We start from the raw sequence: 72,089 nt of genomic DNA, 5'->3' as shown, positions 1-72,089 counted from the left end.
ATTATAATGCTCCATTCTTTGGGTTCAACAATCCTGAAAATGGCCTGTGTGAGGGTTGATTTACCACTTCCCGTCCTTCCTACAACACCAACTTTCTTCCTTCTCGGAAATGTGCAGTTAGTGTTTTTCAGGACTGATGGTAAATGTTCAACATAACGGATCTGCATTATAGTCAAGCCAATTGTTTGTATAAGACAATGTAGGGCAACAACTTATGATAGTAGGTTGAGGATTTTCATTACATTGTCTTTGAACATAGCTACAATATTGTCACTTCTTAGAATTACGTGTACTATCGATGGAAAAAGAGAGACTTGTACTGTGTCTGGTGCATTAAAGATGAAGATCAAATAGTGTTATTAAAAGAAAATGTAGGGCAACAACATTGTTATGGTAGGTTGAGGATTTTCACTACATTGACTTTGAGACAATAGCTAAAATATTATTACTTCTTGGAATTATGTGTACTACTGATGGAAAATGAGAGACTTGTACGGTGCATTAAAGAAATGAAGATCAAATAGTGTTAGTAAAAGAAGAGAAAATGAAAGAGAGATGAAAAGGTTAATTTGATAAACTTTTTAATGAAAAGATGTGAAGTGATTTGGATAACTCAATGGATGATAGAAGTCGTATATTTGTTTGAAAATTAGGATGACTGAGGTAAAAAATGCATTAATTAGGATGAAAAAGAGAGAAAAAAAAACCATTGAACCATATGAAATCCCTATTGAAGTTTGGAAGTGCTTCAATGATGTTAGTGTATTCTGGTTGACAAGTATTTTCAATAAAATCTCAAGGATTAATAAAATGTTCAGTAAGTGGAAGAGAAGTACTTTAATTCCTATTTTCAAGAATAAATGAGATATTCAAAACTATACAAATTGCCACGAAATTAAACTTATGAGTCACATTATGAAACTTTGGGAGAGAGTGATTGAGTATAGGTTTAGATATGAAACAACAATATCAAAGAATCAATTTTGGTTTTATGCTAGAACAATCTATCATGGAAGCTATTTTCTTACTTAGATGTTGATGGAAAAATATTCAAAAGCTTGTAAAGATCTTTATATAGTTTTTATCAACCTAGAGAAAGTATATGATAGGGTCCCTAGAAAGGTTATGTGGTAGGTTTTGGAAAGAAAGAAGTCCCTCTAAAGTATATTAGGTTGATTATAGATATGCATGACGAAGTTGTAACTAGTGTGAGAACAAGTGGAGGCATCACATGTGAGTATTCTATATCTATAGATTTATATCAAGGACTAGCATTAAATCTATATCTCTTTACACTAGTAATGGATGAGTTCACTAAATTGATTTAAGAGAAAGTCCCTTAGTATATGCTTTTGGCAAATGATTTAATTTTAGTGGGTGGAATTAGAAGTGGAGTTAATGTCAATTTAGAAATTTGGGAGACACTTTAGAATCTAGTGGCTTTCGATTAAATAGGACTAAAACGGAATACATGTAATGTCAGTTTAAATTAAGTAGATACAAAGATGAAGGCACAACAAGACTCAATGGTCAAGAGATACAAAAGAGTAGAGTTTTCAATATTTTTGGATCAATAATTCATAAATATGGAGAGATTGGAGAAAATGTGAATTATTATAGGATAAAAGCAGAGTGAATAAAGTGAAGAAATGCATTAAGAGTATTGTGTGATCATATAATACCTATTATGTTAAAGTGAAAAATTTATTAGCCTACTATCAGACCAACTATGTTATGTGGTATTGAATGTTGGATTGTTAAAAAGCAGGATATTCATAAAATGAGTGTAGTTGAAATGAAAATGTTAAGAAGGATAAGTGGAAATACACAAAAAATAGGACACGAAATGAAGAAATCCACTTAAAGATAAGGGTAACCTCTATCGATAAAAAGGCGGGAGAGAGCCACTTGAGATGGTTTGGTCATATGCAGAAGAGAGTGATTAATGCACTGGTAAAAAGTATAAGTTTATTCTAGTTAAGGAAATGAAAGAAGGAAGATGAAGATCAAAAATAACATTAGTAGAAGTAGTTAAAAAAGACATGCATGTCAATTAAGCGAGTAATAGAAACTATGTTAGATAGAATAGAATTGAGAAAAAGAATATATATGCCCGTCTTTGACTAATCTTGTTAAGGATCCATAATTGACCCCAAAAAATTTAGGACTAATGCTTCGTTTTTGTATGGATGGAAAAGTTTATAAAAGTATTTGGACATCTAAACAATATCGAAATTTTAGATCATTCTTCATAGTTTATCCCTGCTATAGAGGCTCACCTACAAATTTTTAAAGCATATTGTTCCAACTTCTGGCCAGTTATTTGGTGGTTTGCTCTCTTCAATCACAAGCAGTGCTTCACTTGTTATGTTTGAGTACTGAAGAATTCTTTCAACTGATATCATCATATTTTCTGCATCGCGTATGTTCCATATAATTGAAGCTTGCAAAACATTCAAATTCATTCCATATGTCACTGCCAACCCTGTAATGCCTATAAAAGTTCCGATTTCGGATTAGTTCTCTCTTTATGACTAAAGCTTTCTTTTCATATCTTTTGAAGAAATTATTTTTTCTTGTAAGAAAATGGGCCACTAATCGAGTAAGCATATGATGCAATGCATAATTCTCTGCAGTTAGTCCTAATTTATCTTCCCCAGGAGATTTTCGACCCCTAAGTCTAAAGGGAGCATGTTAGGTTCTAAAGTTTAGGACTTTATGTATTTTAGAACTCTAATGTGTAATGTTGGCAAACCATGATCAAAACAATGTGTTTAGGAGTGTTTAAAGCTAGCTCAAAGTTGTATGTCAATGTAAAGTTGGAATCGAGTGGAAAGCAGAAAGCAGTATGGCTTTCGGCCTGGCTCGATCGATCGAAGCTTAGGCTCGACCGATCGAACGTCGGGTAGATTGCTTTTCTGCAGATTCGTCCAACTCAGCCCTATGTGTTTAAAACGTTTTTAGGGTTTCTTATTTGTCCTAAGTATAAAAGGCAAACCCTGGTCACGTTTTAGTGTTGGTCAGATTGCGGTTTGTGTAAATCTCTTGTGAGATCTAGAGGAGCTTTCCTTTACACAAACTTAGGGTTTTCAAGGAAGAGATATTCTCTAAACCTTGATGATCAAAACAGTTGCTGCCATTAAAGCTTAAAGAATACACAAGCGGGGGTGCTTGTAGCTGGTGGAATCCAAAGAAAGAAGGAGTCCGTGGATTCGGAGCTTGCATGTGGTCGTGTCAGTAAGTTCTACTGGTTGGTAGCATTAGGAAGTCGAGCGGGGGTGCTTGTAAGTCCTTTTGTATGAACTTCGATTCTTTCTGATAGTGGATTCAAGTTTACCTTGAGGATAGCTAGGTTAAATCCTCCTCAGGTTTTTACCGGTTTGGTTTCCTGGGTGATCATATCGTGTGTTATTTATTTTCCGCTGCTTTGCATGATTTGATCTTTATTATTGTGATAACCTAGACTTGTTTAATTGGACTAAGTAACAACTTGGCTAATTACCTAGGTTTAATCAATTGTTTAAGGGGTCTAAAAACTGTCAAGTGGTATCAAAGCAGGTAGCTCTTTTTGTTGTTGATCCTTTGATCATTGAGCTGATCCTTAACCCCTGTTGTCATGGAACACGGACACTCTCTAGTTATTCCTCCTCACTTTGATGGGAATAATTATGCTTACTGGAAAGTAAGGATGAAAGCCTTCCTGAAATCCATTGATGAGAGAGTGTGGAACTCCGTTGAATACGGATGGGAGAAGCCCACTACTCCTGTTAGTGAGTGGCAAACTTCTCAGAAAGAAGCAGCTTCGTTTAATAGCAAGGCTATGAATGCGATTTTTAATGCTGTTTCTATGGAGGAATTTAAGAGAATCTCGAATGTTGAGATCGCTCACACTACTTGGAATATCCTCCAAACTGTGCATAAAGGCACGAAGGCTGTCAAAATAAATAAATTGCAGCAATTGACTTCTAAATTTGAATGCATTAGGATGTCTGATGATGAATCTTTTGATGAATTCTATGCTAAACTGAATGATATTGTTAATTCTGCTTTTAACTTGGGTGAAATCTATGATCAACCTAAAATTGTTAGGAAGATTCTTAGATTTTTGACTGAAAACTTTAGACCCAAGGTGACTGCCATTACTGAAAGTAAGGATGTGGACTCCATCTTTGTTGATGAGCTTGTAGGATCTCTTCAATCCTATGAGTTGGATCTACCCAAAACTACCAAATCCAAATCAATGGCTCTTAAGTCAGTTGATGATGTTGATAGTGGTGGATTTGATGATGAGCTCTCTGCTACAGAGATTGCCTATCTTGCCAAGAACTTTAAAAACTTTCTCAGGAATAACAATAGAAAGGCAAGAGGCACAAACACTGCTGAACCTAGAAATTTTAGGAAGTATGATCCCACTAAGGTTAATAACAATAATAAACCTAGAGAAAGAGTAGGTCAATCTTCCAATAATTCTTTGGGCTTTCAATGTTTTGGATGTCAAGGGTATGGACACATGAAATCTGAATGTCCAACCTATTTGAAATCTATGGGTAAGGCTATGGCTGTAACCCTTAGTGATGGTGAAGTTTCTGATCATGAGTCTGATTGTGATGAGGACGGAAACTTCATTGCTTTCATTGCTACTGCTGTAGTTGATGAGAGCATATCTGTTGAAGAGAACCCTTCTGATGGGGAACTCTCTGAAGATGCAGATCTTCAAGAGGCCTATAACAAACTTTGCAAAGTTGCTGCAAAGGATGCTATGAATGTTGAACTTGGCCTAAAGAAAATTGAATCTCTTGAGCTTGAAAAGAAAAATTTGCTTGTTAAATTGCTTGATGCTAATGATCTTTTGAACAATGTGAAAACTGAAAACATGCTTTTGCTTGATAAAGTTAAATCTTTGAAACTTGATTTATCTGTTGCTAGATCTGCTAGTTCTAAACTTGATCAAATGCTGAGTGTTCAAAAGTCATCTTCTGACAAAACTGGTTTAGGTTATGTTGATAGCATCTGTGTGTCCGCTCCCCATTCCACTAAGTTTGTTCATTCATCTTCTTCTTCTGAACCTTCTGTGAGTGAGATAGTGAGTGAGACTGTCAAACCCTCTGTGAGTGAGGTTGCTAAACCCTTAGAAGGTTCATCATCTAGGAAGATTAGGGTTGATCTGAAAGAATCTGAGCCTAAGAAGCCTACCCTATCTAAGGACAAGACACATGATAAACCTGCATGGGTTTGTCACTTTTGTGGAAAGACAGGACACATACATCCAAATTGCTACAAGCTGCAAGCTGCAAAGAGAGCAAACAAACCAAAAGTACCTGTGCCTCAAGCACTTGATCCTATGGTACTTATTGGTGATTTGGTAAAGGTTTTAAACCTTTATTCCAATCCTGGAGTTGGTAATCATTCTCAAGTGAATAAGAACTCTAATGCTCATGGTGCATCTAAAAAGTTTTGGATGCAAAAGACTCGACCTAACTGAGTCTTTCTGACATGGTCCTTGTGCTTCATTGCTCTACCCTTTGTGACCATTGTTCTTTGGTTGCGTTTTTTTTGTCTCTAGGATTTGCATTGCATAACATTCATGCATTTCATTCTAGGTGTTTTTATTTTTATTAAAATAAAAAAAATAAAAAAAAAAAAGGAAAAGGAAGCACATTTTGTTTTTGCACTATTCTTCTTGATTTTTGAGAACAAGGTTGGTCAATTTATTTTCACATAACATGTTTTTTGTACGTTGTTTAGCTTTGATGAGCTTATTTATTACACTCTACTAGTTGAAGATTTGTAGTGCATGTTGTGTGGGAAAGATGTGTATGATTTTTGATTACTATGTCTTAATCTTGAAGTCACATGTTTTTAAATGTTGGACTTGAACTTTTAGAGAAAGGCATAAATAACCATCTCACCACTGTTCACTAGCCAATCATGAACACCTTAGTGCATATCATAAGATTTTGTGCTCGAGAAAGTGTAGCACATGCACAAAAAGAACATAAGGTGAAGCCTCGGTAAAAGTGCTTAATTCTTAAAATCTAATTTGTGTGTACTATTAGGCTTGATGCCAAACTCACATAAACTTAAAATTGGAATGTATATTATGAGGCATAAATACAAGAAACTTACATGATTGCAAGCTTATGATCTAGGAGATGTGAGAGTTATATGATGTAACTCTTTAGGTGATAGTCTCTTTTAAATTCTTTGTGATGAATTTTGTAGACTCTGTGATTGATTGCTATTCACATATCACCTCACATGTATCTCATGTCTTTGCTATTCGCACACACTACACGAGTTACTCGTTGCTAAACATTGTACATATTATTGTGTGTATTTATGGTCTGACCAACCAAGTTTTTGCAATCACTTTGAATTATGTGCAAACTAAATTTGTTACTTGAAAATTTGTGGAGAATGCAAAATTTTTTTGGGATTATTGGGCTTAAAATTCTTATTTGGAAAATCATATCCTCATACTCATGCATTTTTGTTTTCAAATTTCAATGCTTTGAGTTAAATCAATTTGTTTTTCAAAAATTGTGTTTTTCCTGAAAAATATGGTGAGCCTCTGCCTGATTCGATCGGTCCATTCTGTATTTCGACCAATCGAAATTTTTTAAAATTTTAAATTTTTTGAGAGAGGGAGTCTCTGTCTGTTTCGACCGGTCGAGACTGATTTTCGACCGATCGAAACTCGTGTATCATGTTTTTTAAAAAGCAGAATAGGACTTTTTCAAAGTCACTATTCAAACTTTTTCAAGCTTCTCTCTCTCTCCGCATTGGCTCTTGGCTCCACCATCAAATTTTTGTCGTTTTCCTTCAAGATTTTTGTAAGGTTTTTGTCCTTAGAAGCCGGTAAGACCCTTTTGCCCTTCTTTTTCAAGTTTCTTTCTTGTTTTCATGCATTTTTCATGCATTCTCATGGGTATTTTCGGCATCTTCAAAATTATTGGGGTTTTTGATGATTCAAGCCAATTCTTGTGTAATTGATCAATGGGTTTTTGTGCCATAATGTTATATTGATGTTCCCTATAGTTGAATTTGATCAATTTTGTGGTTTTTGAATAATTGAAAATTCTAGGGTTTTGAATTTGATCCGAATTGGGGATTTTGTCAAATTAGCTTAAATTGATGAAATTGGTTTCTCCAATTGATGTAATTGGTCATTATTGTTGTTATTATATCATGTGCAATGATCAAATTCATCAATTTTTTAAAATTGATCAAGTGGTTTCTTTATTTTGGGGTTTTTGTGTTAAAAACCTTTATGTGTAAGCCAATTTTGTAATTTGAACCTTTTTGACTTAATTCACTGCATTAGCACATGCATCATGACATTTAAACTTGTTCATGCATCATATAGATTTTGTTTCTATTTTTTTGTTTTTGTGCTAACTTGCAGTCTGCCTTTGGTTTTGGTTTTGTGGTTTTTGTTCTTTCGCTCTTGTGTTTTGATCCTTATCTTAGCACCATGCCTAGGAAAACTAGAGCTCATAGGACCACTTCCACTTCCTCTGAGTCTCCACCTAGAGTAGAGCTGTTTAAGAATGATAAGTGTAGAGAAGCCTATGACACCTTGAACTGTAGGCGTAAGATCTAGTCTGAGCGAGCTGTTGTGTTAGATGCGCTTGATCCGGCCATTAGGGCCAATTTTGAGTCTAGGGGTTGGTTGCCTCTCGTAGAGATAGATCATCCACCTCCGACCGCCCTGATTAGAGAGTTCTACTTGAATCTCTCTTACCATGTCTATGATTCCAACACCCTTGTTAGGAGTTGGATACGAGGTGTAGAGTTCACCATTACCCCTCGGGTGGTGGCTGAACTCTTGGGGTGCCGGTTGTTCGGGATGCTGACTATCCCTATGATGAGTCACCCTCTTTAGATGTTGTCATGTCTTACATCACTGGGTCATCTATCCAGTGGGGTTCTGATCCTCGGATCACGTCCGCTGAGCTTACAGAGACTGCCTATCTCTTCTTTAAGATTGCATGTCATTCCTTGTGGCCTATCTCTCACTTCCACACCATCCATTTAGAGCGATGTGTGTTTTTGTACGCCTTTGCTTCTGGAGCGTCCATCAGTTTTCCTCACTTGTTCCTTCGTTCTTTGAACGAGGTTCATAGGAGTTTTGCCGTAGGGCATGCGCTGATTCATCCTATTTTCATTCATAGGATCCTGCTCTATTTAGGTCTAGATGGTTTTCCGTCAGGTGAGCCTGTTCATGTGATAGCTCCCATAGGTGCCACCTTTCTTCGTCAGAGGGCTGTTCAGTTGAGGGTCCCTCCTTCTCGTCCTAGAGGTGCGTCATCTAGTAGTGTTCCCCCTCCTCCCTCTTCTACAGGTACAGCTACTGCTGAGACTTCAGGTGCTGCTGCTGATGCTGATGCTGCTGTTCCTCCACCGACTGCTACGGATGATTCAGACATTCGTCGCACGTTGGATCATGTCTTGACCGCTCAGGCGGCTCAAGGACAGATTTTGGTGGACGTGCTTGATGAGATCCGTGCCTTGCGTGCGGAGTTGGTGCAGTTTAGACCACCTCCCTTTTGATGATGGATATCTTGTTTGCCCTTTGGCATTCCGTCACAAAAAGGGGGAGTACTTGTAGAGTTTTTGCTTTCAGGGGGAGACTTTTTGATTTTGGTTGGAGCTTGTGGAGTTTTAGATTGTATCTAGGTGCTTCACTGTGTACTTAACATTTTTAGCTCTTACCTTGTTTTTGATGGGATATTCATGTTAGGGGGAGTTTTATGTTTTTGTTGGTACTTTATTTGTTTCTTGTTTCAAACTGCTTATTGATTTATATTTATGAGTTATTCATTGATATATGTCTTTATTTGTGTGTTGTTTGAAATCAAGAAGTTATTTTGTTTACTTGTATTATTTCCACACATGCGGTTATGCATTTTGTTTAGTGTTTCAGGAAATATACAGGTTGATTCAATTGAGCTGCTGTCTACACTTGCAACTGATGGATAGTAGTTAGGATTGAATTTGGTTTATGAGCATTATTTTGTAAAGGGCTTTTCATTTTGTAAACTTTGAGCTTCTAAGTTGTGTTTTGTCACGGATTGCCAAAGGGGGAGTTTGTTAGGTTCTAAAGTGTAGGACTTTATGTATTTAGAACTCTAATTTGTATTGTTGGCAAACCATGATCAAAACAATGTGTTTAGAAGTGTTTAAAGCTAGCTCAAAGTTGTATGTCAATGTAAAGTTGGAATCGAGTGTAAAGCAGAAAGCACTGTGGCTTTCGGCCTGGCTCGATCGATCGAAGCTTAGGCTCGACCGATCGAAGCTCGGGCAGATTGCTTTTCTGCAGAATTTTCCAACTCAGCCCTAGTTGTTTTAAAACGTTTTTAGGGTTTCTTATTTGTCCTAAGGATAAAAGGCAAACCCTAGCCACGTTTTAGTGTTGCTCATATTGCGGTTTGTGTAAATCTCTTGTGAGATCTAGAGGAGCTTTCCTTTACACAAACTTAGGGTTTTCAAGGAGAAGATATTCTCTACACCTTGATGATCAAAACAGTTGCTGCCATTAAAGCTTAAAGAATACACAAGCGGGGGTGCTTGTAGTTGGTGGGAATCCAAGAAAGAAGGAGTCCGTGGATTCAGAGCTTGCACGTGGTCGTGTCAGTAAGTCCTACTGGTTGGTAGCATTAGGAAGTCGAGCGGGGGTGCTTGTAAGTCCTTTTGTATGAACTTCGATTCTTTCAAGATAGTGGATTCAAGTTTACCTTGAGGATAGTTATGTCAAATCCTCCCTAGGTTTTTACCGGTTTGGTTTCCTGGGTGATCATATCGTGTGTTATTTATTTTCTGCTGCTTTGCATGATTTGATCTTTATTATTGTGATAACCTAGACTTGTTTAATTGGACTAAGTAACAACTTGGCTAATTACCTAGGTTTAATCAATTGTTTAAGGGGTCTAAAAACTGTCAGAGGATCTTGAACTGCCTGGAGAAGCTCTGAGGTTCTTGAGGACTAGAACCAACTGTCATTAGGTAAGTTTGGTAACCAGGTTCCAAGTGAGAGTAGGTGATGCACTCAGCCAGATCATAAGCAGCACTAGGAGCAAATGCAGTACAAGCATAATCCTACAAGTATGCAGGAGGTCTAGTGTCTCTAGTTGATTTTCTGAGAGGCACTGGAGATGCTGGTACAACTAGTGGAGAAGAAGGTGCAGCTAGAAAAAAAACCTGACTAGAACTAGGTGAAACATCAGTAGACATTAAGGAAGAAGTAATGTCATTGTGAAGAACAGGGTCAGTAGAAATAAAGGAAGGGAATAAGGCTTTATCAATATCATTGGGAACAAAATCAGGGACACTAATGGGAGTGACAAAGGAATCATTACCTGCTGAAGAAGAGGGAGCAACAACATCATCACAAGAAGTAAAGGAATTTGAAACACTATTAGAAACAGATGCAAAAGGAAAGGAATGTTCATGAAAAATAACATCCCTAGAGAGAAACACACTTTGAGTGGCCAAGTCAAGAACCTTATATCCCTTTACCCCAAAAGGATACCCCAAGAAGACACATTTCTTTGCTCTAGGAGCAAACTTTGTTCTATGATTAGAAAGGGTAGAAGCAAAACACAAACAGCCAAAAACTCTCAAATGTGAATAAGTGGGTGGATAACCAAACAAAATTTCAAAAGGAGTTTGATTTGATAAAACTGAAGAGGGAGTTCTATTTATCAAGTAAACAGCTGCAAGAACAGCATGTCCCCATAGGTGTAAAGGCAAATGTGATTGAAACATGAGAGCTCTAGCCACATTTAAGATTTGCTAATGTTTCCTCTCAACAACACCATTTTGTTGAGGGGTTTCAACACAACTCAATTGATGACAAATGCCTTGCTTAGCAAAGAAATCCCTCATGAAAAATTCTGTACCATTGTCAGACCTAATGGTCTTGACCTTTTTAGAAAATTGAGTTTCCACCATGGTACAAAATCCTTCTAAAACAGATTGGGTTTGGGACTTATGTTTTAACATGTAAATCCAAGTACACCTTGAGCAATCATCTACAATTGTCAAGAAATATTTGCAATTATCAATGGTAGACACTGAAAAGGGACCCCATAAGTCACAATGTATCAAATCAAAACAGGAAGCAGAAATTTGAGAGCTTTTATTGAAGGGTAAACGTTTTTGTTTTGCAAGTGGGCAGATTTCACAAGCAAGATCCTCAACTGAAGTACAAAGTGGTTCACCATTATTCCTAATTGAACTAATTTGGCATTAGACAGATGTCCTAATCTAGAATGCCATACATGAGTGCTATGAACTGAAGGTATTGCAGCAGAAATAGAAGCAGATAGTGAAGTGGAGTTGCTCCTTTCCAGCAGGTAGAGCCCATTGCATTCCTTACCCAAACCAAGTGTGCTCCAATGAGCAAGGTCCTGGATAAAGCACAAGGTCCCAAAGAAGATAAGACAACATGAAATAGATTTGGCTAACTGACTGACAGAGATGAGGTTAAAACTAAATGATGGAACACATAACACATTGTAAAGAGTAAGTTTTTCTGAAATCCTCACAGTACCAATGTGTGTGACTAAAGCTATCTCACCATTTGGCAAATTAACATGAGTATTCAAGATAGTGGTGATAGAAGTAAAGCAAGTGACAGAATGTACCATATGGTCAGTGGCCCCTGTGTCTATGACCCAATCAGTGGTATGAAAACACTCTTTATCAACTATTTTGGCAGAAAATATAGAGTGCTGCAAAGTAGGTTTGAAAGAAAGGCTGGAAGCAGTACCTGACATAGTGTCAATAAAATTGGAATTGTTAAGGGCTAATGAGGGAGGCACACTAGTTGCAGCAGGCACACCATGAGCTTCAGTAGTCAAACGAGAGACACTTCCACTTGTACTGACAGATGCAACATGATGATTTTGACCTTGATCAATACCAGGCTTGAAAAGGGCAAGGAGCTGCTCACACTGTGCCTTAGTAATAGGACATTGAGCAGATGCATTCTCAGCAGCAGCTCCTTGTGGAAAGGAAACTTGATTAACATTGAACTTCCCCTTTTGCTTATAACCTGGTGGATAACCATGGAGTTTGTAACATTTGTCCACAGTGTGTCCAAGCATGTTACAGTGGGTGCACAAGGGTCTTTCCTTCTTAGGTCCAGCTTTGCTACCAGGATTCCCTTTGGTATTAACATACATTGCCATTGAATCAGGTTTAGGAATGTAGGTAGAACCATGACCATGACCAATTCCTTTATGGGCCTCCTCTTGAAGAATCAAAGAATACACCTTGCTCATTGATGGAAATGGCTCAAGCATGAGAATATGACTCCTCACAATCTCAAAATTCTCATTGAGCCCCATTAGAAACCTCATCACATGGGATTTCTCATGAGCAATGCTCAGTATCTTCATCGCACCACAAGTACAGGCTGGCAAAGGTTCATAATGAAGCAGTTGATCCCAAAGCTTCTTGAACTTAGAGTAATATTCAGTCACTGACAATTGACTCTGAGTTATCTGAGAGATTTCTTGTTGAAGGTTATAAATTTTTGGTCCATTTCCTTGAGAAAACACACGTTGCAACTCAAGCCACATCTCCCTCGCAGTCTCACAATACATAATGCCACTTGACACATCAAAATGCATTGAATTGATCAACCAAGAAAGCACCATTGTGTTACAGCTTTCCTAATCTTCATACAATGGAGAATCAACTTCAAGTTTCTCAATCTTTCCATTTACGAAGCCTATCTTCTTCTTGGCAGTGAGTGCTAGAACCATAGCCCTAGACCAAGATTGATAGTTCTTCATTCCCAACAATGGTTGAGTGACTAAGATATTACCTGGATTCTCACTTGCACTTAGCAGAAAAGGATTGGGTGAATTGGTCTGTGTATTGGAACTTGAGACTGGTCGCGTGGATTGAGTGTGTTGGATCAGAGTGATCACTTCCTTCAACAGAAGCCATGAATGATCTTCAAAGCTTGAACAACAAAAAAAAAACTTCAATGAAAAGAAGAAATAGAAAGAAATTCTAGAACGATTTCTCAGAAAAAGAAAAAAAAAAAAAAACAAGGAAATTTTCTTGAGAAAATTTCTGTTTGGAACGAAAGAAAATCTTCTGGAACCAAACTAAAAGCTAGGAAATCAGTGTAAACCGTGCTAGCTGCTTTGATACCATGAAAAAATCTGAGAGAAATCTAAATAGAATTGGGAGAATTTCATTGATCAAAATGATTACACGAAGTGAATGAATTAAAAATAAAATACACAGTGCTCTGTTTATATATACAGTGAACATAACTAACTTCCAAATATGGCGCCAAAGTCAGTTATTGAAACTTCTAGAATTATACACGTGTCAATTGTGATTAACTGCTTCCTAGAATCTTGGGACCCAAATCCTCAGCACTCTTGAATGAAGAATACATGATGTGGAACTGCTTCAATGACTTCCAAGACTTCAGTGCTACTCTAGTCAGATGCTGATGCACGCTGTGTGTCTTGATCTCTGCACTGCCTATCAGCTAGTGCTGCACTCCCTACAACCCTTGTGGCTTGGTTAGTGCTCTTCACCTCAGCAACAACTGTACTACCCATCACACTTGTAGCTTGTCTCGTGCTACTCTGCCCTGCAGTATGCCCTGCAATTTTAACAATTAGCAAGATGATTGTTGGGGGGGGGGGGGGGGGGGAAAGCAGCAATAACTATCCTTTTAATGCAGTGCACCATTGGATACTAAAATAGATCTATCAAACACACAGAACTTTCCACCATCCATGCGAGTAACTATGCCACCAGCTTCTTCAACTATCTGCAATAAAAGGCATGAAACAAATTCACTAAATAAGCAAAAGATGAATTTGGAACAATTTGATTCCTTCAAAGAAATAATACCTTTGGAGAAGACTTAGAATGAAAATCCAATGAAGCATCTAAATTATCTCAGTTGCTACTAGGGGCATCTTCTCTAGAAGGATATCTTTAAAAGTTTGACATAATTATAAAACAACTGTTGGACAAATTCTGTTTGAATTGATCTAAAACATCCTGTCCATTTTGAAGAATCTTCAACCCAATGATGGTATGTCAAGCACATGTTGACAACGCAGTCATGATCACCATAATATCTATTCAAACACTTTCATAGGTATACATCTATATATATTAAAACTGTGCAGAAGTACAAGTGCAGCACTTCAAATCCTTTCTTTACTCTCTAAGGTACTTCTGCATGCATCTATAATATGGTCAATTTCCAAAATTGCACATACATAATCGGATTTGTCTACATTTTGGCAAGCCGCCATGCCAAATGCCCTGTTTGCATGTTGAAACGGGGAATTGTATCTCTTGTCAATGGATCATACAGTAGTACTCAAACATGGTGGCCCACCCCCAAAAAAAAATAATCACGAAACGATAGATCTTCAATAAAATGTATTTCTCTGTTTGAGTTTTTAAGTCATTTTGTAGTCTTTTTTGGTGCTAAAATACAGTCTGGGATTCATGTGAAAGGTGTTCAGATAGGTAATAAGTATAGTTGAATAGGGTTTTTGTTATTTTTAGTTCAAGAAGACTTACAGGGTATTCAAATTGCAATTAAAACCATCAGCTTGAGATTAATGCAATTGAAAGTTCAAAGTTTAATTTGAAACCAATGTCAAACTCTAGGGGATGTTTTATGTGATTGTAATTAGAAAAAGAGAAGCATCACGTAGCATTTATCCAATAAAAAAATAGATTTCAAAATAAGGATTTCAACTGTAAACAAAAAGCTCACAACAATGCCCCTAGTGTTTCACGTACCCATGTCTGTCACATTGTCAATCAACATGACAACTCTATGGCTAAGTGCGAAGTCCACGTAACAGAATTATCAACTGGTACAGATCAATACCTTACTATATTAGGCCTATATGCTGAGAGTTAGTGTTTAATCCTTTAATAGATAATCACGTTTCAAGCCACCCATTTGTGTGAACAGAGCGCACACGTGCACACAAAAAAATATGGTACAACTGGTATAATTTCTAAAGAATATTTAAAGCCCAATAATATTAGGAGTATAAGCTTGTATAAATTATAGCTCAGTCCTTAATCATGTGTCACACCAGTATCACACAAATCAGAGAGCATGTGGCTATAGCCATCTACTTAAATAATAAAAAATTACATATAGATATGGTGCGACAGATATCCATTAATAATTTTTTTTATTAGTATCCATTAATAAATGATCACTCACCAGATTAGTTTCACTGACATGAATTTTTTGGGCCATTGCAGAATGCTCCCCCACCTATCATAATGCAGATCAATTTTCCAACCACTGATATATAACCAACTTAAGAGAATAAAAAGAAGTAAACGGTAGAATTAGTCAGAATTTCTTACCAGCAGTTGCAGAAAATATGCAGGTGTTCCAACACATAGGGCCCCCAACAAACTCTACCTGAAATTAATACCCACATTAACCTACCCTTTCATTTCAATAATTAAGCAAAAAGTATATTACAGCTTGTCATCTACAAATAATAAAGGCTTAAATACTATTGCCTCTCTTTTTTCCCCCTCCTGTAAATCCTACGCTAATGAAGAGTTTGAAAACAGAAGGTCCTTTCATGATTAAACCTCGCTCCTCATCTGCTGGTGGTTTATAATTATGATTCAATTTCTCATGAAAATACATTCACTAGTATGGATGCATACTATTTCTCATGCAATCTTTATTTTTATTAAACTAGTCCACCATTGAGTGGCTGCAGTAGATGGCATAATATGAAACACGAGAAATTTGCTTTGCTTGTAATTTGGTCATTGTTCATCGTTAAAATGATGATCATCTCCATCATCGCAATCTCAGATTTATTAATAATTTTCAGGACTGGGAGATAGAGGGGCTAAATTCTCTCATGGAACTGCTATACTTTCATATTAATTTTGTTGGCCAACCTAGTCACATGAGATGAAGACCTGCTAGTAATGGCAAGTTTAGTGTTTGATTGTATATTAGATTGCCCGAGAGATACCAAGGGACTTCATCTTGAATTAATCTATTGAAAACTCACTTGTGATGCCTCCACTTGTTCTTATACCAGTTACAGTATTTTTTTTTTTTTTTTGGTATAAGTAAATAAATATTTTATTGAGGAGAAGACTACTCATGCACGTGGGAATGAACATAAAGGAGTCTAAAAAACAATGACTCAAAGAAATCAGCAATGGAGGTCCTGATAGTTAAACCCATGCTCGGAACCAATCAAACAACAACGATCTTGATATCAATGCTTTCAACTATGACCCTGAATATACTTTAGAGAAACTCCTGTATTTCCTAAAACATAAAACTTTGACACTTTAATGCATTCTAATAAATTGCAAAGATAGAGGTGGCATAAAGTGACCAAACCGAAAGATAGAGGTGATCTTGGCCTGCAAACAGCCAAGGGGAGGAACATTGCCCTTCTTGCTAAATTGAACGGGAGATTGTACACACAAAAAAATGCTCTATGGTGCAAAATATTGTACTAGCAGAAGGTGCAACTCCAGTAATGCTGATAAACTTCCAAGCTCTCGGATTTGGACAGCTATCAAAAAAGGAAGGGAGGTTTTTATGAAGGGTAGTAGGTGGACGGTTGGTAAGGACAGCAAGATCAATTTTTGGTATGGGAATTGGACTAAACAAGAAGCATCCATGCTAGAAATTAAGGATGTGATACAAGACTCGGGGTGGGATTGGAACAAGCTACCTTTTGAGTTTCCATTGGATTGCAAATTAATGCTTTCAAGCTATTCCAGTTTCTCCTCAAGGTAGAGGCAGTGACAGATTAGCATGGGTGGAAAATCCTAGGGGCATTTTTGACTTAAAGAGTGCTTATGGGATTGCAATGGGAGATGACACCAATCTGCCCTTCACCACAAATTGGATATGGAAGTTAGCGACGCTATCTCGTATCAAGTTTTTTTCTGTGGAAGTGTGCCCATAATAGCATTGGAGTGAAGGACTGCCTTGTAGGGCGAGGAGTGGGCAATGATAATCAGTGTTCTATATGCAAAGGGGATGCAGAGGGCAATGATAATCAGTGTTCTATATGCAAAGGGGATGCAGAAACTATACTCCATGCTTTAAGGGACTGTCCTCAGGTTCAGCTAATTTGGAGACAACTAGGAGTGCAGGATACTAATCATGGCTTTTGGCGGTCAGATTTGCAGGATTGGTTGAGCTTAAATGGGAAGTTGAGCAAGAGTGTCATTGATGGGCACCCTCCTTGGAAGTTGTTGTTTTCCTTTGCTCTCTGGCATATCTGGAAGAGTAGGTACAATTCTGTCTTCAATGGGAAACCACAAAATCCAAGATTGGCTGCTGAGATAACCAACCAAACCATGGAGTTCATGTATTGCTATTCCTCTTCTAAAATTCCTAGTGGCAGTGCAACCAAGTTGGTGCGATGGGAGAAGCCACCAAGAGGCTGGACAAAACTGAACACGAATGGGGCTTCATTGGGCAATCCAGGTGTAGCAGGTTGTGGAGGTGTTGTATGGGATGAGAGCGGCAACTTGGTGGCTGGGTTTTCTAGGAGGATCAAGATCACCAGCAGCTTTGAGGTAGAGTTATGGGGGCTGAGGGATGGGCTTACCCTTTGCAGCAACTTAAATATTTCTGATCTTATAGTTGAATTAGATGCTAAAGGAATTTTTTTTTCTAAATAACAATAAATATTAAAAAATTTAGTTAGTTGTCACGTTTCAAAACAATGTTGAAAACTAGCATCTCGAGTGTCTAAAACTCAAGTTTCAATATAAAACTCAAGTTTTTAAGTCTTGATTTGCATGTGGTGGTAAATTCCACGTGGAACTCTAGTCTTAGAGACTCGAGTTCCAATGGGTACTTGTACAAGAACAGATCCACGGAGAAAAAGAAAAAACAGAAGAAGAAAACATGGAGAAGAATCGCTGAAGATCAGATCGTCCACCGTCCACCCAGTCACTGAAGATTAGATCATCCACCAGCACCAGATCGCGTCCAATCGGAGCTCCAGCGTTCTTGCTATGTTCTTCGTCTCTGTTCTTGCTTTGTTCTTCGTCTGTTCTTGCTGCGTTCTTCATGTTTCTGTTTTTCTTCAAGTCAGAAAAAAATCGAGTTTGTAAGACTCAGTTTTGGTTTTTAGAGCTCGAGTCTTATAGACTCGAGATCTATGTGGCTAAATTGGTACACGGCAGCAGTAGAACTCGAGGGAGTTTCATCATCGATCTCGAGTTTTAAAAACTCGAGACGCTAGTTTCCAAAATCCTTACAAACATGCGTTAACTTATTATATTCTTCCTCCCTACTGCGTTAGCCTGCAAATTCCCTCAATGCTAAGGTGATTGTTGATATTTTTCACAATGCTAATTATGAGAATAATATTGTATCTTCCATTTTGGATGACTGCAGGCAGCTCATTTCCAGTCTCGATCAGGTCCAAATTAAGCACATTTATCGCCAAGCAAATCGCTGTGCAGACGCTCTTGCTAGGATGGGTGCTGAGCAGGATATTAGGTTTTTTTTATCTCTTTCTTGTCCGCCTGTGGACATTAGAAATAGTTTGGATTTTGACTTATCTGGATTGTATTCGATCAGGCATGGTCCTGAGCTGAACCTTGTTCTTTAGTTTTAATGAATTCGTAAAAAAAGAAACGGATATATGCCATCATTGTGTGGATCTTTCGGTTTGAGGGATCCAATTTTTATAATATCAATAATATATAATATAATAGATAATAGATGAGTTGGACAGAATAGAGAGATTTCATGTACACAATCTGTTATTTCAACAGTAAATTTCTAAAAGTAATATTTAAATAAGTCAAAACTATATTAAGGACCTGAATTGTTGCCAATAGTCTTATGGTTCAATAGCATTAACTGATTTTTTATTGTAAAAAAATTGGAAAATAAAAAAATACATAGAGAGATAGAGATAGAGAGAGAGAGAGAGAGAGAGAATCGAATAACAACATACTCAAAAATTATACTATGATTCGTTCTGCCGACTCACTTCTGCCCAATGGTATCAGAAGCAAGTTTAGTGGTCCACAATTAAAATGATGTTTCCAAAGCTGTTTTGGATTGTTTGAATTCATGTCATATTCCTAAGGAGTTTAACTTCACTTATGTTACTCTTATTCCCAAAGTGAAGAACCCTGAAAAAATATCTGAATTTCGACCCATAAGTCTTTGTAATGTTATTTACAAGTTGATTTCAAAGGTGTTAACAAATCGTTTAAAACCTTTGTTACCACTTATTGTTTTCGAGAACGAGAGTGCTCTCCAAGCTGGCAGGGTAATTACTGACAATATACTCATGGCTTTCGAAACCTTACATTACATGAAAAATCATCAGAATGGTAATACAGGTTTTATGGCTCTTAAACTTGACATGAGCAAGGCTTATAATCGAGTTGAATGGTCCTTTGTGAATGGTCTATTGGAAAAAATGGGTTTTCACAGAAAATGGGTTGATCTTATGATGGAATGTATCACTACTGTCACTTATACCATTTTGATTAATGGGGAGCCGTCTCACACCATTCACCCTAGAGGATCCTTTGCTTGGAGAAGCATTTTGAAGGGAAGAGAAATCATTAGGAGAGGGTTGAAGTGGAGGATCGGGAATGGTTCTAAAGTTCGCATTTACGGTGATGCTTGGGTACCTGGGTCTCGACAAGGCATTATTTTATCCCCTGTAATAGATGGTCAAGCTAATGCAAGGGTTTATAGTTTAATAAATCACGAGAGTATGTGCTGGAAGGAGGATGAGACTGATAGGTTTTTTGTACCTAAGGAAGCTGCAATCATTAAGGCCATTCCCCTTAGTCTTTTCAATAGGGAGGACACTCCATATTGGCCCCATAACTGGGACAGGGTCTTCTCGGTCAGGTCTGGGTACCGGCTCTGTTTGGACCAAGCTGAAACAAAGGCAGTTAGCAGCTCAGATGCAGAGGACACTACGACGGTGTGGAAGGCTATTTGGCGTCTCCGAGTTCCAAACCGAGTTAAGACCCTTCTGTGGCGTGCTGGGAATAATTCTTTACCAACTCGGGCTAACCTTGTCAAAAGGAAGGTCCTCGACGATGCGCTATGCCAGGAATGCAAGCTTGACACAGAGGATACTCTGCATGCGATCTGGTCTTGTCCGAAACTGATTGACACACGGAAAGTCCAATTTGATCAACTGCAGGCAACCACGACACATTGCGCATCCTTTCTCGAAGTGATTGATAGAGCTTCACTTGTAAAAACTTCTTTCGAGCTTTTTGCAATGACAGTCTCTGCAATTTGGATGAGGCGCAATAAGGTCCGGCTGGGTGAAACGGCACTTCCACTGGGACAGATTCCGACCTCGGCTTTTGATGCTCTTCAGGAATTTCAACAGCTACGTCCTACACATGCCAAGATACCACGGACAGCTCATGCAGTACGTTGGAGACCACCACCTGAAACCTGTGTCAAGGCGAATTTCGACGGAGCGGTTTTCTCACAGGTTGGACTAGCTGGCATCGGCATTATAATCCGGAATGAACAAGGATTAGTTATGGCTGCTCTCTCACAACAAATTCCACTACCTGCTTCGGTGGAGATGGTGGAAGTGCTAGCAACTCGCCGGGCTTTGGTTTTTGCTAAGGAACTCGTTTTTGACAAAGTGATAGTGGAAGGAGATTCTGCAAACACTATTACCTCTATTAATGGAGGGCACATGGATCATTCGGTTATGGGTCATGTGTTGCTAGATATCAAAAGATTATTTTCTTGTCTCTCTTATATTTCAGTTCAACATATTAATAGAGAAGGAAATTGTGTGGCTCACAAGCTTGCTAGACGAGCTGCCAATGTTCCTTTTTTGGTTTAGATGGAGTCTGTTCCACCAGACGTTTTTGAGGTGTATCAACTCGATTTATTACGGCTGCAATAATAAGATCTCTACCCTAGAGGGGATTTTTCTCAAAAAAAAAAAAAAATTGACCGTCTAAATTCTAGAATAGACAAAAGCATCTTATCTTCCTCTTGTGCAAAGTAACTCAAGATGCTCATCACCTCCTTTGAACACCACTCTTTCATCTTAACAATTCGTAAGGAATATATATATATATATATATATATATATATATACACGATGCTTGTCTAGAATAAAACTCTTTTTAGAAATGGAATATAGAATCTTTGTTCTATTTTATTTTTATGTTATTTTGAAGTTCATCCATGTCTATATATAATAATATTTAAAAACTGAATTATTGCATTTATTGTCCATCCAGTCTATTTTCGTCTATTTTGGCCTATTACAGTTTATTTCAGTCTAATTCGGTCCACTTAAGTGATGCTTTGGGAGGAAAGGTTTGAGTAGAAAGGGGTGATTCTTCATTAACAATTATGTCACATTCTTAGCATAAAATTGGTATATTTTTAATTAAATTATATGTTATTAAAGTCTTGTATTTTTTTTTTCTAATATAAGTAATGAATTTACATCTATTTGTTCTTCAGGGGATAAGTAATACAATTTTGTTAGGAAATGGGATAATAATTCATGCACACAGGTGTTTCTCAAAAAAAAATTCATGCACACAGGTAGTGTGCACAAAATACTCCTTAAAAATACACACTCCCATAGTCACATGCAAAAATAAAGGGAGACTAGGCGTTTAACAAGTGGATTGTTGCTTTTATTCTGACATATTCTCCTTTTAAAAGTACTTATTCGGATCCTCTATTAAAAACTAGCTAAAATCAAATTTTAAAGAATAATTTGACAATTGAAGTAAAAGTCAAAGAGACTAAACTGAATTTTAACCTTAATAAAAATATATAAAAGATGTTAATTGTAGCCAACTCAGATTACTAATTTGACCCATACATGATATATATATATAAGGAGTATTTTGCATGCAAGAATGTGACCACGAAGAGATGGGTATAGCACCATCACGAGATGAGGCTCCAAATTCAGAGCAAATTAAACAAGACAAGTTCAGAGAAGTCGAAGTGAAGGAGAAATCAACAGAAACACAGCCTAGTCATAGTGCCACTGCCAACAAAGACAAGGCAGTGGAGAATATTGGAGCAGCACCACTTGCAATTGCACAAAACTTCATAGCCATATTGAAAGATGCAGCTGCCAACAAAGCCAAGGCAGTGGATAAATTTGGAGCAGCACCACTTGCACTTGCACATAACTGTGAAGCCATACTGAAAGATGCAGGCTCACCAGTTGACAACTCCTCCAAGGAGAGGCTGAATGAACAGCCCTATGCTGGAGTACTCTTAAACCAAAATACAAAGGCAAGTCCAATATTTATCACAGCATAAGAAGATTTAATGGAACGTTTTCTAATTGATTGAAAAGTTATTTAAAAAGTTATACTTAGTGTACAAAACTAAATCTCGTTTTGCGAGTTTTGGATAGAGTGCTTTGGTCTTATTTCAATTCAAGAAAACTTCATCAAATCTTCAATCAAGATAAATGGGTGAAACGCAAACCATAATCAACTTCTTGGTTTTGATTGTTATGTTTTTTTTTTTCTTTTCTTATTTATTTATTTATTGGTGAATTGATATCTTATATGACTAGTACGCAGCACCCCTCTAACATACATGTAGCAGTCAAGCACGCGGATTCCATATGCGTGCAAGAGGAGCGTTACATACATCTGTTGTATAAGATACTTTTGGCAGTAGAGGTTTATCATCTTCCTCATTTTTATTGTTATTGTTGCAGAAGTATTGGGTTGACAAGAAATCCAACAACGTCTTCTTCTTGTATGCAAGGAATCTGTCAATTACTTGGGCTGCAGACACCCGTTACTGGCACTGGCCATCTCTTAAAGAAACGAGGTACCTGGTATTAATCTCTAATCCTTGTCATATTTCTTTTATTCCCTAAAAACATTTTTGGCTGGAACAGAATATATATTAAGTCATATCCAAGCCAAAAATGCATTAAACTGCTAGAAGTGATGATGTAGATCTTTTCACTGCAATGTTTAACTTAAACTCTAGAAGGCAACCTTTGTTCTAAATATAGATGTACGAGATAGAATTACTCATAAATGTATTTCACTGCAGTGATGTGTCGGTTGACGTCGCCGAACTATTAAATGTGTGTTGGCTAGAAGTGGTGGAAAGTTTGAGACAAAGAAGCTCTCACCAGGAACCTTATATGAAGTAGCATTTGAGATAATGTTGAAAGATCCATCTTATGGATGGGAAGTTCCAGTGAATTTCAGACTTACACTACCAGATGGAAACAAGCAAGAACACAAAGAAAATTTGATGAAAAAGCCAAGAGGGGAATGGATAGAGATCCCCGTAGGTGAGTTTCTAACATCACCAGAAAATACTGGAGAGATAGAATTCTCAATTTATGAATGTGAAGGTGGGAAATGGAAGAGGGGGCTTGTCATCAAAGGTGTTGCCATTCGGCCCAAGTATTAGGTTCTAGAATAGTCAACAACATATGTGTTGGGAGATACTGTTCTCTGGATATCAATGTGAAAGCAGGAAATTAGCTAAAACAAAAAATAAAAGTGAAGGCAAGAAGCAAGGTTACAATATGTAATGAATAACCCAAAAGATATTAATGGAAGAAATGCTTCACCTTTCAGTATAATACTCAAACTTAACATCCTGCTATCCTCATTGCACTTTTATTCCTCAATTGGTCAGCATAGACGATGCAAACTATTTCAAAACTTCCTTTCCCATAAAAGATATTAATTGTCAGCCGCCCTACCCCATTGTTTAGAAGTGAGGACTTCAGAATCCAAAAAGTTCTACCACTTTGAAGTACCAACTTCATTTACATGTAAACTTGGTAATGGACCAAAAATTGCGATCAAATGAGTTTACTTCTGTGTTTTCAAAAGATTAAATTCTACATGGAAGAAATAATATGAGTCCCATATCTAGATGGGAAGAGGAGTGGCAAGCAAAATGGAGTTTCATATTCAGCTCAACTCAACTAAGTAATATGGAGTTTCATGATCATACTGCAGCACAATCCAGTGATCCACTAGTAGTACCATAACGAATATTATCACTAGGACAATAAATTAACAATCCTTGTATTTCTATGTAAAATTTCATTTGCAGAAGTATTGCGCAAGAACCATATATGCAAGCAATCATGGAAACATGTTTTAAGTATCAAAGAAAACAGAACATCATGCTAAAAGAATGCTAATCATATATAGATGAGGGAAAATAATATACATACAGTCACAAGCAAGCTCATTATGATAGGTACAAAAGTCTAATAGTTACTAATACATGCTTACCGCTGATTCATAATACCATTAAGTAATACAAGGTCAATAAAAAGTGACAGACTAAACGTAATTGTTTCCTCCATCATCAGCATCTTCATGGAATCTTCACAGTCAACAGCATCATAGTCTCATTTTCATCCTTTCCTCTGTGTCCTTGAAAATTCAACAAAAAGTTTTTGTGGATTGCTTGCAGATCCATGGCTCTATATCAAGATCAGGGAAATTGAATTCCTTTTTATTTCTCTTTTAATAGTTTAATTGATTAAATCTAGGAAAATTGATAAGTGAAAATATCATTAAAAGTACTGAAAGCAACCCAGCTACGCCGCAAGGACACAAACATTTGAATCCCTAATGTGGTTTTTTTTCTCCTTGTTATTTAGTAACTCAAATCACTTGTCAATGATTAAATAGATTAATAAGAAGGTATCATGTACAGTATACACTGTTTGAACAAATAATAGAAAAATGGGTTAACAGTGACATACAAAAAAACTAATTGTTAAAACCATAAGGGACTAGTCATCCCTTAAATTGTTGTTTACAATAGAAATATTTGATTAAGAAAGAACAAATCCTTAACCCATGTCCATCTGTCTGCCTGTAGCAAGAGAAGTCTTTTGTATCGTGATCTGTGAGCTAGTAAGCCAGTAGATATTGACTAAGAAAAAAAAAATGAAACCACATAATTGCGAGAATATAAAAATAACAATTCTGAGTACGACAGAAAGGAGAAAGCACCTGAGCTGCAGCAATTTTTTTTAGCAGAGTACGCAATAAGTAAACAGAAATCTGGCCATCTCAAAGATCTGCATGCAAACTTTCAGGCTTGTACCACAATGAGAAATCAATTCCTTTGCTCTTCAATTTCTCTGTTGCAGGTCCAATTCTTTCCAAAAGCTGCATTTCAGAAGATTAAAAAATCTAAGCAATTTAAGAAAACTAGGCAGACCCAAGTGAAATACTCTAGCACTTTCTTCCCTTCCATTTAAAGTTATTTTATTTCCCAAGAAGTTGCAAGTCAATTATGATATGCAATACTAGATACCCAATTGAAAAATAGTCTTAGATTCTTCACATTGAATCCCCTCAGAATATGAAAATACAGTTTTTTTTTAACGAGTAAAATGAATTTTTTTAAAAGAGCATAAAAGCAGAGCAACCCAAGTACATCGGAGTCATACAAAGGAACACTTGTGGGGGACCCCTACAGATTTAACATCTGAAATTCATGTTATCAATAAAATCAAATAAACCTGAACAGGTAATTGTCCTAGCAGTTTGCTCCCATATGTGTGAAGATCACAAGAATAAAACATCACCTATACTATCATGAGTTCGCTGCCGTCAAAAATACACATTTAACTTTCTCTCCAAAAACTCTATATTGAACTAACACAAATGAAGAGCCTTTTCCAACAATTTAGCACTTAAATAGTGAGAGTGTTCAAATAGTTGCTAGGGTGTTAGTTGCATTTAACCCAAGTTGTTAATCAAATCAAGTAAGGGACAATTTCTTGAAACAAGGATACAGCAATGGATTTGGTTCTATGTTGTCATTATTAAGTTTCCAGGTTACAAGTCAATTTAGATCTGGCCACAAATAAATCATGACTTTTTAATTAGTCATGTGACCACTGCAAGACAGATTTAAAATCATCAGATTAGATCTTAATTGATGGTTGTAATCGTGTCTTTGCTAGGCCAAAATTAGCAAATGTTTGCGGCTTTTTCTCTCCTTTTCATTTCAGGATTGAGTTAGGTTGCTCTTACTGATTTAATAACTTGAACTAGCTCTTCGATTTCCCTTCTTAAATCATTTTATAAGTCATGTACGGAATTGCATCACTAAGATATATTCCATGTCAGCACTGAGATAATGTACAAAGTGATGTTGATATTAGCAAGATGATTGTGGAGGGGGGGAAGCAGCAATTACTAACCTTTTCATGCAGTGCACCATTGGATACTAAAATAGATCTATCAAACACACAGAACTTTCCACCATCCATGCGAGTAACTGTGCCACCAGCTTCTTCAACTATCTGCAATAAAAGGCATGAAACAAATTCACTAAATAAGCAAAAGATGATTTTGGAACAATTTGATTCCTTCAAAGAAATAATACCCTTGGAGAAGACTTGAATGAAAATCCCAATGAAGCATCTAAATGATCTCAGTTGCCACTAGGGGCATCTTCTCTAGAAGGATATCTTTAAAAGTTTGACATAATTATAAAACAACTGTTGGACAAATCCTGTTTGAATTGATCTAGAACATCCAGTCCATTTTGAAGAATCTTCAACCCGATGATGGTATGTCAAGCACATGTTGACAACGCAGTCATGATCACCCTAATATCTATTCAAACACTTTCATAGGTATACATCTATATATATTAAAACTGTGCAGAAGTACAAGTGCAGCACTTCAAATCCTTTCTTTACTCTCTAAAGGTACTTCTGCATGCATCTATAATATGGTCAATTTCCAAAATTGCACAAACATAATCGGATTTGTGTCCACATTTTGGCAAGCTGCCATGCCCAATGCCCTGTTTGCATGTTGAAACGGGGAATTGTATCTCTTGTCATTGGATCATATAGTAGTACTCAAACATAGTGCCCCACACCCCCCCCCCCCCAAAATAATAATCATGAAATGATAGATCTTCAATAAAATGTATTTTTCTGTTTGAGTTTTTAAGTCATTTTGTAGTCTTTTTTTGGTGCCAAAATACAGTCCGAGATTCATGTGAAAGGTGTTCAAATAGGAAATAAGTATAGTTGAATTGGGTTTTTGTTATTTTTAGTTCAAGGAGACTTAGGGTATTCAAATTGCAATTAAAACCATCAGGTTGAGATTAATGCAATTGAAATTTCAAAGTTTAATTTGAAACCAATGTCAAACTCTGGGATGTTTTATGTGATTATTATTAGAAAAAGAGAAGCATCACGTAGCATTTATCCAAGAAAAAATAGATTTCTAAATAAGGATTTCAACTGTAAACAAAAAGCTCACAACAATGCCCCTAGTTTTTCACGTACCCATGTCTGTCACATTGTCAATCAACACGACAACTCTATGGCTTAGTGCGAAGTCCGTGTAACAGAATTATCAACTGGTACAGATCAATACCTTACTATATTAGGCCTATATGCTGAGAGTTAGTGTTTAATCCTTTAATAGATAATCACGTTTCAAGCCACCCATTTGTGTGAACAGAGTGCACACGCTCACACAAAGAATATGGTACAACTGGTATAATTTCTAAAGAATATTTAAAGCCCAGTAATATTAGGAGTATAAGCTTGTATAAATTATAGCTCAAGATCAGTTGATGTCATAGAGGGGAAATAATGAAGTTGAAATAAAGATTTCATTGTCTATGGTTAAATCACCAACAAAAAAAAGGAAAAGGATATTATTTGTTATTTCACCAATTTTATAGTAAAAGTAAATCATGCATATCTATCAAAACCAATAGTGAAAAATATACACTACCAAAGCACCAGCAGCCATATCCCATGGCTTTAGACGATACTCCCAATATGCTTCTGCAATCCCCAAAGCTACATGGCACATGTCAACTGCAGCGGCCCCGAGCCTCCTTACACCCTAAACATAAAATTCAGCGAAATGAAACACACAGAGAGGAGACAAAGGCATGAATCAAATCACTTGGCCAAAAGATTATAAATTTTAAATTAATAAATAAATAAAAGCTGGTACCCGGCTGACATCAGTGAAATGTTTAAATAAATCCAGGTTGGTAGCCCATGGATCATCATGTTCATACCCGAACCCAGTCACCAGAAGGGATCGCTCCACCTTAAAACAAGTGGACAAAAGTGAGCATAACTACCCTTAAGAAAATCATTAAGTGTTTTGTCAGTACTAATCAATTTTACCACATAAAGTCAAACAAATTCTGTCATGAATATCTCATTAGAAGATCAGAAGCAACATAATGAAATTTTTAGAGGCAAATGGCATAGGAGCACTGCTAAAAGGGGAAAAATTGTCAAGGTATGTAAGGCCCATGCCTCAGCAAGTCTCTTGATCCCAGATATCATCAGAAAATGGATGACATAATACTGACAATAACCGTTCAATGCATCACCTTAATCATGTGTCACACCAGTATCACACAAATCAGAAAGTATGTGGCTATAGCCATCTACTTAAATAAAAAAATATCATATAGATATGGTACTACAGATATCCATTAATAATTTTTTTTTATTAGTATCCATTAATAAATGATCACTCACCAGATTAGTTTCACTGACATGAATTTTTTGGCCATTGCAGAATGCTCCCCCACCTATCATAATGCAGATCAATTTTCCAACCACTGATATATAACCAACTTAGAGAATAAAAAGAAGCAAACGGTAGAATTAGTCAGAATTTCTTACCAGCAGTTGCAGAAAATATGCGGGTGTTCCAACACATAGGGCCCCCAACAAACTCTACCTGAAATTAATACCCACATTAACCTTCCCTTTCATTTCAATAATTAAGCAAAAAGTATATTACAGCTTGTCATCTACAAATAATAAAGGCTTAATACTATTGCCTCTCTTTTTTCCCCCTCCTGTAAATCCTACGCTAATGAAGAGTTTCAAAACAGAAGGTCCTTTCATGATTAAACCTTGCTCCTCATCTGCTGGTGGTTCATAATTATGATTCAATTTCTCATGAAAATACATTCACTAGTATGGATGCATACTATTTCTCATGCAATCTTTATTTTTATTAAACTAGTCCACCATTGAGTGGCTACAGTAGATGCCATAATATGAAACACAAGAAATTTGCTTTGCTTGTAATTTGGTCATTGTTCATCGTTAAAATAATGATCATCTCCATCATTGCAATCTCAGATTTATTCATAATTTTCAGGACTGGGAGATAGAGGGGCTAAATTCTCTCATGGAACTGCTATACTTTCATATTAATTTTGTTGGCGGACCTAGTCGTATGAGATGAAGACCTGCTAGTAATGGCAAGTTTAGTGTTTGACTGTATTATGATTGCCCGAGAGATACCAAGGGACTTCATCTTGAATTAATCTATTGAAAACTCACTTGCGATGCCTCCACTTGTTCTTACACCAGTTACAGTTTTTTTTTTTTTTTTGTATAAGTAAATAAATATTTTATCGAGGAGAAGACTACTCATGCACATGGGAATGAAAATAAAGGAGTCTAAAAAATTACAAAAGATTATATGCAGAGGTACAATGACTCAAAGAAATAAGCAATGGCGGTCCTGATAGTTAAACCCCATGCTTGGAACCAATCAAACAACATCAGTCTTGATAACAACGCTTTCAACTTTGACCTTGAATGTACTTTAGAGAAACTCCTAAAACATAAAACTTTGACACTTTATTGCATTCTAATAAATTGCAAAGAGCCTTGTAGCTTAACTAGTTGGCATTTCTTGGTATTTCCAACGAGAGATACAGGGTTCAAATCTCCCCATCCCCAATTATCAATGTATTTTAAATATATTATTCTTATAAAAGAAGAAAAAGGAATGAGTAATACATTGTCAATCTCCATGTTCCCATTCCCCAGCTATCAAGTTGACTGTTATCCTTAATTTTCTTGATGGGAGAATTATCGAGAACTCCAGAAGACTTTTACCGTTGGCATTTTTCATATTTATAGTCTACATTATGTAAAGTTGAAGCTTGTTGGGATCATATACAAGTCATTTGTATGTGTTTCATCAGCTGCCTAAAACATGGATCTTGGGATATGAGGAACAGAGACATAAATGCAAAAATCCCCCAACTCTGGCAATACAACGGACATAGGCTTCTATGCATCTTCATCCCTAACTTCTCAAAATTCCCCAACAAATTCTACCATAGATTTCCTTTAGGCCAGTGAAATATCACTAGAAAAAGTCTAGGATCATGTACTGGATCATATTATCATTTATTACTTATCAATTTCACTTGATATTGCAAACCTTGGGGAATAAACATTTTTTGATAATAGCATCAACAAACAGAGATAATCGTTAATGAATTTGCAGCCAATAACCTGATATGAAGTCATGCAAATAACAAATCAAAAACAATTTAAATTATGTGATCAATACCACAGCAGCTGCAGCAGGATTCCCTCGAAACAAAACTCCAACAGAAACCGCAAAGCTAGGATAACCATGTGCAAAGTTCGTTGTTCCATCTATAAGGATATAACTCATATAAGACATCAGCTAACCTATACAGTGAAAGCAACTTACTTCTGTAAATGGTAACTGAACATATAAAGAAAATTAAAGGTCAAGCACATGTAAGACTCTAAGTAATACATATGTATAGGTGGAGTACATCTGACAGAGTCTATAAAGACAGAATCTGTCCTGTAGATAAGTCATTCCAAGATGTAACTCCTATCTACCACGACAATTCAAATAAAAGCCTAATTTTGCTTTCATTTACATATGTTTCATAAAATTCTGTACTTTAGTGCTCCTATTTTATGTCATTAAGTTCCAAGGTATATTAATTATCGCCATAGTTTCACATCATTGGAGTTCCCACTGCCCTCTATTATTGTAACTGGATCAAATGCAGAATTTGAGCTTCAGGGTAGGCAAGTGATGCAAGGAGTGAGAAGACAATGTCATTTTAATTTTGTTTTGTTTAATTTTAGAAGTCAATTTTATTTTCTTTTTCTTTTTCTTTTTTACTGTTGGTCAAATTAAGTTATAAGTTCTTTATTTAATTTTTTTCGAGTCAAGGATATTTTTGTAATTCAATAATTTGGCTTGACCTAGATCAATTAGGATTAGGGTTTAGTCTTAATAATCTATATAAGCATGCTATTGTACTTGTATGAACTTATGAAGACAAGTTTATGATGAATTTGGGTTTAGTTGGAATTTTTTGAATGGCTTGTAACTAATTCCTAGGTTTATTTTATTTTCTGTTTTGTTTTTCCTGTAAATTTCTTCGAAAAAATTTCCACTACATCAGCTTTAATATCAAGCTCGTTGTTCTGCATAAGCAAGAGATTGCTATATCCATCCTAATCTTTCTTATCTACCTAGTTTCAGAAGAAACTGATCCATCAATATCTACAAAATAACACGTTCCAATATATGGTACTAAATCCAGCTAAGTTTATTTTATTTTAACCTAAAAAGTTGCTGATCAAATTACAGTTTATAACTGGTCTATAAAAATTAACTTAACTCACTTTAGCCTTGACCCAATTAAATTGTAATTTGATCCGCAACTTTTACAATCAACTACATATATTCTTTTCTGCAATTCTAAAATTATACTCCCTATTTAACATGTGCTCTTAAACAATTCTGCCTATGTTATGTTACGCCCCTTTACCTCTTTTCACTCCCTCTACTTAAATTTAATTATTCTTTCTTATGGTGCATTAATCTGTCTCCATTTTTTTTATAAGAATGATTTTATTAAAAAGAGATTGCTTCCTATGCAAAAGGCACAAAGTAGACTAAATAATTACAAAAAAAAATACAAAAGAATTACATACAAAAAAGACAAAGACTCAAAACACCAGCATAGAATCTCTATTTGTAAAACCCCTAGCTTGAGACCAAACCATTTTATGCCTATCTATCATCATTTCCTTTATAGGAGCCACTCCTACATTTTCCAAAAACAAATCTTAGTATCATGTAACTATTATTCCCAAGAAAAATGTATAAAAAAAGACAAACCTAAAGGATCAATGCACCAAAGGTAATCAGATGAAGTATCTCCTATAATTCCTCCCTCCTCCCCAAGAATGAGGTGATCGTCAAAATTCTTTTTAACGACTTCTAAAATAGCAGCCTCACTCATTTTATCTGTCCTGCAAGTAAATTTTGTAATCATGTGAAATTTTGTTTGCCAAAACTAATTCTTTATTATGTAATGGAAAACAGAGAAGATATAATTCCAAAATATTAAAACAATAAATCAATGTAAGTATTTATATATAGAGCATTAAGTCAGAATGGTCAAAAACTTCTGATATCTCAAATAACATATATGGAACATTAAAAACTGACATCTTTAACTTATCAATGAACATTTATGTATCATAGAGAGGGAGGGAGAAAGGGAAAGAGAAGGCAAAGGAGATTGACAGAGGGAATTTTTCTTGAAAACATTTCTCTACCTTGAAAGGCTGTGCACATATTTGTGAAAAAGAAAACTCAAGGTAAGGACAAATACTTGTATCTTACCACAGCAAGAATTATTTTCTCTTAAATATATCAAGAAAACTGATGGTAAGCAATCAAGTTCTTTGTATTTTCATTGACATTTAACAGACTCAAAAAAAATCTTTCTGTGTTTTCATGCAAAGAATAAAATTTTTAAGATTATATAATCATATAACAAGAAGTTATCTGAAACATAAAAACATAGACCAATTGCAAGAAAATTACAAAAAGATAAGTTACAAAAAAGGTCCTTACTCAGTCACCAAGTCAGTAAGTCCTTTATATGTAATATTTCGAGGCTTATTAACAGCTTCCATCACAACCTGGAAAGAAATGAAAAGACAGGCGTGAGCAATCTTATTAACTGCAGGGAGATAATTGACGAGTTATAGGCCACATATTTCTTATCACCCTATAATAAACTGAAACAACTATTAATCTAGTAAAATACCACAACATTTGGAGCTACTACACAGGATGGACGTTTTCCTCTAGACATTCTTCTACAAAGTCAGTCATACTTCTTCATCTAAAATCAATTCTCCATAGCCATTTGTAATCAATTTTCCTCTAGCATTCTTCATTTTTTTTTTTTAGGTTATGTGCCTGAAGAATCTATAATTATAAACTTTAGTTTTCAGATCTGTTAAAATTAGTAAGGACTAGCACACAACAACAACCAAGCCCTAGTCCCAAAATTATGGGGTCAGCTACAGATCCTCAACAGACTAGTCAAAGTCGGCCACATGAATTCCTTTTCACCTTTCTATTCTATCCGAAGTAATACTCTTTGTTATTTCTCTAATTGACATTTTTTTTAATACTTCTATTAATGCTATTATTTGTCTTCCTCTACCTTTTTCTGTTCTCTCAACTTGAATTAACTCACTCTTTCTCATTGTCGCACTAATTGTTCATTTCTCTGAACATGACCAAATTTTCTCAAGCAACTCTCCCTTGTGCCACTCCTAAGCGAATTTTCTAATTTCAAATCCTTTGTTTCCTTCTATTTCCACTTATCTATCTCAACATTCTTCTCTCAGCTACTAATAACCAACTTAGATAGGGCTAGGAAATATATAGATTACTAATATATGTATATGGACCTTTTTACAGAAAGACAAGACCACTCTACCGCAAATGGTAACTGAGAATAAAACCAATCTTTGTAAGCTGTAAGCTTCTCAGACTGAAGCTAAGTTCTATAAAAATAAATAAATAAATAAAAATCTTCCATCACCTAACCCAAATAAATCTCTATTGAAACTAGTATTCACAATGAGATAAATACTAAACATCATGCCCCAAATGGCCAAATCAACTAGATGAGACATGGATAAATTCAAAGATCATTAACAGCACACTTTTCCAATAAATTAAGATTAAAATAAAATAAAACAATCTGCATTTTAAACCGGGGAAGGGGGAGAAAAATTAAAATACCATCTGGGTAATTCTTATAACAAAAGAATGGGAGCACAAATTAAGAGGAAGTGATTAAACCTCTGCACCAGTCTTAGCAGCAGTCTCCACCACTTGAATGAGCTGGCTAGGTGGAATTGGTCCAGTTGATTGGGCACCAATCTTTGGGTACTGTTTCTGGTTGGGAATTTCAGATAACGCAGCCTTAGTGCACAGTTTTCTTGTGGGTTTGGCCCTCAAAAATGGAATCCCACCAAACCCATGTTGGATTTTGTTGGTGAAATCCAATGGAAGACGCTGGTTTGGTTGAAATTGAGGTGGAACTGATCTGGGTATTGGAGAAAACCTGAGAGGAATGGTAGTGGAGAAGACCATGGACCTGACCATTTTGAATTTGAACTTGAATGGAAATTGAATTCCAAGTTCCAAGCTTTTGGGTGCTCTGCTTTATTATGCCACAAACTCAAACTCTATATAGTCTGTAAAACGGTATGAGATGAAGATGACTGACTGAAGTATCCTCTGTAACACACATGACACACGTTGTTTTTCTACTTTGGTTTATTTTTATTTCTACTTTTTAAAAAAAAATAATTACAACATATTACTAACCCGCTGTTCGAACCTTTTTCCTTTTAAACCCTCTAGCAGTAAGGTGTCAATTCAGCAACAAGGCACTTTATACATAGTTTATTTTTAGTTCGTTGAGTCGTTTGTTTCTTTTCTTACCGCACATTATATGCCAATATGCCATGCCCTTTCTCAATTTTTAAACTTGGGCACATTTTTTCAAATAGGTTGTTTTATTTGCCAAAAAAAAAAAAAATTATAAAACAGAATCCAAAAAATTATGTTTGCAAAAAAAAAAAATTATAATTTGTTAGTTTATGTTGGATTCCATTTTCATGTTGATCATACCATTCATTTTCATTAGAAAATCATACTATATTAAAGTTGTGGGGCCCGGCCCAGAAATAATGGGCTATTCCAAATTCAGGCCCGTCCGAGGAGTGTCCTGTCCATAGAAAAACCACATATGAAGCATTACTCAGTCCCGATAACGCCAAGGAAACCTGTCTGAGGAGTAACTCCTCCTCGGACACTACGAAGCCCAGACGAGGAACTCTCCCCAGCCAATTCAGTTCATCCTCCCAACATATAAAATGAATAAAATCTAAAATATCTCATGGAAAGCTACCACCACATTAATTGCGCCCCAACCACCCTCTTGGCCGCATTAATGAGGAAAAGACTCCTGAACAGTACCACCTTGGCCTCTGCAACTCACAAAGGGAGTGATGAGGGCGTTTGATGGGACAGGTGTTCAAGTAGATGTTTAGATGATCAACAAGTGTAAGGTTGAGATGAGAGGAGGAGAACTATATAATGTAGTGGAGTCCCTCAAAGAGAGGGACGAAAAAAGGGTATTCGGAACAAAAGAAATAGAATCATACGTAAGAGATCCATTCTTGTGTTTTTATTTTTTGCAACAGTATTGTCCATGTATCAGACCGAATAGGCTCACTGAGGCTAAGTTCTTTGACCCATCCTCTACAAATATTTATTGTGGGTTGCGCCTTGGGCCAAGGCCTGATCAATAAGATTTGGGCCAGGAAAATCGTGCAACTACAATTGGCGCCGTCTGTGGGGAGAACATGGGCATCAGCTAGTGCAACGGTCGAGCATGGCAGAACGAGGTCCGCATCAGGAGGATCCTCACCAAGCTAACTCCCAACGGACACAACCCATCGAGTCCCAGAGGCAAAATAACCTAACCAACCCAGGCGGCAGGGGGAATCGTGAGGGAAGTGTGCATACTACCCGGACGAGCCAGAGTCACACTCAAATAGGAAGTCACGTGTCTCAGAGGCGAAATAGTCACCAAGCCATGCAGCGAGAGATAGATGACCTAAAAAGGAAGTTACGGCGTGTGCAGCGAAGACGATCTCCCTCTGACTCAGGCGAGTCTTCTAATGCGGAGGATGCGAGTTACAGACAAAGGTCAAGGACCCCCCCAAGTGAAACATTTTCTTATGAAAGGGAACTGCGCCCTGTACGGAAGTATGAGAGCCCATCCAGCAAAAGTTCGGGGAATGACGCCATGAAGAAAGCGCTGGACCAGGTCTCAAGGTCACCCTTCACGAATAGAATCGAAGGGGCTAAGCTGCCTAGACGCTTCAACCAACCGGTGTTCGCCATCTATAACGGCAGAGCAGACCCGGTAGAGCACCTTGGGATCGATGGCAATGAGGTGGTTCAACAGCCTGAAGACAAACTCCGTAGGCTCCTACAAGCAGCTCACTCAAGCTTTTTGCTCCCGTTTTATTACAAACACCAGAGTCCCTCGACCTCTCAGTTCGCTACTATCCTTATCCATGCACGAAGGAGAAACCCTGAAAGCGTACTCAGATAGGTATTGGGAGGTGTATAACGATTTAGATGACAACCATGATAATATTGCTATCAGCACGTTCAAAAGCGGTCTCCCCACCGAGCATGGCTTAAGGAAATCCCTCACCGGAAAACCAGTTGCTGACGTCCATCAGCTGATGGATAGGATCGACAAGTACAAAAGAGTAAAGGAAGATCAGCTGTAAGGGAGGGGAAAGGAGAAGGTTATCCCCCCCAAAGCAAATGATTTCAAGTCGGAACGGCACAACCCTGGTCAACCAAGGAGAGATTTTTCGCGACAGGCTGGGCAGAGCAACCCGTAAACAGTGAATGCCGTATTCAGAGAGCCAGTACAACAGGTACTGGAGAAAGTAAGGGATGAGCCCTATTTCAGGTGGCCGGGAAAGATGGCTGGAGACCCTTCCAAACGTAACCAGAACCTGTACTGCCACTATCATTAGGACCATGGGCATACTACTGAGGATTGTAGGAATCTATGGAATCACCTAGATCAGTTGGTCCGAGAAGGAAAGTTACGTCACCTGCTGCACCCATCTAGCGGCCATCCCGGCCAAGCAACACAAGAGCCTCGAAAGGACGTGTCCTTAAGACCCCCCACCGGGACGATACATGTCATCCTCGCTGCACCAGGAAGAACTGGGCCACCCATCCCCAGGGTATTAGCTGTTGATCAGCTCCCCTCCGAGGGCAGGCAAAGGGAACCCAAAAGGTCAAAAAAGGGAAGCTCTTTGATATTGGGATTCTCGGATGAGGATAAGAGAGGAACTATTCAACCTCACGATGATGCCTTGGTGATCACATTGAGGATTGGGGGCTTCGACGTGAAAAGGGTGCTGGTGGACTCGGGAAGTGCAGTAGAGATAATGTACCCTGATCTATACAAGGGGCTGAACTTGAAGCCAGAAGATTTGGCAGCTTATGACTCCCCCCTTCTCAGCTTCGAAGGAAAAATCGTTACGCCAAAAGGGCAGATCCGACTACCCATACAGACGGGGTCGGAGGTGGTGGAAGTGAATTTTATCGTCGTCGACGCTTACTCACCCTACACCGCGATAGTCGCCAGGCCATGGATCCACGCCCTGGAAGCCGTAGCCTCCACACTTCATCAAAAAGTGAAATACCCATCCAAAGGACAAGTAGAAGAGATCCGAGAAGATCAGGCCGTGGCCAGGAAGTGCATGGTGGCCGCCATTTTACATCGGCCCCCAATCGAGTCCTCGGCCCCAGAGAGCTTATAGCAACCAACCCCCTCGGCAAGGCAAGGCGAGGGGCTGGCCGAGGAGATAAGGTGTGAAAGTTTAGATAGGATCGCTGTCAACGACGACCCAGAGAAGTTCTTTCAGGTCGGCTCTGAATTACCTTCTCAGGAAAAAGAGGAGCTGGTCAGATTTCTCAGAGAAAATGTCGACGTGTTCGCATGGGACGCCTACGACGCCCCGGGAGTTGATCCCAGCCTTATTTGTCACCACTTGAACGTCAACCCCTCTTCAGCTCCGAAGAAACAGCCACCCCGACGTCCTTCGAAGGAACATGCTAGTGCCATAAGAGACGAAGTGGCGAAATTGAAAAGGGCAGGGGCTATCAAAGAGGTCTTTTATCCCAAATGGTTGGCGAACACGGTGGTGGTAAGAAAGAAGACAGGGAAGTGAAGGGTCTGCGTGGACTTCACGGACCTGAACAAGGCGTGCCCGAAGGACCCATTCCCCCTACCCCGAATCGACCGACTGGTGGACGCAACCGTGGGACACCCTCGAATGAGCTTCCTGGACGCCTTCCAGGGCTATCATTAGATACCCCTTGCGCTAGATGACCAAGAGAAAACGGCTTTCATGACGCCCATCGGAAACTATCATTATAAGGTGATGCCGTTTGGGCTGAAGAACGCAGGCTCAACTTACCAACGGATGATGACTCGGATGTTCGAACCACAACTGGGCAAGATCATTGAGGTTTATATAGACGATATGGTTGTGAAGAGTAAAAGGGTGTCCGAGCACGTGAAAGACCTCGGAATAATCTTCGCTATCCTAAGGGAGCACCGGTTGCGGCTGAACGCTTCCAAATGTTCATTCGGGGTCGGATCTGGGAAATTCCTAGGGTACATGGTCACCCACAGGGGAATAGAAGTAAGTCCCGACCAAATCAAAGCCATTAACAGCCTACAGGTTCCTCGGAATCCGAAGGAAGTGCAGAAGCTCACTGGCATGATTGCGGCATTAAACCGGTTCATATCGCGATCGGCGGATCGATGTCGGCCTTTTTACCTACTAATAAACAAATGGAAAGGGTTCGAATGGTCGGAGGATTGCGCTCAGGCTTTCCAGCAGCTCAAGGACTACCTGTCCCGACCACCCATCATGTCCAGCCCTGAGGCATATGAGGTGCTGTTTGCGTATGTCGCTGTATCTCCCCATGCTGTAAGCTTGGTACTGATACGGGATGATAATGGGGTGCAGCGACCGGTTTACTATGTGAACAAATCATTACATGAGGCCGAGGTGCGGTACCTACCTTTAGAAAAGGCAATTCTGGCAATAGTGCATGCAACCCGGAAGCTTCCTCATTACTTTCAGGCGCATACGGTCATCGTTCTAACTCAGCTTCCCCTTCGAGCAGTGCTTCGAAGCGCTGACTACACCGGAAGGATCGCCATGTGGAGTGCGCTTTTGGGGGCCTTTGATATTAAATATATGCCCAGATCCTCCATCAAAGGACAGGTCCTCGCAGACTTGGTGGCGGAGTTTGCTGAGCCCTCTATAGAAACAATAACCGAGGAGAAAGACATGGATGGAAAATCGGTTGGAGCGATTTCAACAGGGAGGACCATGCATTGGAAGGTCTACGTAGATGGCGCAGCTAACCAGAGAGGGTCAGGAGTTGGGATAGTTTTAATATCCCCGGACGGTGCTGCCATTGAAAAATCATTGAGGCTCGGATTCTCGGCTACGAACAATGAAGCCGAATACGAAGCCTTACTTCAAGGGATGACGATGGTTCAAAGATTGGGCGGAAGAATAATAAAAGCGTTCTCGGACTCCAGACTGGTAGTCGGACAAGTGATAGGTGAGCTGGAAGCTCGAGATACTAGGATGCAAGAGTATCTGGGACAAGTCAAGCGGCTGCAAACGAATTTTGAATCCTTCAATCTGACGCACATTTCCAGGAGTGTAAACACCCATGCAGACTCGCTGGCCACTCTCGCCACGTCCTCGGCACATAATCTGCCGCGAATGATCCTGGTTGAAGATCTAGCCCAGGCAAGTCCCATCAGTAGAAGCCCGGCCAGAGTCCATCAGATCAGAAAGAGTCACAGCTGGATGGACCCCATAAAAAACTTCCTCCAAAACGACGTCTTGTCGGAGGAAAGATTGGAAGCCGAGAAGATACGTAGGAATGCTCTTCGGTTCTGGCTATCAGAGGACCACAAACTATATCGGCGCTCTTACTCTGGACCGTACCTACTCTGCGTACATCCAGAAGAATCCGAATCTCTACTTGAGGAGTTACACGAGGGGATTTGTGGAAGTCATACCAGGGGAAGGTCGCTGGCGCACAGGGCACTTACCCAAGGGTATTGGTGGCCGAACATGCAAAGAGAGGCCCAAGAGTACGCTAAGAAGTGCGACCAGTGCCAAAGATTCGCCCCGAATATCCACCAACCCGGAGGGGTTCTCAACCCCCTCTCTAGCCCATGGCCGTTCGCACAATGGGGCCTTGATATAGTTGGACCCTTCCCCAAAGCTGCGGGGAACAAGCAATACATAATAGTCGGAACTGATTACTTCACTAAATGGGTGGAAGCTGAACCCTTGGCCAACATTAGGGACGTGGACGCCCAAAAATTCATCTGGAAGAACATCATCACCCGCTTCGGGACTCCGCGTACACTCATTTCCGACAATGGTCTGCAGTTCGACAGTAAGAACTTTAGGGAGTATTGCCGCGAGTTTGGAATCATTAACCGATACTCCACCCCCGCCTACCCTCAAGGAAATGGGCAGGTCGAAGCCGTGAACAAGGTCATAGTGAACGGACTGAAGAAGAGACTGGACGAGGCAAAGGGGAGATGGGTAGAAGAACTCCCCCACGTCTTATGGACTTATCGAACGGCGCAGTGACGATCGACCGGTGAGACCCCCTTCTCGATGACTTATGGGGCTGAGGCCGTGCTCCCAATCGAGAACAACTTTCCCACACTAAGGTCTAGATCGTTTACCCCAAACGATAACGACGAGCTATTGGAGCGGAGTCTGGACCTAGCCGAAGAAAAAAGGGAAAAAGCGATGATTCATATGGCCTACTATCACCAGAAGCTGAGACAAGGGTATGATGCTAACGTCAGACTGCGGCCTCTGGGTCCAGGTGATCTCGTGATGAGGAAGATTCTTGGCAGCGCAAAAAACCCCTCTTGGGGCAAGTTGGGTCCCAATTGGGAGGGACCATACCGTGTCACATCCGTGGCCGGAATAGGCGCCTACTACCTAGAAGATTTGGATGAAAAAACTGTACCTCGACCATGGAATGTAAATAACCTCAAAAGATATTGTTATTAATGAAAATGGCTTCGCCCACATTTTGTTTCGTGACTATCCACTGCTTGCTGGTCTACATGACAATTTTTATAAGTTTTAAACAGAACCTAAGTCCTGCATGGCTCCTCGGACCACAGACTTAGGGGAAATTATCACTTAAGGCATCTATTCATAGTTTTAAACAGAACCTAAGTCCTGCATGGCTCTTCGGACCACAGACTTAGGGGAAATTAATACTCGTGACAATTTTTATAAGTTTTAAACAGAACCTAAGTCCTGCATGGCTCCTCGGACCACAGACTTAGGGGAAATTATTACTTAAGGCAACTATTCATAGTTTTAAACAGAACCTAAGTCCTGCATGGCTCCTCGGGCCACAGGCTTAGGGGAAATTAATACTCATGACAATTTTTATAAGTTTTAAACAGAACCTAAGTCCTGCATGGCTCCTCGGACCACAGACTTAGGGGAAATTATTACTTAAGGCAACTGTTCATAGTTTTAAACAGAACCTAAGTCCTGCATGGCTCCTCGGGCCACAGGCTTAGGGGAAATTAATACTCATGACAATTTTTATAAGTTTTAAACAGAACCTAAGTCCTGCATGGCTCCTCGGACCACAGACTTAGGGGAAATTATTACTTAAGGCAACTGTTCATAGTTTTAAACAGAACCTAAGTCCTGCATGGCTCCTCGAGCCACAGGCTTAGGGGAAATTAATACTCATGACAATTTTTATAAGTCTTAAACAGAACCTAAGTCCTGCATGGCTCCTCGGACCACAGACTTAGGGGAAATTATTACTTAAGGCAACTGTTCATAGTTTTAAACAGAACCTAAGTCCTGCATGGCTCCTCGGGCCACAGGCTTAGGGGAAATTAATACTCATGACGATTTTTATAAGTTTTAAACAGAACCTAAGTCCTGCATGGCTCCTCGGACCACAGACTTAGGGGAAATTATTACTTAAGGCAACTGTTCATAGTTTTAAACAGAACCTAAGTCCTGCATGGCTCCTCGGGCCACAGGCTTAGGGGAAATTAATACTCATGACAATTTTTATAAGTCTTAAACAGAACCTAAGTCCTGCATGGCTCCTCGGACCACAGACTTAGGGGAAATTATTACTTAAGGCAACTGTTCATAGTTTTAAACAGAACCTAAGTCCTGCATGGCTCCTCGGGCCACAGGCTTAGGGGAAATTAATACTCATGACAATTTTTATAAGTTTTAAACAGAACCTAAGTCCTGCATGGCTCCTCGGACCACAGACTTAGGGGAAATTATTACTTAAGGCAACTGTTCATAGTTTTAAACAGAACCTAAGTCCTGCATGGCTCCTCGGGCCACAGGCTTAGGGGAAATTAATACTCATGACAATTTTTATAAGTTTTAAACAGAACCTAGGTCCTGCATGGCTCCTCGGACCACAGACTTAGGGGAAATTAATACTTAAGGCAGCTATTCATAAGTTTTAAACAGAATCTAAGTCCTGCATGGCTCCTCGGACCACAGACTTAGGGGAAATTATTACTTACGATAGATTGGGAGATTATTACTTAAAGGAAATCATTTTAATGCGTGCGTGCAGTCTGGCACCATCGCAACCCTCAAATGTGCAGCCCAAAAACCCATTTTATTTTGACCGTTTACCTGTATCTACATCGTTGCAAATGTTTAAAAAAGAGCGCTACTGACATACATCCATAGTAAGCAAAACGAACATTTTATATTAATATTCCGAGTACATTAGAAAGAGAGGTCCTTACAAAAGAATGGAAAAATAGGACGACTCTTATTCAAAAAAAGAAAAAGGGAAAGAGTACAAAGATCAAAAGCCTAAAAGGCTAAGCCTTAGCAGGAGGATCTTCTTTCTGCTCGGGCTGAGGGGGAGGAACCTCGATGGTAGAGTCTGCGGCGGGATCCTTCGCCATATCAGGCACAAGGACGGCATCAGGCACCGCCAGGTCCTGCTCTGAAGCCACTTGGGCGTCATCAGGATTCTCTCGGATCTCCTGAGGATAAAAGATGTTCTCGGGCAGTCTTAGTGTCGAATCCGCAAGAACTCCTACAGCATCGAGAGCATGAGCCCATGAAATACTGCAGTAATCTCTGCACACCTTGGGGATCTCCTCGGATAGCCTGGCCTCCGTCTCTTCGGCCCCGAGCTGGCGAGCAGTATTCTTCTCAGCCTCTGTAGCCTCTCGGATCAGCTGGGCCTCCTCTTTGACCCGCCTCAGCTCATCCTCGACTTTTTGCAGAGCAGTCTTGAGATCCTGCACTGCCTGCCTCTCGGTGGCAAGGTTAATCTGTGTCAAGTACAGCTCTTTGCGCTGGTCCTCCGCCTGGGTCTCGGCACTCTTTAAACCAGCCTCTGCACTTTTGCGCCGGTTCTCCGACTCCTTGAACTCGTCCGTGAGTTTAAGGTGATCGTGCTTGAGGGACCCCAAGGTTTTCTCCATCTCCGTCCGAGCCTGGGTCTCAGCCTCAGCCCGATTACGGTTACCTCGGCAGAATTCCTCAGCCACAAATACCTGCTGAGTGATCTACGAACGAAACAAGATTGCTGTAAAAAAAAAATCTAACAAGGCCAGATGAATTAATGAAACAGTAGAAGGGTTACTCACCATCGCGAGATCCTTTTTAAGGGATAGGAAGATCTCGGGTTGAGAGAATCGCCTATAAGCCTCCATGTCCCGAGGAAGGAGTAAGGGTTGCTCTAAGGCATCGGCCACGTACCCTGCCCGGCCTCGGTTGTACTCTCGAACCGAAGCATTGTAGGGGATGGCAACCCCATCCAGCTCCAACTTGGGGCTCCATACACGCGGGGTAGCGCGTACCTCCGCAAGGTTCTCCTCGTCCTGACTCTCCAAGGAGTTGCCCCTTCTACTCCTTGGCGCGCGAGTGGTTTTTTGCTGCTTGGTCGGCTGGGCAACCACCTCGCCCTCCTCAGGAGTGTCAGCCGGCCTTTTCTTCTTTAAGTCCGGGTTAACCTTAAGGCCAAGGTCCGAGGTGTCCTGGGGGGCCACAGGAGGGAGGGTCTTGACTTGTGACAGAGTTGGTCCGTTTTGTGACTGACCTTTCGATGACTGACCTTTCCCTCGGGAGGCCATCAACTCCTTTAGGGATTTTCCCTTTCCTGCCATGGGCTCTATTTCTTCATCCGAAGTATCGTCCGAGCAGATGACGATTGAGGGAACACCAACTGCGGAATGTCGGTCCCGTTCTCCTTCAAGATCTGAAAGCTCCACCAAGGGGGTTTGCTGAACTTCCTCCTCAAAATAAAACTCGTCTATCTCTTCCTCAAGGGAAAGACGAGATGATTCAGCTTCCTCTTCAACCGGAACAGCAACACCAGGCTCGTTTGGCAGAGGTAACTGCTCTGCTAAGTAGGGATTTCTAACACCGGGCAACACAACTGGTGGCAGATCGTGTTGAGCTAGGAACCCGTCCTTGGACACGTCAATCCTAGCCAGCCTCGGACTGCCAGCCCTTATAGCGTGACCGATAGCCTGGAAAGAGCTGCTCAGAGGTTGATAGCCCAGAACCAGATGGGCCGCACGCAACTGTCCGTCCTCGGAATCGTAAATCTCCGACCTAAGAAGGTAGTTCAACGCTGGCACGTTCACAAAGTTTAGCCGAGGAGCGACGTGAACTTTATCTGCAAACAACCAAGAAAGGTGGGGTTAGTTCATGAAATTTTACAATTACAAAGAAAGCGAGAAAAATAAACCCTCAATACTAAATCCTTTCCCAAAAAGGACTGGCCCTAAAGACACCGCACCTGGGGTTCCTGCCCGAGTTGGACAATGAATACTGTCGAACCACTCCCCAGAAGCAATAAGGAAGTCATTCTTCACGGTCTTATTGGATATTGGGAGACAAGAGATCAACCTAACGTCCTCGTTCCGGGATTTAAGATAATACCCATCATCCCCGAGGCGGTGACACTCGTACAGATAAGCCACATCGTGCCAAGTAAGGCCTAGATTCATCCGCTCGTCGAAGACATCTACACAGCCTAGTATCTTAAACATATTCGGGGCACACTGATACGGCGTCAACCTATGGTTGAACAGGTATTCCCTTGTAATCCTACGCATGGGAAGTGTCATCCCTCCCTCTATGAAAGCAATCATGGGGATAACAAATTCTCCCTCACCTCTCTCTGTCAATACTCCTTCACGAGGACAGTACTGCAGCCCTACCCCCGGTGGAATGTGGTATTTTGCCCTAAAGGCCTCCATAGCGGCCGGAGTTTTTACTAATTTTTCGAATCTACCCATCTGAGTTGAACTGGGGGAAATGGAAGTAAAGACCAAGGAGAAAGGTAGAGTCCGAGGAGGGAATTGAAACGGCAAGATGAACGAAATTTACTGGTACCTTCACAAAAACGCTCAATGGGACGCCTGGAAATCTCTCCTGGAGGAAATGCTTCGCGAAAAACGGCTACGGTGGCGTAACGGACGCGAGTATTCGAATATCTCTGGGATTCGATGGAGTTCTCTGGAAGTCTCTGAGGTTTATGAAATGCAGATAAAAAGAAGGAACTGAACCCCTCTAACGTCTTATATAGCCAGGAGGAGAGAGAAAAGATCACTCCTGCCTAAAAATACGAGAAAAAACGATGGCCGTTCGATCTACGCCACACCGTTGGATGAGGGGAACATAACGCCTCCAGAAGTTAATGGCCGCGCCTCGTAAATTGTAGCGCGTCAAAAGTAACGGTCCACACGCGCGCCACACGCTCTCCTTATTTCCATCCTCTCCCAAACATCAAAACCCCGCTTTTCTCCTCGGAAGGAGATAAAAACCGGAGTTTTGAGGGGCTATTGTGGGGCTCGGCCCAGAAATAATGGGCTATTCCAAATTCAGGCCCGTCCGAGGAGCGTCCTGTCCAAAGAGAAACCACATATGAAGCATTACTCAGTCCCGATAACGCCAAGGAAACCTGTCCGAGGAGTAACTCCTCCTCGGACACTACGAAGCCCAGACGAGGAACTCTCCCCAGCCAATTCAGTTCATCCTCCCAACATATAAAATGAATAAAATCCAAAATATCTCATGGAAAGCTACCACCACATTAATTGCGCCCCAACCACTCTCTTGGCCGCATTAATGAGGAAAAGACCCCTGAACAGTACCACCTTGGCCTCTGCAACTCACAAAGGGAGTGATGAGGGCGTCTGATGGGACAGGTGCTCAAGTAGATGCTTAGATGATCAACAAGTGTAAGGTTGAGATGAGAGGAGGAGAACTATATAATGTAGTGGAGTCCCTCAAAGAGAGGGACGAAAAAAGGGTATTCGGAACAAAAGAAATAGAATCATACGTAAGAGATCCATTCTTGTGTTTTTATTTTCTGCAACAGTATTGTCCATGTATCAGACCGAATAGGCTCACTGAGGCTAAGTTCTTTGATCCATCCTCTACAAATATTTATTGTGGGTTGCGCCTTGGGCCAAGGCCTGATCAATAAGATTTGGACCAGGAAAATCGTGCAACTACAAAAGTCAAAGCACAAACAGAATCCAAATTGAATTAAAATTAGTTTCTAATTATTCTTTAATATTTAAATTTAATTTTTTAAAGTGACATATTCAAATTACATAACACAAAAATTGAGATTATTGCTTCACTTACTTGCATAAAACTATTTCATCATTACTATATTGAATGTTTACATCCATATAAGTGACAATCAGTGAGTTATATAATTTCAAGCCGCCCACACATATTGGCCCTACCGTACCATGCAGAGCAAGATTTCTCGCCTTCCCACAAAATATAAGGGGAAAATAATCATTCACTAATTTCATTAAAACATAAATGTAGGGAAATCAAGATAGCATTGACTTAAACTCAAAAAATAAAAATAAAAATAAAATTTGAAGTAGAAGATAACATTAACTTGATTTAGAATATTGAACAGAAATATATGAGCAAATTCTCTTTCAAAAAAAAAAAATATATATATATATATATATATATGAGCAATAATCTATCTATCTATATTATCTATAAGAGGATTTCCCTCTTTGGACTGGACTTTTATGTGATTCAGAATGCCCCTAAACCTCAACCCGGTAAAGATATATCTCCAAATCCACTTAAAAATATGAGCAATAATCTATCTATCTATATTATCTATAAGAGGATTTCCCTCTTTGGACTGGACTTTTATGTGATTCAGAATACTCCTAAACCTCAACCCGGTAAAGATATATCTCCAAATCCACTTAAAATGCCTACAAAATATGACATTTTTCTACTAATTCATATCTTCAAAACAAACTTATCCAAAATTTATCCAAAAAAAAAAGATTTATCCAATTTTTTTTATAAAAGAAAAAAATGACAATAGACCCAAAAAAAAGAGGTCCCATGGCACGTGCAAAGCGCGTGTAAATGAGGCTAGTATATATATATATATGTATTTTGGCTAAATTATATGAGCTATACTTGATAGGTTAATGAACATTTGAATCTAATATGAGATCTAGATGAAATTATAATTGGATGTGTGGATTATTCAGATCCATCCAACATGTTATCAATTTTGGGACCTCAACAAATTATTAACTATCCTTGCAAATCATCTAGAAGCATACTATTTTATACCAACGATTTTCTCCCTATTTTATTAACCAAAATGCATTATGCATCAACAACATACACACTAAACAAAGAGGTATAAGAGAAATCTTACATACACAACATTTTCACGATACTTTCACAACAAATTTTAAATAGCAGGTCATTATGAGTTGTTATTAGTTAGCAAAAAAAATAATTTCAATTATTAGTTCAAATTAAAACCAATAATAACTTACCACCTATAATTTGTTGTGAAAACATTGTGAATGTAGCATTTCTCAAGGTATGAACTATAAACTCGTGATTATTGCAGGAGATATGCCTTTATACATGTGATTTTTTCACTGCACACAATTCTTCCTCTTCTTATCATGAGACTGAGTCAACCTTAAGCTCTTTCTCTCACTACGTTTAGGAAAACTAATTAATTTTATCATCATCATCTATAATGTAGCTAGATGGTTGTTTTGAATAGTATTGAAGGAAGGAATGATTCTTCTTATCTCTTCCTTATCATATTTTTGTTTTAGGTCACATGACTAAACAAGGGTCCCTCCCTCTATAATTTGCCTTTTGGTTTTCTATTCTCTTTGCTATGCTGTTTGCTTAGCCAATGTTTACTAGTGTCCCATAAAAATTGTTTATGCAGTCATTTAAGTTTAACTACCCAACCTGCTAAAATATTTAAGTGGCAGATAATAAATAAACACTCCTAAAGCTTCAATCCTTGACCCTGCCATTCCCATTCTCTCTCAAATCAATTCTCAGTAATCCATTTTCCTTGACATACAAAGTCATATTTGATTCTTGCTCATGAATCACTCCAGCAACCCTCAGGGCCCAGGTAATTTTTATCAAGATTCTATGTTTATTACTGTGATCATGTTTTATCACTCAGATATCATTTTTTTTTCAAGAAAAAACTACAAGTCCAACTTAAGATAATGAGAATCACTACAATTCTCAAGATAATGAACCTAGAATTGTGATTCTCAAGATAATGAACCTACCTCTCAGATTAATAAGCATTTTAATATTACTATTAATTGTTCTTCCAGAACCATAAAATTTTTTGTTTTATTTTTCAAGATAGTTTGGTGTTAGCAACATTCTGTAGAATTTAATTGATGCCTTTGGTAATTGATTTTGCAGTAGATTATTATCCTCCAACTGGTGGTGCATATGCTCAAAAAGGTGAAATACACCATCAGCCTCCTCCTGGTGCTGCTGATCCTCATGTGTCTTATCCACCACCACAGACAGCTTACCCACCAGTTGGTTACCCCCCCATGAACTATGGTCCTGGAGGTTACCCTCAACAACCACCTCCCCAAGCCTATAATGCACCAACTAAGAACAAGGGTGATGGGTTTTTGAAGGGATGGTAATTAAGCCTTTTCACTCTCTCTTTATTTTGTTAACATTTTTTTTTCTAGTTCTTTTCCAAAGACAATCTTTAAACCCAAAATTTTAATGAATTATTTGTTACTACTCTATTACAGTTTTGCTGCCTTATGTTGCTGCTGCGCTCTGGATATGTGCTTTGACTTTTGAAGGATTGTAATTTTTTTGCTGACTTGGTTCCTTTCAAAATATCAACTTTTTTTATTTTCCTGGGTGATATTTTTGTTATTTTCATTGCGAATTACTTTGCAATGATACAAATTTATCATGTTATCAAGACCTTTTTTGGGGGATCATCAAGTTTATGAGAATGGGTTGGACAATGTGCATTGTACATTGACAATGTGATCTGTCAAATTAATTGTACATTGAAAATAAATTATATACATTGTACATACATATTGGGTGCACTTCCAAAGTATTTTCTAAATATTACCAGTCAATGGCTACTCTACAGCCACCGGCGGAGCTAGGATTTTTATTTTTTCAAAAACTATTCTTGTAAGTCAACAATTATACAAAATGTTATTGGCACCTGGAGCTTGATATTCAATTGCACAAAATGTGATGGGGATGTACCTGGAGCTTGATCTATTATGTTGGTTGTACCCAAGATTCAAAATACTGTCCATACAATTATTAGGGGAATTTCTGGTATTTTAGTACACTTTAGAAGCCCAAGTTCCTTGATTGTAATTTCACATATGAGTGTAACCCAAGTGACACACACACACACACACACATATATATATATATGTGTGTGTGTGCGCGCGCGCGCTAATGATCCATGTAACTTCTATTGCATCTATTATAATTAAATTGCAGCAACCCCTTGGCTTTTCGACATGGTCTCTACCACCAAATCTCCACCATTTCGTTGTGATACCACCATCAACGAGACAACCGTTGATTCGATCAATCCAACCATCAATTTAATCTTATTGAATTGGTCATCAACCCAACTGCCTCTAGTTGACTGCAGTTTACATACTTTTTTTTTTATACAAGATAAAAATTCTATTCTAGTCTAATCTAATGGAATGTTTGATACGGGGTAATGTTTTAAGATTCTTAGGAATGTTTAAAGATTCCTATGTTTCTTTGTAAATCATGCTAGGAATCAAATGCCAGGAGAATTTGGATTCCCCCTTTAAATCCCTCTCAGTAGGAATGTGTATTTCCTTTAAAACAGACAGGTATTTAGAATCTCAAGCTTAAAGGAAATTGTATTTTTTATAAATTAACAATTTTAACTATTTTTCCTTATCATTTAAGCAATTAAGATAAAATATAAAACAAATCATCAATATCTTTTCTCTTATCTTTATCTTTTCCCACCAAAATAACATAAACAGGATAAACAATTTTGTTGGTATATTTTTTAACAAAGTTCTATTTAGGTTTCACGTGTGGAAAAAATATATAAATATTTGAAGGGAACCTCCATTATTGTTAGGTATTCACTTTTACTGTTGTATGTGTATTGCTCAACAAATTATTAATAGTTTATATTTTGCTTTTCATTATTTATTTAGAAGAAGATTTTTTTTAAAGGACTTGGTAATTCACATTCAAATCTAAGGATAGAATGAGAAAAATAAATAATTCATTTAAGATTCTTAAGAATAAACCAAACATTATCATCTCACATTCTTAAGAATCTTAAGATCTTCCCAATGAAACCAAACATAGGAATAACTACATTCCTAAGCATCCAGATTGTAAGCAATCACATTTCTAGGAATCTGGATGTCAAGAGTAATGTATATTCCCCTGTACCAAACGCCACATAAATGTATATATATATATGAAACTCTCTTCTAGAGACTTGAATCTCAACTCTTGCCCCCCACTTCCCACAAGAACTTATACTTGATGCGCACACACATACTTTCAAAAATAAAGTGATTGGGTTAGTCGCACATGTTAGTCTTATTTTTTTGGAGAAAAGAAGTTTCACTGATGACACAGAATTTTTTTTGTACCAAATGGATCCCTTCTATCAATAATCTGTCCATTTATTAATAGAGAGATCACATGCCTCTCACATAATCTATATTAAAACCAAATTGTTCGTATTATAGCCACAAATCCATCTCCAGCCGACACCAGAGTCAACACTCCTCATCACCATGATCTATCTTCTATCTTCCTATGTAAATATTACAAAGACCCATTGCCAGTACCTAAAGAAACCAAAATGTCTAGAGAAATACCAACCATGCCACCAACGACCTACACCTAAACTATCACAACCTCAACCTGAACAAAGCCTAACATAGAAAGAAAACCAATTAGGCCCATATTAAAATAAGACTTCTTTTTTGATAAGTTAAAATAAGACATTAATTTCAAAATTTTTGGGCATTTAAGCCTGCATTTCCATGTAATATAAGTTACATTTGTTACTCTTCTTGTAGAAGTATCACATACAAAATTTTGCTCGAGAGACCACTAGGGTCAATACACAAGATATTGTGACCACCGGTACATTGTGCATCACAAAAACTATCTTAATAAAAAAGAAAAAATTAGATAAATTTTAATTAATTATAAAAATAAATAATAAAAAACCCTCTATTGCAGAGGCACAGCACCCTATTGACCCCGCCTATCTAATGCATTGTAAACTGTCGTTTATCATCTCCATGTCCATGTCTACCGTAAGGGTTGCTCTCACTGAAACCATGTTTACCTCCTTCAACTTTTCGCATTTTCCTTCTGAACTTTGAGGCACCACTATCTATGTTCAGATTCACCTTTGGTGGGTTTGAAAAACAGAAAGAAGCAGCAACAGCCTGCACAAAATACCCAGAACATGAGCATTATATTATATGTTGTATATTATATGGCACAACAAATAGAAATTCCTCAATTTGTCTTTTAAAAAATAAATTTCAGAATCAGAATCATTTGAACTTATGTCAACAAGTATGCCAAATCGGTTACACAGCTACACCTCCAGCCTAAACAAATCAAGTTGATGTCTACTCCAGCCTAAACAAATCAAGTTGATGTCTACTCCAGCCTAAACAAATCAAGTTGATGTCTAATAATGTCAGGGTAAGTAATCAGCACAGTCTGAATCTTGATATCTTTTTTTTTTTTTTTTTGATAAGTAAATAAGTGGGGTGATTTTTTTTAAACATTGATAGTTGGGGGTGAAGGGATTTAAACCTAGATGTCTCTGTTGGAAATGGCAAGAAGTGCCAATAAAGCTATAGGCTCTTGGCCTTGACATCTTTGAACCAAATACATGCTAATCACAAGCTACAGCATAGCTGGTTCTGGTTGAACCAAAAAATTCAGTTGTCTTCTCCCAAATAATACTTCAAATGCCCTGAGCTCCAGCCTGATGAGAAACAAATGCCTCTCCAAATATAGAAACCAGTCGAGCTGATTTCCTTTTTTTTCATCCCCTCATGGAACATACCACAAATGCCTAGAGGTTACAGCCTAAAGAACATCCAAAGTTCACAGATGATGAGATGTTATTGTAACCCTTAGATGAGGCATTCAAGCTCTATGTTGATCTAGGACTTTTTCTTTTCTTTTCTTTCTTTTTTATATATGATTAGATATTTTCCCATGCATATGTTTGGTTGGATAACATCTTTAGGTTCACAAATATGGAGAGGAACCTAATCCCAAAACTGAGGGCTTAGAATCTGCCCATTTGGATTCAAATGGAGACCCCATCTAGAAATCCATTGTTTTTTTTTTTTTTTGATAGGTCTAGAAATCCATTGTTCTATATGAACATGCCATAAAAATAAGTGTTAAAGAATTTAATAAAAATGTGACATCTTTTCACAACATGCTTTGTGCCATCCCTCAAGGATCAAAGAAAATACAAATTTTCAAAATGGGACACTCCAAAGGAACCTAAACTGAAAGGGTCCTTTCCCAGATTTAGTGGATATAAAGCTAACCCAAAACACCAATTTAACCAGCAAGGTGATACTTATTTGGAACCAAATTGCTCCAGACACGTAAATTCAAGAAAAGGCCATTACATTTTATACTGGCTAAAATATTATTTTTGTCTCTAAAAGTTCGAATGAAATTTGCTTTTCATCGCTAAACTTCAAAAGGATCGTTTTTTGTTCCTAAACCTTTTAACGAGTTCCCCCGCACCCCCCCAAATAGTTTAGGGGTGAAAAGCGAGATTCATGAAAACTACAGGGACAAAAACAATATTTTAGCCTTTTATATTTCTAGAACATTCCTATCACCCTTAAAATTGTTGTCAACAATACATACTAATATGTTGACACTGAATGACTGCAAGGATATTTAAAATGATAGAAGCTCCCGTTTACCAAGGAGAAAAGCTTTTACCTGCAGATCAAGGCGGTGAACATCAAAGATGTCTTTCATAGAGTGAGAGTTATATGCTAATATGTAGGATCTGTATGCATCTTTAGCTGACTGATTCAAGTAATAGTTACTGCCCACCAACTTCTCCTGCAATAATCCAAATACTCCAAACTAAATCCTGCAGTTTAATATAGAAGATATATTGACCATAAAATGTGGAAGCAGTAAAGTACCAGTTGAGACTGCACATTAGCCAACTTCTTTTGATCAAATTCATACTCTTTAACGGTGACTTTTTCTGCCTGAAAGTAGACATATCATCTTAGGATGCAAAACAAGCAGCTATACAGCAACAATTTATTATGAGAAACAAAGAGAAAACCTATTGGCCACTAATTTAATCCCTGCTCAGTTTCTTCACAGGACATTCCTCCACAAAGCAATATAGTCTTCTTCTTCTTCTTCTTCTTCTTCTATTTTATTTTATTTATTTATTTCTAAATATAGGTAAATTACACATGCACTAAATGGGCCTTGGACCCAATTCCCCATCCCCATTATTCATTTTATTCTAAACTTTAAGTTATACAATACCAAAAAAAAAAAACCCTAGCCTCTTCACTTCCTACTATAGATAGAGGTGTCTACTTTAACATAAGGATTGTCTAAATCAGTGGCCTCCAGTTTGGTTTGTTGGATTGCTTTTACTTTTCTTATTAGGTGCTATACCTTTAGATAGCGAAGAAATTGCAACTCTTCAGGTATCAGAAAAAGCAGAGCATTTCCTATTGCACCTTCCCCACGAGCTGTTCGGCCAACCCTATGAACGTATTCCTGAGAGCAGTAACCCCAAGCTAAATTACAACAGTATTCTGTATTCTCAACATAGACGAATAGAATAGAAAACAGAGATTATCTTAATTAGTGGAGGACGGGGGTATGGTGAAGTAATTACCTTGGGATCATCAGGGGGATCATACTGCACAACCCAATCCTACAAACGAAGAAAAGGGAAAAATAATAATAATAAAAATCAAAACCATATCAAGAATAATAATTACAGAAATTAATTTTACTGAAAACATAATAATTGGGTCACTTAGTAAACAAAAGAAGCATACCACATCAGGAAAATCAAGCCCACGAGCAGCAACATCAGTACATAGCAAGATCCCCTTCTCTGCTTTGCAGAAGTTAAAAAAAGTAGTTGTCCTTTTCAGCTGCTTTTGCTTTCCATGGTAATCAAGGCAGTCCACCTGAATGTATCTCAGTAGTTCGGAATGGAATTTGACCGAGTTGCATGAAGAGAAGAAGACCATTACTTTCTTTGACATATTCCTTTTCAAGAAGGAATACAAAAGAATAAATCTCTTGGCGCTGGGCACAACACAATAGCCTTGCTGCAGCCCTTCATTGGTGACCTATAACACCCAGGACCTTGTCAGATTTCAAAGGTAAGGGCTGCAGAAGAAGCAACATGATATAAATTCAGGACATCCAAACTAAGTGGTTAAATGAACAAGGACACTGACACAGGACATGTGGACATGGAAATTCTTGAAAAATTAGGACACCGAATGGTGAAGATACGATATTTAATTACTTAATCAATTAATATATATTTTTAGGCATATTTTATGTTTATTTTAAGTTTTCAAAATAAATAAAAACTATCAAGAGATTCAAGACCTTTAAAATATCTAAAATCCAAGGAATTTTTAGAACATCTTTTTTTTTTTCTCCCAACACACTGAGGACAAGCATGCAGTCCACAGCATTATTGTCCGTACTTCTTAGATTTCCATATGAAGAGGGTCTCATTCTTAAAAAAACGATATTACCAGGCCATATTTTAAAGCCACAGCCTTATACTCAAAGACATCCAATAACATTAGTGTGAAAATGTACAATAAATATCAAGTTAACACATGTGACAGCAGTAAAGCTGTAAATAGCAATTATTTGATAGAAGACCGCTCACCGTCACAACAAGCTATTTCTGTGTACTGCATGTCAAGTAGTAGTATGTAAATTAAATTTATCTACCTTATTTCTCCCAGCATCAACGTCAATATAGATAGGAGTTGTCTGAAATGATAAGCGTGCCAGATCCTCAACCTACAAATTTACATAAAAATTGGAATCCAAAGTAAAACCAAACTATTAAATTTATACACACACGCACAAGAAGAGAAAAAGTATGTTGATACAAAATTATTTTCACCAAAAAATAATGAATTTAAAATGATAAATAGCATAAAATATTTTTTAACGTAAAACATAAAAATGATTAACTACTATGTAGTTTGGAAATGACTAACCTTCCTAGTCTGGGTAGCTGAAAATAAAGCGGTTTGCCTATTCTGCACATTAAGTAGTGATGCACAATCAGTTAAATAACCTTGGATATTACCACAAATGTTATAGCAAATGATTTCAACTACTAACTGAGAGAGTAAATGGAAATGAGAATATTTCCAGATCTAATCAATACATTGCCAAACAAAGCTGAAGCTTTTCAAAAAAATAAATTGCATGCTATATGTAGAAATTGACTAATAAATAACAACTATGTCCTTAGCAGCAATGTCCTACTCCTAGCATCAGAGCCACAATCCTAATTCCAAGTGGTAGAATATTGGAATCTATGAATTAGCTGACATAGTGTGTGCGTGTTTATATATCCTCACCCTCCAATCATTCTTGTGGGAGGAGAAGTGTCATAGGACCAAAGCTCATTGAAACCAATAAGTGAGACGGTTCTTTCAATTAGTACATCCATTCCAAGGAAGCAAAGTTATCAACCAAGACCCAGGTTGAAAAACTAGTTATTGCAACTACAAGAAGTAAGGCATTTTATCAACTTGCTTTGTCAGTAAAGTTAACAACAACATAAAAAGCCTTAGTCCCAAAATTTTGGGGTCAGTTGTGGATCCTTAACAGATTAGTTAAGGTCAGCTATATGTATTCTTTTTCTCCATTCTACTCTATCTAAAATCATACTCTCTATTACTTCCTCAATTGACATGTTCTTTTTATTATTTCTACTAACGTGATTCTGTCAGTAAAGTTAACATTGTGTTAAAAAATGCACGTCTGCTCAGCCCAGTAATATAACCTTCTTCAGAACAAATAAATATTTGTTCACGCACAACTTTACTTTCCCTCCACTGGGATCTTGGGAAGTACCAAATGGAGGAAAGGAAAAAAAAAAATCTAAATTAGTTTAGAAATGCTAGGGAAACAAAGTCAGTTTCACACCATTACCCTCTCCTTTCTATTTCTTTTTCTTTTTCTTTTTTCCTAAGAACCAAACACAACCTGGTTCTACGGTTACATTTGGTGAAAGTTTGACACAGCATAATTGCCATATAGATTACCTTTGGTAGCAGCTTAATAATCTGCTTCATTTCTTCCTCAAAGTTTGATTCTAGTATCCTGTCAGCTTCATCAATCATTAGACACTGCAAGTTCAATTTTAAAAAGAAAACAGTAATTAGAACGTGTATAGAGAAATTGCATGGTATAACTAGCTTTAACTTAAGAAAAAATAACATTATTCAAGATATCATCACATAACAACTTAAAATTAAGGCCCCTTGCAAATCTTTGACTGGTCTGTTTTTTTGGGTCAAGACAATTTTTTAAGTGGTTAATAGAATCAAAATGGCACAAATGATGTGAATACATTTTTTTTAAAACAAAATTAAATATTAAACAAATTGGCCACAACAGAAAACCCTACTAAGATAGGGATCATGCATTGACTATTTTATATAATCTCTAGAGACTAAGGATGAACAAACCAACTTTTTCTTTTTTCTTTTTTTAATAAGGATGAGTAAATAAGCAATATATTGGCTACGATTAATGTCACCTTTGTGGAATTTACAATCAATCAAGTCAGTACATGTTAGGGATTTAAACAGTATGATGACTCAATGAAGGACAAAAGAATGCCAAGAGCCTTGTAGTCCAATTGATTGGCATCCCATAGTGTTTCCAATAGAGACATCTGAGGTTCAAATCTCCGAACCCCCAACTATTTAATTATCCAAAAAAAAAAAAAAAAAACCAAGAGCCTTGTAACTCAATTGGCGACACCACCTAACATCTAGGGTTCAAATCCCCCTCCTCCAACTATCAAATTATCAAAAAGAAGCACAAGAGAACACAATATTTTTTTTTTAAGTAAGTTTTGGCCCCATGGAAGGGGAAGTTCAACCTAGTGATCTATGCTTCATGGGGCATGGTCCCTAGCCAATTGTGCTACCCTTGGGGTTACAATTATATTAGTCTTTTGTGAACTGAAATTCTTCCCATTCCCATCCCTAGTCTCAAAGAAAACTTCGCCCAAGGAAACAAATGGACTTCAACTATATTGATGCTCATAATTTATAAAATAATTAATGTGCCTCATTCCAAAGAAATTAATTAAATATGCATTATAAGGTAAAGACTCTATCTAATGAATAAATCACACCCCAGATTTATTAGAGGCAAATGTAATCAAACACAGGAGTGAACTCAAACCTAAGCAAGAAACTAGTCAAAATTCAACTCAAAATCCTCTCAAAAACGGACCATTGCCATCACTCATATGCAATACTGAGAAATAGTACGTATTTATTAAGCAAATATCGAATTCTTAAACAGTATCTATCCATATCATCTCTTCTTTGTTGGTAGGTTGTAGGCCCATAATGCAATCCAAGAAGGGCTAGTTTCATAATGTTGTAGCTTTGTGAAAGCTGCTTGAAAGAAATGCTGTATAAAGCAGCTGCGGCATTTTTGCTATAATATTGTTTGATATATGATTTGTAGAAGCATCCGTGTACATTCAAAATGCTTTGATTAGTTTAGTAAATATTATTGAAGAAGTGCTGTAAACATTTGAAGTTACCAAAATGGATATCATGGTATGATTTGAGGACAACATTAGAATTTATAACAGCAATGCTTTTTTTTTTTTTTAGATGACCTGGAAACTCACCAAGTAGGGCCCTTTGGACCCACTCCTAGGAGTAAACCACCATCAATCAGAACCGTGTATCACGTAATCCAGGGAACTCCTAGTAGAGGATCAAACAAAGGATGTCTAGGTCTACAACTCATCCCAAGCATCCAAACACTAGGATGCACCCTGACGGGTTACAACAGCAATACTGTTAAAAGTTTAAAGTTACAAAACAAGTTCCGAGGAGAAAATCACCCATAGCAATATTCTCCTAAACAGCTAATAGCGCATAATACATAGAAAAATATTAACAACAACAACATCAATAATGTTAAAGAATTGAGTGTGCAATACCTTCAAGCTTTTATACATGAATCCCTTGGTATTTTGAAGATGGTCAAGCAGTCGACCAGGGGTTGCAACTAATAAATTCACTCCCTTGACAATACGCTCTGCTTCCGTTCTTCTAGCTGAACCACCAATAACCAAACCAAGAGTTTGGGAATGGTACTTAAGAAGGTCTTTTGCCACAGAATGGGTTTGTATTGCTAGCTCCCTTGTTGGGCAAATAATGATGACTCCGGTTCCATTACGAGGAGCAAAACGGATGTGATGTAACAACTCGACAGCTGGTATTAGAAAAGCAAGAGTTTTCCCAGAACCTGTCCTTGCAGCTCCAAGAACATCTTTACCAAGCAAGAGTGGCGGAATTGCTCTCGCTTGAATCTACATTGCATTTTTAAAGAAAAAGAAGTAAAAAATAGTAGTAAGCATAAGCATTCTTCCTCAAACATAAACTTACAACAAGAAAGTATAATAAAGACACTATATTTGATTAACACACAAGACATAACATAATGACCCATGAAACAATTATGCATGAAATTCATTCTCTAGCTCTATACAAAGTGAGACAATTTCCATTGCTAGAGACTTTTACATAATCACCCAAATATTTTCACAGCAAGTTGTTAATAGTCAAATGTTGTTAAATAATGATAGTTAAGCTTCAATTGAAACAAGGAAACCAAAATTATAAGAAAGAAAACATAGTAAGAGAAAGCAAAAGAAACCTGAGTCATATGTTGAAATCCTATATCCTTAATAGCATTGCGAGTGGGTTCAGAGAGACCCAGAGATTCAAATGACTCAGAGCTCATAATCCCACCACCACCACTCTTCACCTTCTTCTTCTTCTTCTTCTCCTCCTCCTCCTCCTTTGATTCCTCGCCATTCTCTCTCTCTTCCTCTTCCTCTTCCTCTTGCGTTTCCTTCTCTTCTTCAATCTTCATCTTCTTCTCCTTCTTCTCCTTCTTATCCTTCTTCTTCTTCTTCTGTTTCTTCATTTCATTCTCCTCCTCGACTTTGTTAGCTTCTTCTTCTTCATGGTTTTGAGGCAGCTCAACCTCCTCAGCAGCTGAATTCTTGTTAGGCCTATTTCTCTTCCGCTTCTTCTTCTTTGTTTCGTCCACGACCGTCGTCGTCGTCGTGTGCTTTTGCTCTGCTTCTTCTTCGGCCATGGGAGCAGCTGATTCGAAATTCGGAAGAAGATTGTGTGTGTTTCTCTCTATAGGGTTTTTGGTCAGCGAATATTACTAAACCCTAGCGGCCCACCAGCCCAGATACTCACCATTTATAGATTGGGCCGGACTAAGGCTAAAACCCAGTTCCACGAATCACTAGTTGGGTTAATCATTTTTTTTTTTCATTTTAGTTTGTTAAATTTAAAAATTGACATTTTATTCCATTGAATAAATCAATTTTTATTCTTAAAATTGCAAAACGATGTCGTTTTAGGAGTGTTCGGTGAAATTTTTTAACAGCAAACACATATTAAGAAATTTATACAAGTAGATGAGATAAGTGTCAAGTTTATGTGAATCTCAGTCATCTTCCCATTAAGGAGTTATACAATATAACGTCTCCATGTCCTTGCTCGGTTTGGGGTATTGACATCATAGGGAGGATTGCCCTAGGGCTTCTAACGAACATTATTATATCTTAGTGATTATAAACTACTTTACCAAGTGGATAGAGGCAGTGTCTTTATTTGACATTGAAAGCTAAGCATGTGGCTTGATTTATTGAAGTAATATCATTTGTTGGTTTAGGATTTTGCACAATGCAGTTACTAATAATGCCATGCACTTGATGTTCAAAAGGTTATTTCAGACATTCAAAATCATCATAAGTTTTTTTCCTTACAAACCTCAAACCAGTGGAGCAATGGAAATGGCAAATAACAACATCAAAGTCATCTTGGAGAAAATGATTAAAGGCCAAAGGAAATAAGCTAAGAAACTACTGTTTACTTTATGGGGTTATAGGACATTGATCAAATCTTCTACATGGGAACACCTTATTCTTTAACCTATGGTACAGAGGCGATTCTACTTGTTAAGATCAAGGTAGTCAAAGGCGACAAGGCGCCAAAAAGGTGCTAGCCCAAGTGTAGCGAGGCACCAAATTCTAAATATAGTTATTTTATATATAAGGTCCCAATCTAATGTATTTATGTATAAGAATATTATATAAACAAATTTGACTCCGTTCCTATTGGATAGGAGCTGGTCTATAGAACCAGATTTGGGGTTTGAATCCCAACTAAAAAATTAGTCTCCATCCAAATATCAACTAAGTCTAAATATTAACCACAAATCACCATCAAAAAATTAGTTTCCATCCAAATATCAACTAAATCTAAATATTAAACCAAAATATTGTTCATAACTTCATATTAAAAAGAAGAAAACTCCTAAACAAAACATTGAACTTCATGACTATCCATGACAAAACAAAAGCATTTGAAGATTGAACATTCTAATAGGCTAATAGCTTGAACATGGTTGTTAGTTTTAATCTAAAGGTCATCATCAGACTCTTCACTCAAGTTTCCATCACTTTCAAAACCCCTTGAAACAAATTTATAACCATCAACGTTCTCTTCCTCAGTCTCATCAGAATCAACATATTCCTTTTCAATATTTGGTTGGGATGTTGAGGCCTTTGAGCTTGCCCTTGATTTTGTTTGGAATATAGTTCTTTGGTTCTCCAACACCAACAACTCTTGCCACTACACCCCATGTCAAACCATCATCGTCCTCATCAAAAACCAACTCATCTTCAACATTCATATAAGATTCAGCACCCATTTCCCCCAATAGCCATTCATTACTTTCATCTATATCATCTAAGGTGATGGGATCAATAACATCACACTTATCATATCGTGCCTTCATCTTTTGATTATACTTCACAAAGACTAAATCATTTAGTCGCTTTTGTGCTAGTCTATTCCTTCTTTTTGTGTGAATCTACAAGCATTTATGAAAACTAAGTATTAGACTATTAGTGAATAATTAAACCATTAAAATTTTCTATGAAATAAAGTAGCTCATCAAAGGATAAAATCTATTTATCATACTTAAAAACTCACCTGCTCAAATACACTCCAATTACGCTCACAACCACATTCACTACAAGTCAAACTCAAGATTTTTATAGCTATCTGTTGCAAATTTAGAGTTAAGCTCCCATACAGACTCCACCATTCAGCTATCTTAAAAAAATGAATAATGATATACGATATACATAGAAGTTAGATTTTTTATTTGTAAAAGTGCCACTGTTCTAGTCATTTTAAGTTAGATATAAATGCTTTCTTATCCGGAGCCCTTGTCTTTCTTGATCTTTCCACCAATGGAATGCCAAAGAGTCCTTCAGCTTTCTTATACATGGATAGCTCAAACATGATTTTGACCTGAATTTCAATTCTTGGAACTAGTCTTTCTATACAAGCATACGATTCTTCATTTTTCTCTATCTTAAGATCGAAATAGAAATACTCTAGATTCAAGAAATGACCCACTGCATGCAAAGGCCGATGTAGTTGACATTCCCATCTCTCATCAATGATTTTAAAAATATTTGAATGCCTTTCTTTATTCTCATTAAAAGCTTTTATAATAGCTTCTTTGGCCTTATCCATTGCCTTATATATATAACCCATAGCTGGTTTTCTCTCATTATCAACAAGGTGAAGAACTCGAACAAGAGGGCCCATAACTTTAAGAATGTAAACTATAGTATTCCAAAAGGAAGGCATCAAAATCCCTTCTACTACTCGTCTAGCATTTGCTTCCTTTGCCCATCTACTACGAACCCACTCCTCAAAAGTAAACATGACCCTTAGGTTATGCCTTTGCTTATAAATGTAAGATGTGAAGTGCAATTTTCCCAACCCTAATTAGCTCTCTTTGGTTTGTGTATTCTCTCATCATATTTAACACACCCCCATGGTTGTAGATATATCCAATTAATTGAATGGCTCTTTCCAAAGTTTTTGCAATTCTAGGAATTTTTCCAATGCCCTTCAATATAAGGTCAGTGCAATGTGCAACACATTGAGTCCAATACAAATTGGTCATTTTACTTCCAACAACTTCCCAACCAACACATAATTAAATCCATTATCTAATACTTCTTGGACTACATTAACCTCCCCAATCTGATCTACAAATGCATCAAGTAATTCGAAAGTTTTTTCCCCAGTTTTCATAAAAGATGATGCATCAATTGACTTCACAAACATGATTCCAGATGGGCAATTCACCAAAAAGTTTATCAAGGTCCTATTGGTTCTACTAGTCCACTTATCAGACATAATAGAACAACCATGTTTCCTCTAAGATTCTTTGTGACCACTCAATAACTCATTTGTGTAAGTCACCTACTTTTTGAGAATTGAAACTCTTAACTCATGGTAACTAGGAGGCTTCATATTTGGACTATACTGCCCAATAGCTTCAACTGTCCATTTAAATTCATCTAAGCAAGCAATATTGAATGGTATACCGGCTATATAAAATAGTCGGCCAATATACTGACAAGCTTGTGCTCTTTTCTTTTTGTCAAATTTATCATAGATGTTAGTTTGCTTCATCCTATCATGTTTTCTAAGCTCAACCACTTTTTTGGGCTTTAATGTCACAAAAGAATCCATGGGACCTTTCAAATTTTTAGACTTTGACATTAATTTCACAGTTTTCATTCGGGTGCTACTACCAACCCCTTTCCTATTAGAGTTAGACATGGCAAAACGGGTTAGAATTTGAGAATCAACCCAACCCGACTCGAAAAATACCTAACCCGAATTTTTTAAACCGAAGCAAAACGGGTTGACCCATGACCCGACTCGTTAAAAAAAATTCGCTAAAAAAATATTTAGACTACGTCCTGATACTAGGTGCATAAAGCACAAAGTACCATAACCAATAGTTAATAGATTATATATATTCACACTTCACATGAGACAACAGACAAGACAAGACAATCACTAAGAACTTCACATTCAATTTGACTATTTGAGCTTCACAACTAATAAGAGCTTCACAGACATGAGAGTGTGAGACAAGACAACCATTAAAAAAAAGAAAAGAAAAGAAAAAACCTCATTAAATTTGACTAGCTGACTAACTGTAGTCCAAAGGCACAAACGTGAAACATGACAAACCACAAAGGCCAAAGCTTCCTTAGTTCCTCAACTCTTGTGCCTCTGCCCTTCTTTTCACACTTTCACACATTTCACACTTTTTAAGTTTCACACAAAGCTTGCGCCTCGACCCTTTCAGCTTTTCTCCGCCTCTACTCTTTTCTTTTCTTTTATCTTCTCCTCTTAGTTCTTTCAATCCTTAAATCTTCACTCTTCAGACCAATCTTCCTCTTTCTCGGCATATATGCTCTACACTCCACTGCTACTTTCTTACTTTTGTATCTCTCGCCACCCACAGGTCACACAGCCTATATCTCGCCACCTGCTCACCCATTTAAGAGGAGCACAATCATAAATCATCAACAAGGGTGAAGGTAAGTTAAATCCTTTTCATCATTCTCTTAAATTCCTAAATGTTTTAAGTTTTTGGATTGATTTTTTAATATTATGATTTAGCAATAGTAATATAGTATACTGCTCTACTAACATTATATTTAATTGTTTGTGTGTTTGATTGTTGAAAAAATTGAAAATGTCATTGACTCATTGTCATTTGGATGAATGTCTTATGTTCACAATTTCTTTAGATGTTTTAAATAGACTAAAATTTTAATTATATATTTTGCTTTGATAATTAGAGTACAACGGCTTCTCCGACTGTAAATTTGGAAAGTGATGATGATGCTGTAATTATGGATACTTCTACTAATCCTTCACTATCTTTAAGAGTTAATTCAAAATCAAAGGTTAAGAAACAAAAAAGAGTTTCAGGGGGAAAAAAAAAAAAAGGAAAAATAACACACTTCTTTAATTTGGACTGAATTTGTGAAATTGCCTATTGATGAAGAAAGGGTTAAGTAAGGCTATTTATTAATGGTGTGGGAAAATATTTTTGGTAGATAGTCATGATGGAACATCAAACTTGCACTGCCATCTTCTCAAATGCTTAAAACGAAATGAAATAAAATAAGATGGTGAAGAAGAGGGTAGGGTATTACAAAACAAGATAACTCAAGAAGAGTTTCATGAAATGTTAGCGGAGGCTATTATTAAACATAATTTACCATTTAGCTTTGTTGAGTATGAGGGCATTAGACAAGTTTTCAGCTATCTAAATTCAGATGTTAAACATATTTCTAAGAATACTTCAAATGCTAATGTTCTAAAACTTTACAAGAAAGAGAAAGATGACGTTAAAAATAAGTTGAAATCAATTCTTGGTATAATATGTTTGACTTCAGATTTATGGACCTCTGTTACCAGTGAGGGATATATTTGTTTTACGGCGCATTACGTGGATGAGAATTAGGAATTGAAAAACATCATCTTGAATTTTTGTCATATGCCACTTCCATACACGGGAACTCTTTTATTGGAGAAAATTTTAAGTTTCTTGGAAGAATGGGGTATTGAGAATAAAATATTTTTCATTACTTTAGATAATGCATCTAATAATGATAATTGACAAGATTGTAAGATTATATCTCCTTAAAGAAAATTTTATGTGGCCCACATTTGAAGATGAAACTCATGTCTTAAGTTTCTTATTTCATGTCTTAAGTTTCCTATTTGTGAAAGTTACATTTTAGATATAACATTCTTTAGTAACTCTCAAATGGTGTAACCCATTTGATTAATAAATACCATGAAGTTACAACTTTTAAGCTCCTTGATGGAATGAGAGTTATGGAAATCTTCATCTAAAAGGGTCCCTAGTCTAGCCTATATATATAGCCTGTGTTTCCATCAAAAGGATATGTGTGAGGAAAATACCATAGATTAGAAGACCCTTTTATATACACTATCATCATATAGTGAGTCTTTTTTTCTTCAAAGATTTAAACAACTATGGCTGGAGGTATGTGTATTTTATTCCGCAACCCTAAGTTTATCTTACAAAGATTTCATAAAGAAAAAGCTTAATGAGGGGGGTTTATTATTATGTGATGGTATCTTTTTTCATGTGCGTTGTGGTGCTCATATATTGAATCTTATTGTTCAAGAATGATTGAAAGTAATAGATGACTCGATGATTAAGATCTGAGAAACTATGGAATATCTTAAAGGATCAAAGAGTAGAATGTGCAGATTTGATGAATGTGCCAAGATAGTTGATATAAAGAGAACAAATGGTTTATGTTTAGATGTGTGTACAAGATGGAATGCAACATATGACATGATTGACAGTGCTACAAGATATCGTTCTGTGTTGAACCATTTAGCAGAGAAAGATGCTAATTTCAAGCATTGACCAACAAAGGATGAATGGAATAGAGTTGAAAGGATAACTCAGTTTTTAAAACCTTTCAATGACATTACAACTCTATTTTCTAGAACTGATTACCCTACAACAAATCTATATTTTCAAGGAGTGTCTCAAATTGAATTGCTCTTACTTGAAGAAATGGAGAGCCAAGATTCATTTATCAGTAATATGGCAGAACAGATGAAATGTAAATTTGACAAATATTGGGATTGTTATATTGTGGTGCTAGTTTGTGCCATTGTTCTTGATCCAAGGTATAAGTTGGATTATGTGGACTTTACTTTCAAGAAAATAGAACCAATTGAACACATTACTGAAATGAAGGTGGAGAGCGTTCAAACTACATTGTATAAGCTTTTTTCAGAATATGAATGCCCCAAGCCTGTGGCCACTACAAATGTTTCATCTTGTGTTGGGAGTTCTAGTCATACTAGCGGTGTTGTGGATGATCTTGATGATGATGAAGATATTGAAGATGATGTAAGTGAATTGAATTTTGTTTGGTATATGTTGTGCTATGTTTTTTTAATAATAAAGATTGTAATGTTGTGTGGTATTATTTTTCATTGCAATTTTTTTTAATGATTAGGAATTTGAGCATTATGAAAGTGGACGTGGTGCAAAAAAAAAAAAAAAATCTCAGTTGGACTTGTATTTAGAAGAACCTAGACTTAGCAAGAAGAAAAATTCAAAGTTGGAAATTCTCTCTTGGTGAAAAGAGAATTACAATTGGTTTCCAGAGCTCTCTTTATTGGCACAGGATCTCATGAGCATTTTGATAACCACTGTTGCTTCTGAATCAAGTTTTAGCACTAGGAAAAAAATTCTTACTCCGAATCGATCACGTCTTTTACCTGAGAATGTGGAAGCTACGTTGTGTACTAAAAGTTGGCTATGTGGATTTGAAGGTAATTTAATTTATTTATAGTCATAATTATACAATTTTAATTCTTTATTGATTTGCTTTCATGGTACCTTAAGTTATATTAAAATATTGTATTATAGATAAAGATGCTGACGAAATTGGCCAACTTGAGCTACACTTTGCAAGTATGAATATTTGTAGTGCTGAATCTGCTACCAACATAGAGTAGATTGATATTGAAGTGTAATTCTTATAAAATATTTACTTATTCTTCTTTACTTAATATGTTATGTTTATTTTGAAATATTTTTTTGTTTAGTTTATTTTTCTAAGTAATCTGACTTTACTATTATTTTAAATGCAATTGGAACATGTGCACTTAAGAAGGCCAATAACTTGATATGGTCCATGACATGTGGTTTTTTTTTTTTTTTTCCTTTTTCTTTTTCTTTTGTGGGAATGATGTTATTAGTGATGTAAACTTAAAATATACTTTTTATAAGTTTACAAGTTTGCTATCATGTGTGTGAATTACTTACCTTTCTACAAAAAAATCAAACATTTATTTTAAATATCTTGATTTTCCATGCTAATTATGTATTTAAATTTTTACAGAGTAAGAATCTGAACTTTTTGTACTGGTGCTAGACTTATTGATAAGGATAGGTCATGATTCATATATAATGGTTACATATATTTATTTCTTTCTTGATTCATGGGCACTTTCTCTGGTGGCACTAGTATGTATAGAAGTATTGTCCTCATGTGAAGTGGTGTCATGTGACCTAAGTATGCAAATACTTCTTTGATAAAGGAGTTTGAATGTAGAAGCAAACTTTAGCTTACTAGCAAGATTCCCCTTCTAACACCCATTCTGTTTTGGCGATCTTTAAAGCTGATTAAGTTGGTCTTGCTAGCTACTACTGGGTGGCTTTTCTACATACTAGTGTAGGACAATGAATTGTACAGCCGATATTCAGATTAGCTAGCTTTATTGACTTTTGCATCATTAGTAAAGCTGATTAAGATGGTTTGCTGGCTTACTTGTTTTGTTTTGTTTTAAGATCTATCTATTTTTGAAGTTGTAAACTTGTAATTATATGCATTTTGATAATGAACTATTAACATTGAATACTTTTTCCATCATGAATTTATAACTATAAATAATTTTTATCATGCTCAAAACTGTCAGAATTGAAATGATATTAACAAGTGGCATAAAGTGCAATTCATTTCTTTAATTGATTTTATTTATTCTCTCTAAACAAGTTGTCATTGATTTGTTTTTGTAATTGAAAAAGAAAAAGAAAAAAAAAAACTTGTTTGAAAAATACGGGTCAACCCAACCTGACCTGCGACCCGACCTGAACCGCCCGTTTTGCCACGTCTAATTAGAGTATGATTTTTCCCTTTTTGGATAACTTCTACTTCCTCTACCTTATCATCATTTACATCCTCAATTTCAATCATATTATCTATATCATCAAAATCAAGCATCTTGTCATAGTTTTCCTTCTCAGTCTTCTTCTCGGCCATATAATGCGCAAGCTCTTCTCTAACATGATCAGGACATTTTAAACACTCTGTAATGTTTTTAAAATTCCTCACTTGATGCTGCTTTACTCTATGTATCCCTTCCTTTGTGACTTTATTACAAAAGAGGCAAGTCACTGAATTTTTTTCTTCAACATTAGCTAAATAATTATATTTTCATCTCGGATCTTTTCTCTTCCCATTATCTGAAGCCATTCTACATATAAAAAAATAAAACCCAATACAATACATTTAATAGGATTCTATATTAAGCTAGCTATGTATCATTTACTATGGTTTAAGCTCTGGAAATTGAGGGAAGCAATGAGTTTAAGAAAAGGAAAATATAGGAAAAGAAAATAGCGAAAGATAAGGGAGAGTTGCTATGAGATAGTCAGAGTCTAAGAGAGAAGGGTAAAGGAAAAAAAAAAAAAAAACGGAGAAAAAATAGAGAAGGAAGAGTTGCGAGAGAAGGGTATGGAAAAAAAAAAGTAGAGAAAATACAGAGAGGAGAGAGTTGTTGGAGACAGTCAGAGTCCAAGAGAGAAGGGTAAAGGGTAAAGGGTAAAGGGAAAAAAAAAGTAGAGAGGAGAGAGTTACTGGAGACAAAGAGTCCAAGAGAGAAGAGTAAAGGAAAAAAAAAAAAAAAGCAGAGAAGAAATAGAGAGGAAAGAGTTGCTGGAGGCACCAAGGCAATGAGAGAGTGTAAAAAAATAAAATAAAATAAAAGAATAGGAAAAAATTACCTGATGTTGGTTGATTGCCGGCAGCCATTGGCCCACTCTTAGTGGACCCTCTCTTCCAAACCCTAGAAGAAGAAGAAGAAATACCAATGCTATGCTCTGAAAGTTGTTGAAGAAGAGTGGTTCTCAAAACTTCTTTTTGAATCTTTTGTTTTATGCTTATTTTTTTTATTAATTTATTTGAACTAATGCATGACAGTTCATCCCCACTAAAGATAACAAGTTTAAAACTAACATTGCACCCCTTTAAATTTACAAAACATGCCATTAATGGCTTTAAAGTGACCAAATTTACTGAGGTGCTCGCCTCTTGCCTAACGAATTATGTTTGGGTGAGCGCCTAGGTTCTAGAGGCGAGCACCTCACGAAAGGCGCCTTGCCTCAATGCCTTTAAGGCGCTTTTCTGGTGCCTCGTCTTGCCTGAACGCATAGGCAAGCGCCTGGTGCGCCTTTAACTACACTAGTTAAGATAGAGGTAAATTATTCAAGAATGCTCTTGGAGTCCCATATCCCAAAATAAAAATGGATGAGGGGTTGTCATGATGAGTAACTATTACTTACCGATGAGAAATGACTTAGAGCACTCTATCACTTTCAAGAATATAAATGACTTATGGCAAGATCGTTTAATAAGAGGGTGTAGTTGTGAGATCTTAAGGTTAGGGATTTGGTTCTCAAATAGTTGAAAGCTGTAGTTTTTGATCTTAGAGAGAAGTTTTGGCCAAACTGGATCGATCCATATATAGTCAAAGTCATTCTTTATAGAGGTGTAGCCAAGCTCATGAATTTGGATGGGGATGAGGAGTTGGCCTAGCTTGTGAACATAGACTGACTTTAAAAATATTGTAGGTGAAAACAAATATATATATATATATATATATATTTATTAATTTATAATATTCTATAACTATATCCAAAACAATTGTTCATTTTCACTTTTATGGTATGCTTGGTTGTGATGATTTTGGGGAGAATGGAAAAATGTAAGGGGGAAATAAGAGAGAAAATGGTTAAGAGAGGAAGGGGAGAGAAAACTGGAAGGGTCCTACTGTTTTCCACCCAAACTCACCAAAATGTAATCTATATATATATATATATATATATATATAAAACCGAAGCTTTTGAAGCTTCCACAATTTTCCACGTCAGCACATCATTAAAAAAAAAAAAAAAACAATTACCAAATAATAAAACAAAAAAAAATAAAACCATAACCACACGAATACCTTTCCCTTACACGATACCGGACAACAAATAAGAAAACAAAAAAATAAATAAAACCATACCTTACACGAGTAGCTTTCCCGATACTGGACCTCCACACACGAATAGCTTTCCCTTTCATGATACTGGACCTGCCTTCTCCGATTCTCTGCCATTTCTTTTCCACGGCAAGACCCACGGCAAGACTCACGATACCGGACCTCCATAACCACACGAATAGCTTTCCCTTTCACAATACCAGACCTGCCTTCTCCGATTCTCTGCTATTTCTTTTCCACGGCAAGACCCAACGATCCTTTCACAATACCGGTAGCTTTCCCTTTCACGATACCGACCCTGCCTTCTCCGATTCTCTGCCATTTCTTTTCCACGGCAAGACCCACGGCAAGACTCACGATACCGGACCTCCATAACCACACGAATAGCTTTCCCTTTCACAATACCAGACCTGCCTTCTCCGATTCTCTGCTATTTCTTTTCCACGGCAAGACCCAACGATCCTTTCACGATACCGGACCTGCCTTCTTCGATTCTCTGCCATTTTTTTTCCACGGCAAGACCCAACGATCCGACCCAACAGACCGATCCTCTGCCTCTCCCTTTCCACGGCAACACCCAACAGCCCGATACCGATCCGACCCAACAGACCGATCCTCTGCCTCTTCCTTTCCATGGCAAGCCCATGGCCACAGATCCCACCATACCCATATCCAATTCGCTCAATTTCCACTCTTCCCCAGCCCATGGCCCAACAACTACACCGGTCGGCAATGCAACCGACCTAGCCCGTCGAGACCGGCCCAAAGGTATTATCTTATAAACCTATAATATATATATATTTTTTCTGAATCCGAACTCTATATAGATTAGGACTCTATAACTATATATATAAAACTTTCACGATGCTTTTTTTTTCACGGCTATTCAATTTGTAGGTATGTTTTTTTTTTTTTTTCACGGCTATTCAATTTGTGTGGAAACTGAGCTAATTATAGAATTGTAGTTTTTGTGCACACACTTAGATAATCAATTTAACTTTTTTTTGAATTTTAGTTATATGTTTTTGTGTTAAAATTAGTGATTGAATTGTTTTTGTGTGGAAACTGAGCCACGGTTTTGAATTTGTTTAGTGGAAAGCTATTCAATTTCTAGGTTTTTTTTTTTTTTCACGACTATTCAATTTGTGTGGAAACTGAGCTATAGATTATTTTTTTACCCTAGCCTATTTTGTATTCTATGATTGATTGAATTGTAGTTTTTGTGCACACACTTAGATAATCAATTTAACTTTTTTTTGAATTTTAGTTATATGTTTTTGTGTTAAAATTAGTGATTGAATTGTTTTTGTGTGGAAACTGAGCCACGGTTTTGAATTTGTTTAGTGGAAAGCTATTCAATTTCTAGGTTTTTTTTTTTTTTTTTTTTTTTTTTTTTTTTTTTTCACGGCTATTCAATTTGTGTGGAAACTGAGCTATAGATTATTTTTTTACCCCAACCTATTTTGTATTCTATAATTGATTGAATTGTAGTTTTTGTGCACACACTTAGATAATCAATTTAACTTTTTTTTGAATTTTAGTTATATGTTTTTGTGTTAAATTAGTGATTGAATTGTTTTTGTGTGGAAACTGAGCCATGGGTTTGAATTTGTTTTAGTGGAAACTGAGCGAGGTGGAGTTATCTGCTTGCTTCCTGATAATCTTAGCGAAATTGGTGTGGAGTACGTTGAGGTTAGTTATTCATTACATTGTTCATACTGAATTTTTTTTTTTTTTTTACATTGTGTTATCTTAGTATATTGTAGTGTTC

General features: G+C 37.4%; 4 protein-coding genes and 2 pseudogenes across 10 annotated transcripts; 2 read left to right on the top strand and 4 right to left on the bottom strand.

Annotated features, from left to right (window-relative positions):
• LOC115966505 overlaps positions 1-167 on the bottom strand; it is a 1,768-nt pseudogene extending 1,601 nt beyond the window's left edge.
• Positions 168-11,105: 10,938 nt separating this feature from the next.
• Positions 11,106-12,665, bottom strand: LOC115966504. Its single transcript, XM_031085728.1, has one exon. It carries the CDS (start codon positions 12,663-12,665, stop codon positions 11,106-11,108), a length of 1,560 nt encoding a protein of 519 aa, XP_030941588.1.
• Positions 12,666-21,943: 9,278 nt separating this feature from the next.
• On the top strand, positions 21,944-23,650 carry LOC115966503 (annotated as a pseudogene). Its single transcript, XR_004086387.1, has 3 exons — positions 21,944-22,315; positions 22,752-22,867; positions 23,099-23,650. The product of XR_004086387.1 is annotated as a protein PHLOEM PROTEIN 2-LIKE A1-like (transcript).
• Positions 23,651-24,226: 576 nt separating this feature from the next.
• On the bottom strand, positions 24,227-34,448 carry LOC115968226 (phosphatase IMPL1, chloroplastic). 5 transcript variants are annotated; one of them, XM_031087547.1, is made up of 11 exons: positions 34,018-34,448; positions 32,770-32,837; positions 32,026-32,159; positions 30,421-30,509; positions 28,722-28,779; positions 28,575-28,627; positions 28,033-28,131; positions 27,805-27,918; positions 26,244-26,345; positions 25,042-25,200; positions 24,227-24,503 (listed from the first exon to the last, which is right to left on the bottom strand). In XM_031087547.1, the coding sequence occupies exons 1-10, from the start codon at positions 34,321-34,323 to the stop codon at positions 25,102-25,104; spliced, it is 1,122 nt and encodes a 373-aa protein (XP_030943407.1). In that variant the 5' UTR covers positions 34,324-34,448; the 3' UTR covers positions 24,227-24,503; positions 25,042-25,101. The 5 variants fall into 5 exon arrangements, with proteins under 5 accessions (XP_030943407.1, XP_030943408.1, XP_030943409.1 ...); XM_031087548.1 differs by lacking the exon at positions 24,227-24,503 and adding an exon at positions 24,697-24,961; XM_031087549.1 differs by lacking the exon at positions 24,227-24,503 and adding an exon at positions 24,697-24,939.
• A 13,558-nt stretch (positions 34,449-48,006) lies between these two features.
• LOC115967696 (cysteine-rich and transmembrane domain-containing protein WIH1-like) lies at positions 48,007-49,203 on the top strand. 2 transcript variants are annotated; one of them, XM_031086834.1, is made up of 3 exons: positions 48,007-48,321; positions 48,633-48,861; positions 48,980-49,203. In XM_031086834.1, the coding sequence occupies exons 1-3, from the start codon at positions 48,291-48,293 to the stop codon at positions 49,029-49,031; spliced, it is 312 nt and encodes a 103-aa protein (XP_030942694.1). In that variant the 5' UTR covers positions 48,007-48,290; the 3' UTR covers positions 49,032-49,203. The 2 variants fall into 2 exon arrangements, with proteins under 2 accessions (XP_030942694.1, XP_030942693.1); XM_031086833.1 differs by having other exon boundaries at positions 48,630-48,861.
• A 2,027-nt stretch (positions 49,204-51,230) lies between these two features.
• On the bottom strand, positions 51,231-59,745 carry LOC115969148 (DEAD-box ATP-dependent RNA helicase 27-like). The gene is made up of 11 exons (XM_031088716.1): positions 59,232-59,745; positions 58,513-58,884; positions 56,582-56,665; positions 55,523-55,564; positions 55,248-55,319; positions 54,323-54,622; positions 54,157-54,195; positions 53,931-54,035; positions 53,435-53,503; positions 53,223-53,348; positions 51,231-51,679 (listed from the first exon to the last, which is right to left on the bottom strand). The coding sequence occupies exons 1-11, from the start codon at positions 59,676-59,678 to the stop codon at positions 51,497-51,499; spliced, it is 1,839 nt and encodes a 612-aa protein (XP_030944576.1). The 5' UTR covers positions 59,679-59,745; the 3' UTR covers positions 51,231-51,496.
• Positions 59,746-72,089: the final 12,344 nt, after the last annotated feature.

Source organism: Quercus lobata, chromosome 11, assembly GCF_001633185.2.
Source record: "Quercus lobata isolate SW786 chromosome 11, ValleyOak3.0 Primary Assembly, whole genome shotgun sequence".
In the NCBI taxonomy this organism is placed as follows: domain Eukaryota; kingdom Viridiplantae; phylum Streptophyta; class Magnoliopsida; order Fagales; family Fagaceae; genus Quercus; species Quercus lobata.
The sequence above is the reverse complement of the archived record's forward strand: the minus strand, read 5'-3'. Positions and strand labels throughout refer to the sequence as shown.

Excerpts from the sequence above, each read along its gene's own strand:
- LOC115969148 (XM_031088716.1), bottom strand. The coding sequence starts at position 59,678 with ATGGCCGAAGAAGAAGCAGAGCAAAAGCACACGACGACGACGACGGTC. Across the intron at positions 55,565-56,581 it reads TTATTAAGCTGCTACCAAAG|AATAGGCAAACCGCTTTATT; the intron begins GTAATCTATATG and ends CTTAATGTGCAG. Across the intron at positions 54,036-54,156 it reads ATCCCCCTGATGATCCCAAG|GAATACGTTCATAGGGTTGG; the intron begins GTAATTACTTCA and ends TACTGCTCTCAG.
- LOC115968226 (XM_031087547.1), bottom strand. The coding sequence starts at position 34,323 with ATGGTCAGGTCCATGGTCTTCTCCACTACCATTCCTCTCAGGTTTTCT. Across the intron at positions 28,132-28,574 it reads ATGTCAGTGAAACTAATCTG|GTGGAGCGATCCCTTCTGGT; the intron begins GTGAGTGATCAT and ends ACTTGTTTTAAG. Across the intron at positions 27,919-28,032 it reads ATTTCACTGATGTCAGCCGG|GGTGTAAGGAGGCTCGGGGC; the intron begins GTACCAGCTTTT and ends TTTTATGTTTAG.
- LOC115966504 (XM_031085728.1), bottom strand. The coding sequence starts at position 12,665 with ATGGTGCTTTCTTGGTTGATCAATTCAATGCATTTTGATGTGTCAAGT.
- LOC115967696 (XM_031086833.1), top strand. The coding sequence starts at position 48,291 with ATGAATCACTCCAGCAACCCTCAGGGCCCAG. Across the intron at positions 48,322-48,629 it reads CAGCAACCCTCAGGGCCCAG|TAGATTATTATCCTCCAACT; the intron begins GTAATTTTTATC and ends TTGATTTTGCAG. Across the intron at positions 48,862-48,979 it reads GATGGGTTTTTGAAGGGATG|TTTTGCTGCCTTATGTTGCT; the intron begins GTAATTAAGCCT and ends ACTCTATTACAG.